This window comes from Plectropomus leopardus, chromosome 24, assembly GCF_008729295.1.
Source record: "Plectropomus leopardus isolate mb chromosome 24, YSFRI_Pleo_2.0, whole genome shotgun sequence".
NCBI lineage: Eukaryota > Metazoa > Chordata > Actinopteri > Perciformes > Serranidae > Plectropomus > Plectropomus leopardus.
In genome coordinates, this window is record NC_056486.1 from 817,571 (window position 1) to 888,052 (window position 70,482).

Here is a 70,482-nt window from a genome sequence, read left to right on the forward strand (position 1 = left end):
GTTTTTTTTTAATCCTTGTGAGATGGTACATTTTAAACAATTGACATTTTCACCAATGATTTGAAGTTGTGTGCAAATGCAGCTTAACAAATATGATGTCAGTTGACCAGAGAGGCGCTATAATTAAAGCCTTAAAATACATCTTTAAAGGGTCCAACTGATGGGAAATTTGACACACAAGTCCGGCTCAGTGTGCTCTACAAAAAAAGCCTCAAGAACCATTAAGCTCACCCACAAGATTTTCTGTTCTGTTTCTGAATTGTTTGAAAAACACATTTTTGAGATTTTCTTTTTTTCAAAATTTCATTTTTTTTTCAAATTTTCTGTGAATCGTAACATAAAGCTTATCAAACTGTATCAGAAGGTTGTTGATATCTCATTGTGTTGATAGACTTTAATCAATGAATTTTAGGGGAGCTTATTAATAGATCTCTTTCAATACCCACTGAGCCAATCATCACAAAACATGCAGGAAATGTCTAAAGAGGTACCTGAAAGGTATCTTGAAAGGTTCATTCAAATTGACCCCTAGTGGGCACAACAAATGCAAAACTGGGCATGACAGAAAAACAACTTGGACTGTAAGTCAAAAATGGATCATCCAATAATTACAAAACTTTCAGGATAGGGTGAATAATGATGATAAACCACGTGTATTAAACCTGTCATTAAACTTGACCAGAAGGTGCCACATGTTAAAAAAATGGATATGGAGTAACAGAAATCAGACCATAAATAATAAATTGTTTTTCCAATCATTGCAAAACTTGTAGGGTATGTAAATTTCTATTGTTAAATCACATGTACAAAATTATTTTAAAATCAGTCAATAGGGGGTGTCACCAAGTCATAACAAGTGCAATGGCATTTCAAAAAAATGGCCATGAATCAATGCCCAAATTATGAGGGGGTGTGACTCAGTACATTGTCTAAACTCCATATCTGTTCCACCAATCTTCAGAAATTGGAAAAATTTACAAAAGTACTGTCAACATGCCTTGAATGTTTAGCTCGATTGACCACTAGGGGGCACCACAAATGCAAAAAAACAGTGTGTCATTACACAAATTAGACTATAATTCAGGAATTGCTTGTCAGTTATTGCAAAACTTGCAGGATATGTTGAATATTAATGTTGGACCATGTTTGTAAAATTATTTTGAAACCAGTCAATAGGGGGTGCCACCAGTGACGAACAAGTGCATTAGGCTGTCCCCAAATTTGCCCATGAATCAATGAGTTTATTCAAACATTACCAGACTTTGTGTATTCTTTAATTAAATTATTGAACCATGTCCCCAAAAATATTACTGCAGCTGACCAAACAGTTGACAGAAGCATGACCCCAGTGACTCAAATAAAGTCTTAAATGATGTTGTGAACTGCAGAAGGTCTTGATTTTTCATATATTTTAACTCCTTATGCTCCATGCTGTCTTGATTCCTGAAATTGCCACTTGCGGTTTTATTCTTACGTGTTGCTGTGTTTTGTTTTTACTGAAACTGTTCTTGTGAATACACTTCATGCTTTCAGGCCCAGTCCCAGCTTTGTGATGACTGCCATCAGACAGATCTATGAAGCTTGTGCCAGTCACTTTATACCCAGTTTACTGAGGTCTCTGGATCATGTGATCAACCTGACCTGCAGAGAGATGGACTCGGCCGACTGGGATGCTCTGCTGTTTATCCTGAAACACGGTGACAGCGTCAAACTGAACCTCCTGTGGACCTCCATACCAGCAGAGCAAATAAAGTTCTTGGTCTTCACACTGGACAGAGTGTCTCAACTCAGGTCAGACAGTAGCGCTCTGAATATGTATTCTTTTCTAAGTATAACATACATATAAAATTGTATTTTAGTAGTTTTGTTCATCATTCCATCGATAATAATCACTTTGTAATCACCGAGTTATCACCTCAGATCTGTACACATGGTGCTAAAAAGAGGTTTGACGGTTCAAGAAATGCAGGCAATCACACAGGTTGGAAACAAACCAAAAGTTTTTCCGGATTATTTAGACCACATTGTTTAAAGGCCCAAACGCACTAAAAGTGATGATTGAGTCATCTTATTTGAGCAGTGCAGTCATCACATTTAAAAATTTAACACCTCAAAACCACCAGTATTTTGGGAAAAGGGTGTGTTTGTATGCTCTACAGATACCCATTCATATCTACACATTTCTTTTAGTAAAGACTTAACAGTACACAGCAGATGAGCAACTGTTGGGTCTATGTTGCTGTTTCATCGGTTGCTTGGCAGTAGAACACCAGTGAACCCACTGGGGACCAGACATCTTATTTCATGATTTAATTTCTTCCTCCAGCTGGGTGAAAATCCTAAAGAAAAGCTGGTGTTAAAATTAGACTGTCTTCATGAATTGCTGATTTTAGGTTCATGGAGCAAGCTAAGTTTTAAGAGCAGTAGATCTCAGTAAACATTTGGAGGTCATTTTTGCAGATTTGGCACAATCATCATAGATGCGTAGGTCTCATTCTAATGAATTCCATAACTCAAGAAGTCGTTGTGGGAATTTCTTTAAATTTGGCACAAACATCCACTTGGACTCACTAATGGACTGATTGAATTGAAAAAGGTCCAGATCACTGTCACCTTGTGTACATCTCATTCTCGTGACTGCAATTTGTTAAGACAGTGTTTAGGGAATTTTCTCAAATTTGGCATAAACGTCCACTTAGACTCAACGATGACCTGATAATATTTTTGTGGTCAGAGGTGAGAGTCACTGTTACATGGGTTCATCTTATTCTTGTGAATGTGATACCTTAAAAAGGCCTTTCGGGAATTTCTTTCAATTTGGCAAAAATGTCCACTTGGACATAAAAATTACCTTGAATCTGCGCTGACTGAAAAGATTTGGTGTGCTGCTGGGGGAAGATGTTTCTAAAGCGTCTATGTTTTGATGGTATTCTGACCTCTTGTTTAATGACCAATCAGATCACTTGATGTCACAACGTCCCCAGATCGAAGCTTTTAACGTGATCACTTCAAGTAATCATAACAGATGGAAATTGACAAAACTATGATAATACAATAACATGCTGTAAAGAAACAAAATTATTCTTTGTCCTTTTTATGAACTAAATATAAATAAAAATCTGCAGATCTTTTTGGTAACTGATAAATGAAACTTTATGGTTTTGATAAATAATTTTCCCTCCAGTGTTGACAAGGATGTACTGCTGAAGTTGGTCCACTACTGTGCTGCCTATGACGCCCAGCAGGGGGCGGCAGTCAGCCTGCTCAGGACTCTGCAGCACTGTCTGGATCTGTCCTGCTCCTCCTGTGTGGACCTGGTTCAGAGGGAGCCTCTCCGTCTGTCCGCTAATGACTGCAGGGACATCTCCACCATCCTGACACACAGCTGCCAGGACACACGACTCATCCTGCAGGACTGTGAGGTGGAGGACAGTGGATTGGACCTGCTGTTTCCTGTCCTGGACAGAGTCCGCCTCCAGTAGGAAAGAAGAATGACTAAAACCAAAAAAAAGTTTGTTTTTATTCATGCATCGTCACAGTTTTAACTCTGTTTCTCCTCTTTAGAGCCAGTAAAGCCATCCTCCTGCAGCTGATGTCCTTGATCCCTTCGTACAGTGAGAGGGACAGAGTGAGACGGGCAGTGTCCCTCTGTAGAGCCCTGGCTGGAGAGCTGGACCTCAGTCACACCACATTGCCTCAGAGTGCCTTTGTGGCTTTGGTCCTGATGCTGGATGGGTGTGAAGAGCTGGTGGAGCTGGACCTCAGTCACTGTCAGCTCACCGACCAGCTGCTGGACACACTCAGCCCACATCTGCACAAAGTCCAAGTCCTGGAGTGAGTATTAAACTGGAGAAGTCCTCATGTTCCAGCACGATGCAGTTTCGGGTCCAGCAGAGGCGGAGGTCATCCTTTATAAAGAGTCAGAACAGCAACAGGCGGAGTTTGTGTCCACAGAGGAGGAGAAATATCCCTTCACAGATAAACAGTATTAAAAAAAAAAAAAAAAAAACACATATAGGGGCGCTACACCCGAAATGTTGACCACAGACTAATGACTCTCCTGTGTTAATACTTTAGTGTCAGATTCATGTCTGAACAAATGTCTCTCCTGTATTAATCCTTGATTTATGGGCAAAAAACATGGTCACCGTGACCTTGTCGTTTTGATCACCACATTCAAGTTCACTATTGATTTTAGGTGGATGTTTGTGCCAAATTTAAGGAAAGGCCGTCGAGGGGTTCTTCAGATGTTGCGATTTTGCAATAATGAGACGGACACAAGGTCAGGGTGACCTTGACCCTTGACGATAAAAATGGAATCAGTTCATCCCCGAGTCCAAGTGAATGTTTGTGCTAAAGTTGAAGAAATTCCCTCAAGGTGTTGGTGAGACGTCAGAAAATGTTGCAGTGACCTTTGAGCTATAACTACCAAAATCTTGGTCAAAGGTCAGATGTTGAGACCATGTGATCCTGCATTCATTGGGTTGTCGTGGACACGATTTCTCAAGAACGCCTTGAGGGAGTTTCTTGAAATTTGACAAAAACATCCACTCTTAGATTTTGGTGGTTAAAGGTCACCGTGACCTTGTGTTGGTTTCATTTGAATGCGGGGAGTTTCCTTAAATTTGGCACAACAAATGTCGGACTCAAGAATGACTGATTAGAATTTGGTGGTTAAAGGTCAAGGTCACTATGACCTCACAAAACATTTTTGTGGCCATAATTCAAGGATTCGTACACCAATTATGACATTATGACAGCTGGGCGTCATTATGACGTAAAATGATGAAGTGATGAATTCAGCATAATATTCGGCAGAAACACTTTTCTGTCCGTCACTCAGCTTCATATCTCAGGATCAGAGGGGGACACGTTTGTTCAGACAGTGAATTGGTGACTCTAATCTCGAAACTCTGCTGATTGTAGAGTCCTTCTGTGTGTGAAGCGTCATGTTTTCGCAGACATGGATGTGAAGTAAGTGCAGCTTGACTGATTTTTGGCGGTACACAACCACAAAGCGGTAATTCTAGTTTATTTCAAACCCCACTGGTGCAGTTTTATATTCCACCAAATCTGTGGTACTCAAATGACGGAAGAAAAAGAAGCAAAAGTAAAAGTATTTTCTGTGGTAGTGATTTTTGAGAGATGTCTCTTAACATTGACTCTTTGAAATATGCATGAACAGTAATAGATGTGCACCTGTGTCTCTTTTTTTACAGTCTGAGTCACAATAACATCACTGATGCCTCAACTGACCAGTTAATTAAACTGGTTTCCAGCAACCCTTTCATTCGCACTGTGAGGTGAGCATTCATTCATGAGTCCACCATTCATTTATGATTTACACTCATTATATTTATTCAGTTAAATGAACTTTGTTGCAAATATTACTGTGTCTGAAAGACATCTGCTCTCTCTGATTTTGGTATTTTACAGAATCTTCAGCAACAAGATTTTGGACCGAGCGTCCTTTAAGAAACACCGGCAGTTTGAAATATGGTGAAGCGGTCGTCAGTGTGCTGGTCATGTGCTCCTCAGGGATAAATGTTTACAACAAATATTACAATATTACTGCCATGTAGGTAGTATTATGGAGGTACTTTAGTCTTTTACGGTGAAAACCCTGTGATGACAACGGTTATTTCCGTTTCCTTTCCAAACAAATACAGTTGTATTTATGTTAACTTAATTTTTTTAAACTTTGCAAAAACTGTATTTAAGGATTTAAGTCACAATGCAATACATAAAAAAAAACATTCTTGATGCATCGAAAATTGAAAATGTGAGGGTTTTTTGTCATGTTGTTCTTTTACTCATAAAAAAATGAAGCTGTTATTGTAGCTCCATAAAATAGAATGAAAATCCTCACCAGTTATCAGCTGAGTGACTTTGTGTCAGAAAGTGACCTCCTTCTGTGACTCGATGCAACGTCTAAAACCCAATTTTTTATGTTCTTTTGATACAAATATTATTCTTAAATTCTATGAAATGTACTGCTGAAAATATACTGAATGAGTACTTTATAAGAGTCAAATGCATGTAGTTACATTATAATAAATACATTATTTTGAAGGTATGACTTCTTTATAGTATGTATTACAATCATCTTAGAGAGTATGAAAAAGATACTCAAACTCAAAAGTACTGTTGTTAAAAAGTGTAATTATTTTTCATCTCTGTGATAATTTTTGTCCCCTTGACGTTTAATGATGTCTGGGTTTTTTTCCGGTTGTTTTGTGTCTCTTTGTACTTCCTATTGTCAGGAACTTTTGGTGCAGAGAATAATAATGGCTATAAAATAAAGAAAAAGCATATATAATTATAAATACAGTACTAAATGATTTAAAGTTTTTATTTTATTTTATTTTTTTAAATAAAATCACCTTTGACAATAGCTCAAGTGCGGATTAGAGGTGCAATAATAAAGCAGGCAGCAGAGGGCAGCAGGCAGCAGATTAATTTAAAAAGTGCACGCGCTGCCTGCCTCGCGCGTGGCCTCGCGCCGGTGTAATCAGTATCAGCTGTGCGTCAGCGGAGAAAAGTTTACGTCTGTGCTCAGACGACCACAGAGACGCTGTTGGTATGTATATTTTAAATATGTTTGATAAAAAGTAAAATAATTAACCCTCAGTGACTGTTTGGTGCATTTTTCGCGCTTTTTATTCGTCATTTTTTGATAATTTTGGTCGTTTTCATACATGTAGCAAACATTTTGGTAAGATTGTGTATTTTTGTTTAATCTTTGATCTTCCAGCTAAGCTCCTATGAGTCTGAAATACGCTGTGTTACATTTATACTACTGTTAAGTGTAAAAAATGCACTACGCTGCGATTTTTAACATTCAATGTGATGTTTTGTTGTTATTTAGGTCAGGCACCTTTCGGACAGCCTGTTTACATCAATACTGTGTACTTCCTTATAAATACATCCATGGTTGTACAGTAGTAAAGCAAAGAGCATTTATGATTAAAATATAGTTAGCCTGAATATTATACATTTGTATTGTTTTACAGAAATTCGACATTTATTCTACGCTTTAACGTCACTGTCAGAAATGAAAAAAAAGAAAACGAAAAAAAATCTAAAATGCCACTCTTAACTCATTTGTCATTTTTCATGTAATTTTATTTCACTTTTTTTTTTTTTTTTTTTTTTACATCATATTAGTTTTGTTTTCTGTTTACTGATATTGTATTTGTCTGCACTACTTTTCCTGCATTTTTGTTAGAAGTTATAGTTTTCATTTTCATATCATTACGTGTTGCATGAATTGTGTTTCTTGTTCTTATTAAGCTATATGCTTTTTAAAAAATTATTTGTTTGTTTTGGGGTTTTTTTCAGATATGCAATAACATGAATAAAAAATATAAAGTAACACTTTGAACGCCTACTCCATGCCACACACGTTTATTAAAGGCCACGTTTTGACCCCTCTTGGATCTTCATCAGGTTAAAATGTCTGTAAAGATGAAACCACACCTGTTTTTATACATATTGCACACAACGGAGCACTGTGTACATTTAAAGTAGGCAATAACATTATGTCAAAGAATGAAATATGTATATATATGAGCATATATGTAGAAGTGCATAGCGTTGATAAACCCCCTAAATCTTTTTTAACTATTTGTGTACTTCATTGCACTTCACTCCATTATTTCCACACAGATGTTTGACTCAGCAGGTTGAATCAGCAGCTCATGGATTCTGCAGAGATGATAAACGCCGTCTCAGGAGGATAACATGAAGATTATCTGCAGCTTCAAACTGAGATTTCGGGCTCCGTTTTGGGACGAAGCTTCATTCAGGAATCACCTGAGAGGACAAACCTGTGGTGAGTCACCGTTTGGTTCAAATATCTAACAGTCAGATTGTCTTTAACCCTCTGAAACCTGGATCGATATCACTTTTCTTGGGTTGTGTTCAGACGCCTTTCACGAGCCTTAAAACCCTTGAAACTACAGAAAATGTATTTGGTTTTTTTTAAGAAAAAAAGGTAGCTACTTGACAAGATATGCCCTGCAACCTGCGAGAGTTAGAGAAAGGTGACAAGAAAATACCCAAACACTATTTTTTTTTTTAAAATAAAGGAGACACATAAAATAAATAAAAGATTTATTAAAAAATAAGTAAAATCTCCAGAAAACTAAATTCATTATCCACAATTATTATTATTATTTTATTATTATTATTATTATTATTATTATTATTATTATTATTTATTAATTCAAGGTAATGTTTATGTAGTTATTACTTATCTTTTCTCCTTTTTTGCTAGTTTTCAGGTTATTTTTATTTTTATTTGTGCAAACTTTCAGGTCTTTTTTTTTCTTTTTTTCTTTTTAGTTTTTTTTGCAAAAGTTAATGCCATTTTTTTTGTTGTCATATATTTTTTTCTTTTTGTAAATTTTAAGGTCATTTTCTTGCTTTTTTTGTAAAATTTCAGGCCATTTTATTCTTTTTCCCTTTTTACCATTTTTTTATTTTTTGTAATTTTCAGGTCATTTTCTTTTCCTTTCTTTCTTTTTGTCTTTCTGTCTGTCTTTCGAGTAATCTCGTTAAGTTGGTCATTACCTTCTCAAGAGGATTTAGAGAGCTTATTTGCTCAGGTTTCAAAGGGTTAACATTCCTGATCACATTCCTGCTATTGAGAGGGTTAAAGACCCTGTTACCTTTTTCTTTAGCGCCACCCACAGGACGAACTCTACATCTCCCTCTCTCATCATGCACCTCAGATTCATCCAGTAAAAACAAGTGAAACACATACCGTGTCGTCCATCAGAGGGGCGCGGTCTTTAATAATTCCAGGCCAAAGTGATGAGAGCTGAGTTTCTATCAGCATATTTAGACCTGACAGATGTGCGCCTCCTGCGGGCTCCGCCCCCACAGGTCTGCGAGACAGAGAGGACGGTCAGGTGTGTCGGCTTCATCGAGTCAACACTTTGTGAATATTTAGCTTCAGTTATAGTAGTCAGTAACATAGTATAGATTTTTTTTAAAAATACACCATTCACTTTTACTGAACATCTTTTTAAACAATTTGATTTAAATTATTGATAATTATTGATATTTGGAAAGAAATGTGAATTTTTGCAGGTTAAGCTGCACAAAAACAACATTGCTCACACAGTAAGAAACCTGAGCAAAGCGGCTTGATTTTATCGACAGAAGCAAAAGAGACTTGGAAAAGGTGCTTAAAAATCATAACAATTCTGTGACCTAATATAATATGTAATTCTAATAATTATAAGTATATATTTCTTTCCATTGGTTTTTTAAAATTTTCCCCCAACACATTTTTTCCCGAGTATTTTTCAATATCTGCTAATTTATTGCTATCACTTCTTGTGCTGCCTCTGAAGGCAGCACAAGAAGTGATGCTTCTTCAGGTTTCAAAGGGTTAATGCATCAATAATAACAATCATCTCATGTATGTAACACTGTGAAAGAAAGCATGTTTTTTTAAGTTTGACATCATGGTCGTCCCGCTGACCTTAGTGCATGTGTCCTCCTGAGTGAGGCACAGCTCCAGCTCACAGTGCAGGTAGATGTCGTGATTTCCGGCAGCGAAGCGAAACATGTTGAAAGAGAAGGCGTTTGACGTCCCCGCTCCGTTTCCCTCCACCTGCACCGTCGAGTCATCGGGACACCTGCTCCCAAACAGGAAAACGCACACAATGACATCACTTCCAAAGACAAAGTCTCAAGCTGTGTCCGAAACCGTCCTCTATCACGGATATAGTGCGCTATATAGTGCGTTCGCCGTTTTGTAGTGGTGTCCGAATTCTCTGCTGTTAATTTCATCCAGTATATAGTGCACTATAAAATTCCCACAATGCACAGCAAATTTGAGTGTACATACGATGTACAATACATTCAGCTCCCGTCTACCACAATGCAATGTGGTTTTGTATTTCCGGGCGAAAAAAATTCCAACGTAGTGTCCAAAATCTCGTTTGGTTATTCCCTCTGTAGTGCACGATTTAATACACGCTCCACAGTGAATAGTGAGTGAGTGAATGAGGGGACGGTTTCGAACACAGCTTCAGAGTTTTGTTTCTCACCCGTTTATGATGAGGTTGTAACGCAGATCGGCATAAGGTGACATCTGGTTGGTCGCCCAGCAGGAGTCGGTCACCACGGCGACCATGCTGTTGTCCAGCCCGTCCGTGGTCAGCTCCAGCCAGACCCTCTGGTTCAGGTGGATCTCGGTGTCCGGCCCGATGAGGGTCAGGCGGTCAGAGTCAGTGTAGGCGTTCATCATCACGGTGTAATTCCACTGCACCGACACAATCATCTCGCTCACGGAGCTGGAGAGCACGCGCACACACACACACACACACTTCAGCCGTCTTAAATTTGAACTACATCAAGCTGCACATGAACAACCAGGTGAAGTTTTGTCGGCCTCCACACACTTGTCACTGATCTTGAAGATCACGCTCTTGATCGCCGGCTGCGTGTACACGCAGAAGAAGTCGATCTCGGCGTGGACGTGGCGGCTGATGAAGTGGGTGGAGGTGTTCCTCGTCATGATGGTGTTCTTGTAGATGATTTTGTCGTCTTTCATCTGTAATGTGACGCAGACATGCTTTAGTGACTTTGTTTGTTTTCACCTTGAAATTTACAGTCTGAACAGCAAAAAGAGGCACCACATTCACAAAAAGAGAAAGCAGGAAGGTCGCAGTGACCTTTGACCTCCAAAATCGAATCAGTTCATCGTTTAGTCCAAGTAGACATTCGTGCCAAATGTGCCCTTTGAAACCTGCAGAAAACTGGCCTGATTTATTTCAACAGAAAAAGCAACTTAAGAAAATGCCCAATTAGTAAAAAGATACAAGTATAAATATATACGTATGTATATATTATTATAACTCAACATTTTCCTCACACGCTAAAAGAAGGAGGTTATCTCAAAAATAACAATATATAGAGAATAACTCACCGTCACCTCCGTCCTGCATAAGTTGCTGATGTCAAAGCTGAAGGACACCATGTGGGTCTCGTGGTCCAGTTGACTTTGGCAGCTCGGGTCTCTGAGATGTAGGTCGGTGTAGTCGATGCCTTCGTCCTCCAGCAGACAGTTTGCCAGAGCAGCTGTGGCAGAGTTCTGCGTACAGACTGTCGGCTCACCTGAAAAAGACCAAAAATCACCACTTTGACTTGGATTTATTTGAGCTATTTAACCCTCTGTGCACAAAATGCACTTTTGAAAATCTTTAAATTTTTATGAATTGTTATTTTCTTCTGTCATGGAATTATTTTAATGGAATCATAAATATAAAATATTAATTAATTTTCAGAATTTTAATCCTTTAAATGCTAAGTATTTGTCATGATGCCACTATTTTTTCAAATAAAAAAAAATAGTTTTAATATAATGTAGATTTTTTAAAAAATGATCACAGCCTGGGTTATGTCAGTGAGTAGCAGCAAATCTTGTCAGCATTTTTTGTGCGGTGTAAAATACTCGCACTCACACCCCACTGCACAAAAATGCACCTTTCAAAGTCAAGCTATTAAAAATATGTATATGTAAAATATGAAAATATTTTATTTTCAGCGAGTTTATTTTTTACATTAGTTCTATTCAAAAACAGCAAATATTCATTCATTTTTAGAATTTTTAGAATTCTTTAAAAGTCAGATTTTTGTCATGAGGCCATGTTTATAGGTTAAAAATAGCAAAAAAAATGTTTACAATTTTTTCAATATACTTCATGCAAAGTATTTTTAAATAGTCAAAATGACAAATTCAGAGTTAAAAGCCCAGAATGACACCCAGAAATAATACAAGTCCTGTTTTTCTGCTTTGATGGCTGTGGGATCAAAAATGTCTAAAATGATCAAAAAAGTTTAAAAATTGACCTGTTAAGGTCAATTTTGTGACCTTAACAGTCTGAATGTAGCTATTTAGTTTCCACAGTGTATTTTAGACTTATTGTAGGAGCTGAGCTTGAAATTGATTTAACAAAAATGCACAATCTTGCCAAAATTTATGCCACACACAGCCAAAATTATTAAAAAAGGAAGAATGAAAAGTGCATAATATGAGCCAAACTTAAGGATTTTATATGGAGCTATTGAATAAGTAAGAGCTATTTTTAACTTTTTAATAAAATATCTTTGATTCAGAGCCGTGGACCATCTCTAACAGTTATCGCACTGCACCTAAAGTGTCTTTTTCTTTGTATTTGGCGGCAAACAGGGCCCGACAGAAGCAGCGGGTTCCTCCGGGCTTCTCGCCGCAGAACTCGTCCTCGCTGCAGTACAGGTCCCGACAGGGCAGAGGGGCCGCAGCTGCACACACACAGACAGGTGAGCTTCATTATATTATATGAACGTTTCCAAAAAGTAGATCCATTTTTTTAAATTTTTTGTGTCTACTGCACAGAAGAGAGTCAGAAATACTGAATATATTCTCTCTAAATGATGGTCTTACAGCAGCCGACCGTTGACCTCCAGTCCTGCAGAATGATGTTATTTTTCAGCTTGCAGGACTTGGCGTAAGCCTCAAAAAACTGGCATTTGAGTCCGTCCACCTGCGGGTAGTGGCACAAAGTGTCTGTGCAGGCGGTGATGTAGGGCTGCGGGTCGGTGTCGTTGTGGCAGGCGGTGAATGGACCCTGCTTCATGAGGCCGCAGCTGTTCAGGGAGGAGGAAGGAGAGCAAATAAGCAGGTTTATGAACAGTTCGATGTGTGTTTAGTGTGTTCTGATGGGTGACTTCTTACTGTTCGGTCGAGCGGTTGCAGCTGATGGAGGTGTCGTTGGTGTCGCTGTGCTGAACGTCACAGCTGGGAGGAGACAAACAGAACATTTAACTAGAAACAAGGACAGCAGGGATACTCGGCTGGCAAAATGACAGGAGACCAGGGGCCCGTTTAGGAATTTAGCACATTTCTAGGATCTCAGGATGTTTCTAGGATTTTATGAAGATTATTAGAGTTTACTACATTTTTAGGATTTTAGGACGTTTGGAGAATTTCAGGAAATTCGTGGGATTTTAACATGTTTCTAGGATTTTATGATGTTTCTTGGGTTTTTGGACATTTCTAAGATTTTAGGATGTCACATGGAGTTTTGGACATTTCTAGGATTTTAAGAGTTTTCTAACATTTTAAGGATATTTCTTGGACCTTAGAACATTTCTAAAATTTAAGGATGTTCCTAGGATTTTGACATTTCTAGGTTTTTATGACATTTCTAGGATTTTAATATTATAGGACATTTCTCAGATTTCAGGACATTCGGGTCTTAGCTTGGACTTCTGTCTGGGGGTGCAGAGATCCTCCACTGGCACTTTTTTTGATAAACTTTGAAACTTTGGTGTTTTATGTACTCCAGCACCTTATGTATGCTTAGAGTTAAAACGATTCCCAATGTGAAACACGTTTTTGATATTTCTGAATTAGAAAATGATTGTTGGGGCCACATGGCACCTTATTGGTGGCCAGATTTGCTCCACGGGTCGTAGGTTGAGTATCACTGCTGCATAGCATTGATAAACAGTGCGTGAAGTTTAGACGTACCCATCGGCACTGTAGGAAGATGACTTCTCTGCTCTCGGGGTGGTGGTCCGGCTGGAATCAGTCGTAAAGCCACATAAGCCCTCGACAGCTTCAACAAGTCCTGGTTGATGTCAGGAGACAAATAAAGACAAATCAATGAACTTTCAATCCGTTATATATTTATTTATGTATTTTTTTCTGTACCTGTCACATGAGCGGTGTTGCCGTCAAACACGACTTTCATGTTAGAGGACGGTATCTTGGCAGTAACTCCGTTCTCGTCCTTGAGGAGCTCCACACCGTGAAGCGTTTGAAACTCGGTGCTGAGTGTTAGAGTTTCGCCACTAACCTTCATCAGAAAACAAGAAAAGGACACAAAAATAACAAATACATACTTATAAGGGTTTAAGGTTTTTTCAAGGCAATACTCAGTAAATAAGGGACTCAAGTGTACATAAAACACAAGTGAACGTTTGTGCCATATTTAAAGAAAAGTTCCTCAGTTTTTATCGATTTTATTTCAAGACTTTCTTGAAATATCCATTAATGAGAGTGGTGCGGACTCCAGGTCAAAGAGGACGTTTGTGCCAAATTTGACGAAACTCCCTCAAGGCTTTTTGTTCACGCAAGGTCACAATCATCTTTGACCTTTCACCTCTAATAATGTATTCATCCTTGAGGCCCAGCGGACGTTTGTGTCAAATATGAAGGAGTTCCCTCAAGGTGTTATTGAAATATCTCATTCATGAGAATGAGATGGATGCAAGGTCGCAATGACCTTTAACCACCAAATTCTTATCAGTTCACCCTTGAGTCCAAGCAGACGTTTGTGCCAAATTTGAAGAAACGGTCCGACCACATGTCTTAACTTTGAACAGATGGACACAGAGTAACTCCTGGCATGTATTGATCGTCTCTGATTGATCAAACAAAGTGGATTTATGTCCATAAATACACCATTACTTGCTCGTAGATAGACTGTAGCAGCTTACCCGAACTCGTCCACCTTGTCCCAGAAAAATTTTTTTGCCACCGTGCGACAGGATCAGGTGGTCCAAAAATCCCACATCTTTACGACGTCGCTCCTTGAAAACCGCCACCAGCTCATAACCAGAGCCTCGCTGAGGCTTCATCAGGGTGTACGCACAGCGATCAGAGACAGAGCGGACTCTGTTGAAGAAGTCGATGACAGTGGAGCCGGTCACCGTGCACACGACCGGGGTTGGAACGCACCTGATTGGAAGAGACAGATTTTGTTTTTGTTTCTGGAAAAAAAACCAAAACCCAGAAAGAAAGAAAGATGTTTTCTCTTATACATGTAAATTTGAGGAAAATGTGTCCTTTCTTCAAACCTAAAGGAACACACCACCAATTTCACATAGCTGTCAGTTTAATATATCATAATATCCTGAACTTTCCTTTTTTTACTTTAAACTTAATTTTTGACACCAATTTTACTAATTCTTGCTAAAAAAGGTATTGTTTTCCAGCTTTTTTTTTTCTTTGTTTTGACTAATTTTGTTTTGGAATTTTTTTTCTTTGCTTTTTTTCTCTTCATTTTTTAAACAAATTCTCAATTTTTTAGAACTTTTTTTCCTCTACTTTTACACTACTTTTTTAGGTTAGTTTTTTGAGGCCTTAAAAATACTTTTTGCTCTTTCTTTAATTTTTTACACTAATTTTCAGTTAATTTTCTGTTTTTTAATTTTTGCACTTATTTTCAGGCAATTTGCTTCTACGTTTTTCTTTCTTATTTTGGGTTATTTTTTCTTTCATTGCACATTGCCTTTTTCCCATGTTTTAGAGAGAAACATTGCTCCAATTTGTTTTGTCTAACTTGTGCACGTCCCCCTTCATTGTGGATGCAATACTTCAGTACTGCTGCAGCGCCTCATTAATGACTTAAATATGACTGAAGTGCTGACATAAAGTGAAAAAGACGATCTGTATTTGTGAACTCTGAAGAAATATATCTTTGTTAAAGCCTTCATTTTAGATTGTTCACTTCTTTTAAATCAGTCAGTCTGTCATTTAAACTTTCCTCCAAATATAAAGTGAACATATTTACGTGCCGTTTCCCTGGCAGACCTCCAGGGGTCCACATGTACTGACAACACTGATGACTGCAGACTTGTTACAGGTGACCTGGGAGCAGGTTTCTGAGCTGAATGTCTCTGAACCAGCAGCGATAGAGACACCTGGGAGGTGACAGGAGATTTAAAATATCACAACTTAGCCTTGAGGATCCTGAAGTGTCGACTCTTTGGGAAACAGCTGATTTGCCTACCTGAGTACCTGCATCCGCTTAAATCTATAAACTGATTATTTAACAACTCAGCATTAGTCCATGACCACGAACCCAGAGATGAGTCACCGACCTTTGCATTCAGGACCTGGAAAAAAACAAAACTAATCCAGATAAACTCTTCAAAACCTGGATCGACAGCAGTTTTATTTTGTTGCACTCAGAAGCCTTTCACCAGCATTTAAACGTAAAGAACCTGAGAAAATCCGTCTTTTTTGTTGTTGTTGTTTTTGAAAACATCAGAAAAGGCAGTGAGGAACTTGGCAAAGACTGGTTTAAGGTGACAAAAAAAGCTGATTGAAAATATCTCTGGGGAGATTATTAGATATTATCAAAAAAGGAGAAAAACATCCAGAAAACTATATTTTTTAATTATTACAATTATGCATATTAAAAGAATAGGAGTAACAGGAGAAAATGGTTTATTTTATTTCAGTTTTAGTATTTTAAATTAATTTGTATTTATTTTATTATTTTTTATTTGTGCTTTTTTTAATGTTAATCTTATAATTTGTTGATAATTCATGGGCCATTTCTTGTTAAGTTTCCCGTTGCCTTTTTCCCATGTTTTTACTTTTTATTTCGGAGGAAACAACATACATTTTTTCAGGTTTCAACAGGTTATTGTTTTAATACTGTGTGAACAAAGTCTGACTTTAAGCTCTTTTTTATGCATGTGTTTCTGTTTCCAGCTGGGTCGACTCTCTGGGACGAGATGCTGTGAAGTTTGCGGTGGTTTTGTTGTGAACTAGTGGGTTGAGTTCAGGTGTTAACCCTTTCCTGCCCGACCTGCAGTAAATTCCTGGGCTCCCTGGCATCTACTTCAATGTTCAACTGAGTAAAATGTGAGTTGCTTTTTTTGGTCTTAAATACCTTTTTTTGAGTTATGCAGTCGTGAAAGAAGTATGCACGTCCTTAAGTAAAAGTACTGATACCGTAGTTGTGGAGTAAAATTGTTACTTAACTAAAAGTAAGTATAATCAGGAGACACTTCAAGTTCACATGCCAGAACATTCAAATGATTAAAAAAAACACCTAAAAATAATTAACAAAAATAGAAAAATGACACCCCTAAACTTATGATACAACTGAAATCCCTCAAAATTAATATGTAAATATAAGAACAAGCAAGTAAAAAACAGACCACACAAAGAGTTTAAAATAATAAGAAAAAGGAAATAAACAAACAAAATCCCTTAAATTTAATTTAATTTTTTTAAAACATAAAAAACTAAAAAAAGAAAAAAGCACCCAAAGAACTCAAAATCATAACAGAGAAAAAGAAACACGCAAAATCTCAAAATTATTATAAAAAATGAAAAAAAATGTTTATCAAAACAGTTAGCATATAATTTCAGTCAACTGATTAATAAACTAATCATTGCAGCTGCAATTGAATAAACTATAACATCTGGCTGATTACCATCAAGTTAATTTCCCATTAACCATTAAGCTGATTTCTCTCAAAACATTGTCAGTACACAATGAGCAACAAAAACGGAAATTACTACGAAATTTGCAAGAAATTTAGAAAGTATAGGGAAAGAACTGGAAAAATGGGAAATAAAGAAAAAAAATAGAAAACACAAACTAGGCAAACAACACTTGAAAAAGTGCTTAAAATTATAATAATTCGATATCTTAAAAAAATATGTATTTCTAATAATTAAACTATGGAACGGGTCTCTCTTGAGAGAGTGTCTCAATGAGATTACCTGTATAAATAAAGGTTAAAAAAATAATAAATATAATATTTAGCTTTTTTCTTATTTTTTTTCTTTTTTAATTTTATAAAATCCATTAAAATCTTGCAATTTGTGGAATATTTCTCAGCAAGTTTCTTATTGCCTCTTTCCTCATGTCTTTTTAAAGAAATTGTACAAATTTGCTCCAGGTTCAATGGTTTATTATTTGTGAAAGGCGTCTGAAAGCAGCACGAGAAAAGTGATGTCGCTCCAAGTTTCAAAGGATTTACCTGCCAAAAAGCAGATTTTGAGGACACAATTTGCAGTAAGAGACCAAAGTTATGTGTCACACATACTTACAAAATTAACCGGAGTATAATCACTGTATCCGCCTACCATCAGACCTGTTTGTGGGCCAAAGTTGTAGAATCTGAGTGTGAACTGAAAAACACGAAAAAACAGACGACAGACAGAAAATATCAGGACGTGTCCTCCAAAACATCTTAGGAAAAGTTTCTTTTGCCACACGGTGTGTTTGAAATGTTCATTTTGTACAAAACAGTGAAAACATGAAACATTTTTGACTCACAAGTTTGGTGGTTTGGGTTTTGAACAAGATGCTAGTGAAGCAGTTTGAAGCCGTCTGTATGTTTCGCAGCTTCATATGAATCCACGATCCAGGACTTAATACCTTGTCTTGCAGAGTCGCGGCAACTCTGTCCGCCCCCCCGTTGTCCTCCACGAACAGACAGTCTTTTGCCGTTTCAGATGGGTCATTTTTGAAACACAGTACAGCAGATGAACCAGGATACGACATCTGCAAAAACAGAGACAACATTCAATGGCATCAAGGCTCTTTTAAGACGCTGTTTGAGTTAATTTATCTTGTGAAATGTTTAGTTTATCCCACCATGTTTAACCCCTTTTAAACCTGAGCAAATTATTTGATTTATTGCAAAAACATTAGTAGAAGGCAAATAAGCAAACAAAAAAATGAGCAAGAAATGAGAGAAAAGTCACAGGAAAATTACCTGAAAATATGCACAAAAAAGGAAGGTAAGAAACTGACAAATGACCCTTCCAAAAAATATATGCATTTATTTTTTTCTGTAACAAAAGTTTAGATATATAATTATAACCATCATGTCTCATGTTTTCTAGACTTTTTTTTCAATTCCCCCCTTTTTTGAAAAACACAACTAATTGTTAGGTCATTGTGTCGTTACTTTTACTCTTTAATTTTTTTTTTTGCAATTTTGTGGGAAATTTCTTGTCAAGTTGCTTGCTGCCTATTTATCATGTTTCTGAAATAAATTATTTTGGTATCAAATATTTAAATCCAGGTTTCCAAAAAAAAGATCAGTTAAAGTCAGAAATTATATCAGAAGGTCCCAAAAGCGGATAATGACTCTTTATTTCAGACTTTTTGATCTGTAGAGGTTTATTATTTCTAAAACGTTCCTCCAAACCAGAAAAGCGAGACGAGACGTAACATTAATTAGTGACTTTGTTGTTGACTTTGTCTGACAGACACAGAGTGTCGCAGCTGTTTAAAACAGGCAACAAGACAAAAGCAGGCAGACAGCATGCGTGTTTTACTGCAGGTATGTCGACTTACAGGCCGGTGCAGAACTGCAGGCAGGTATTAGTACAAGCACGCAAACAAGGAGTCTGAGGTAAACTACAAGGTACAGATCAAGCTCAAAAGTGAAAAATACACAGCAAGAAGGCAGAAAAGCATCCCGAATGGTCTGGCAGGCAATGATGGATCTGGGCCGGTTTATAAACAGTGCTGGAGGAAGTATTAAGACCCTTTGCTTAAGTAAAAGTACAAATACTGCAAGTTGTTACAAGTTAAAGTCTTGCATTAAAAGTGGTACTTAAGTAAAAGTAAGGAGGTATAATCAGGGAAATGTACTTAAAGGGTTAAAAGTTGAAGCACCCAGTCCAGAAAAATCTTCTATCTGAAACCCTCAAAATAACATGTATATAAAATAGAATAAAACACCACAAAAACTCAAAATTATAAAATAAAATAGCAATAACACCCCAAAAAATCCACCACAAAAACTCAAAAATATAAAAAATAAAAAACAAAAGAAAATTCCTCAAAATTACAAAAAGATAAAACACACTTTAACCTCAACATTATAAATAAAATAGTGAAAACACCCCAAAAACCTCAACATAAAAAATAGGAAAAGCACACAAAAATCAAAATCATAAGAACAGTAACTAAAATGTTGGTCAAAATAGTTGGCAGTTACTTTCCTGTGAAAAAAACGGATCGATTAATCAACTAATCATTGCGGCTGTACCTGTATAAAGTCATTTAATTTAAAAAAATCTTTATTTTAAAGTAACTAAAACTGTCCTATAAATATAGTTTATGGTTTTGTCAAAGTGGACATCTGTGCCGAACTATAAGGAATTCCCTTTAACTATTATTAAATATATCACGTTCACATGAATGGGACAGATGGACAGATGGACAACCCAAAAACACCTCCGGCCTCGGCTGTCAGCAGCATGGAGAGTAAACAATAAATTAAAGTGATGAACACATAAATGCATCATAATTATAATCCAAATGTACAGATTTTTCTGAAATCGGTCTGCACACTGAATACTTTTAGTACTTTAAGTATATTTTTGAGGGTCTCTTCTGAATTGTGGTATTAGTACCTCTACTGGAGTAAAAGCCCTGAGTGCTTCTTCTCTCACTTCCGTCATATTTACTCCACCGAAACGACAGAAACACAGCAAGAAAAGCAAATGCAGATATGTTCACCGACAGCGGTCAAACACTGTCTAAATAAACTGGCTAAATAAAAACAGAGGAGCGAAAGAAAAGAAACACGCTTAACTTTGACTCACTTCAATCATTGAGAACTCCCGTCCATAAAAGCTGAGAGGACACGCAGTGATTTCCTTCTGTCCAGAGCGAAAAATGAAAAAGAAAAGGGCCTGATGAAGGCCAACCTGGCTGGCAGCAACTTCAGCGTGAATATAAAAGAGGACAAAAAACATCATACGTCAATCTATAAAGACCAACTTCAGAACTCACAAATAGTTTATTTTGATTTTTTTTTTAAACAAAACTTGACTTGTGTTAATTGAGGCACCCTTATTAATTTATTTTGACAAATCTGGTCAGTAACTTAAAAAATTCTGTGTGCATCTCACTTAAAACCCATAGTGACACTGTAATGTATGTAAAGACTATTGCACTTTTAAACTGATTTTGACAAGAAATATAAGATGAAACCTCCTGTCTGTAGAACCTAGTTTATTATTATTATTATTATTATTATTATTATTATTATTGCAAGGTGAAATTATGCTTTATTTGAGAAGCAGAAAGTAGTAGCTGAAGTTTAAAACCTCCAGCCTGCTGGATTTGCTTTCTTTCTTTTCTATAATTTTATTTATTGCATTTTATTTATCTATTTTAAAAAAAAAAAAATTATATTGTTTTATTAGATTTTACAAAAATTGACAGATGACAGTTCACTATACATTTATGCCCACATTTATTTTTCCTTCAGGCACCTGATTAAGTGACACATTTCTGGATATTTTCATATTATATTCAGTGCATAACAATCACAGTACAGAAAAACTGAAACTATTATCAACTCAAATGGTGATCAACATTTCTGCAGGAAGTTGATGTAAAATGAGCAGATTATTTCTTGTTAATATTACTTAAGAGATGAGTTTTTCAGGAACAGTTTGAACAAATCTCTGTATCAGGTATTTTTTACACTATAAATAATAATCTAAACTTTAAAAATAACAATTATATTTAGTTTTGCCACATAAATGAAATGCAGAGATACTGTAAAATAAAATAAAATACTGTAAGAGTTGCAGTTCAGGTGTATATTAAATAATGTTTTAGCACACCACTTAAAATCAAGAAGCCCTTGCAGCCTCCTTTGATACCCTGTCGACCCACAGCAGGGGTCGGTGGCCACGCGTTGGGAACCGGTCTGCTAAAGTACTGAAAACTTTAAATGGCTGCTCACCTGCCAGCAGGAAGAGCAGCGTGCTTGGATTCGCCATGGCGGAGCCCGGCAGGAGGCTGTTGGAGAGCTGCAGAGAAAATTCACACAGAAAGTGGCAAAATCATAGATATAGAAACCTATATTTAAAAAGTAATAATATTCTTTTTCACAATTTTGAGGTACTGGCACTTTTCTTGAGATTTTGCATTTTCTGCTACTAACTACATACTTAATCTATATTCCAGAAACATTTAGCATATCATGTCCACTTTCTGATGTTTATAACGAAACAAATTTCATGAAAAAATCAGAATTAAGCGAGTTATAGTTTGCATTTGTCAGTACGCTTGTATTTGCTTACTGGCTGATTTTGACCTCCACCAATACTTATACTACAATAGTTATTTATTGATTTGGCCAACTTGCACCAAAAATAAAAATAAAATAAATGATTAATGAATTCTCTTTTTCTTAATTTATTTACGCAAAAATAAATGAAAGTCAAAGACAAGCTAAAAGATGAAACTTTGTCTGAAGCTTTTAACAACATTTGGTTCCAAATTAAGAACGAAAAATTGAGAAATACGTTGTGAAAGTAACCAAAGAATCTTAAAATTCTCAAATTAATATTTCTAAGTCATTTTAATAAGCAAGACAAGTTTTGGAGATATCATCCGCAGAGATGTCCACCTTCTCTCCAATATAATGGAACTAGACGGCTCGTGTTGCCAAAAAACTACATTTAAAAAACTCATCAGCGATGTTTCTTTCCAGAAATTATGACCCTGTTAATCAAAATAATCCAGACTTTGTTGTGAGCAGTTTTACGTTGCATACCAAAATTCATTTCCTTGTCTGTACACTGAAATAATATTTTGCATCTTGATCAAACAGGATTTATTCTGCAATGAAGCATCGTCCGCATGAAGCCCGGCGGAGAGACAGAGTGCAGCTCGTCTTACCGTCTGGACGTTCGGAGGACCACCGGGGAGATGATGCTCTGCAGGTGGAGGTGTGTGATGAGCTGCTCTCTCTGATGTCTCTGATCTGGAGAAGGTGTGCGTGCTGTCTGTCTCTGTCCTCATGATGGTTCTCCTCTTTCATTACCTGAAGACAGCCTAAAGGTTTTAAATTCTGCAAAAGTTTTGACTCCCCAAACTGGCTTTCTGTGACACTCTGCAGCGACAATTAGAGCGACAGTTATCCAGGATCCAGTTTTTAGCTATGTAGGTTTTAACATGCAAAGACTTTACTAAGGTGCTGCGGTACATTAATTACAATAGAAATGTTTTAAAAAAGATACTATTTAAGAAATAGCTCAGGCAGGAATGTGCAAAAATATATTCTAGGGGAAGTACGTAAAATCATTGTATTGACGATTAATCTTTAACCCTTAATTTCTGACAATAACATGGGAAGGGAGTGAAGAGAAATTGACCAAAAAAAGGCCCAAAAAATAGCAAGAAATTATTAATAAGGTACAAGAACATAACCTGAAAATTAGCGCAAAAAAAGGCTTTTGGATTTTTTTAACATAATTTAAACATGTAATTAGTAGAATTTTAAGTGTAGTTATTAAATATTAAAACCTAGTAAATCAAAAAGCAGAACAGCAATGAAAAAATAAAATAAAATAACATCAAAAATATTTTCTAGCAAATCCTAGTAAAAAAAGAAAAAGGAGAAAGTACTCGACAAAATATAGAAGAATTTATATGTGCAGGAGTTGCAATACATATAATCAATACTATTTGGATAAAAGATATTTTTAAAATGAGTTTTGAAGGTAATTAAGGGTTATTTTGTGTGTGTGTGTGTGTGTGTGTGTGTGTGTGTGTGTGTGTGTATTTATTTATAGATTTGTCTCTTCCTCGCCACTAGAGGGCACTAAATCCCCTAAATATATTTCCTTTATATACACATAAAAAAAGGTGACAAGATTTTGTTTGGAAGAGAATCAAATCAACAACTGAAAAAACGAGCGTGGTTTGATTTCTGATGACGCCACTCTCTCCTCACATTCTTCATACAATGACCTGATGCGTCATGCAACCGTGAGACATTTAAATTACAGTGCATCGCCTATCGACTCACATCAACAGCGATCCATCACATGTAAGTACAACATTTTATCTCCTGTCATTAGAAATGTAAGTTTTTCACGAGGACTGATGCTTTCAACTGAAACTTTTTAAAGTATTTTTGCAGAATTTTAGATCAAATTAAATAAAATAAATAAATTACTTTCATGATTCCTGTGGAGACAGTAATACATTTTGTCATTTGTTAATAATGTGAAAAAAATCTTAAATATTTTCCTATCATAGTTTAACATTCAACAGCTGCTTAGAAGTGATTGCATGAACAGAAAACTAAATGCAAATGCAGTGTTTTTTCTGAAGAGTACATAAAAAGCTAGTCCTGCAGCAATTTAAAAGCCTTTTTTAAACTTACGTGGTTAAATTCAATAATACTGCAAACATACTGGTTTCTAAGAAGGTTACATTTTTCAGATTTTAAGTTTTCACTTGATTAAATAGCTTATTTTCATCAGTGCAGTGTTATTTGTTCTGCCAGAAATTTCCCAGTGAAACTGGTTCCACCTAAATGTAATCAGGTGCCTCCCTGTTTTCTTTTATTCAGCTCTGTGCCAAAAGACATCATTTGCCACAGAGACTTCAACAAAAGATGTGGGACGACTGTCCGGATCCAGGTCAGGGTAAGACACACATCTTAGTTTTTTGCCTTTTTAAGTAATTTTAGGAACAAAAAAGCAAAATTATTTTACAGCAAACGATGACCAAAAACATTCTTTTTTATTGTTTTTTCTTGTTCTTTGAAATGCACTTGTGTCCCATTGTATCATTCTGTGTCCCCTCTCTAAATGCCGAGGCTTGTTGGGGTCTGTGAATGCGGTGCAGGTTCGTCATTCGTTTTTTTTCGTCAGCGGCAGTTTATAGCTCGCAGACAGGACAATCGATCTGTCGATCCGTTCAAAACTGATCAGATCAGATGAACAAGAGAAGCAAGCTTTTAGACCAGGCAGAATGAATGTTTGTCTTTTAAAGCACTGACTGTTCTGCTGCTCCGTTTATATCATAACACCGCTTTTGCAGTGCTTTCGCTGTGATATCCTGAAAAAAGCCACCTTTCGTGTCTCCTTTAGGACGTCTCAAGGATTTTAGAACATTTCTGGGATTTTAGGATGTTTTAGGATGTTGGGGTCTTAGCTTGGACCTCTCTCGGGGGTTGCAGGGGAACCTACTTTTTTTGATAAACAAGCTCTGTTTTGAAGCTGTTTTATGCACCTTATGAATCCTAAAAGTACAAAAAAAATCTCCAGTGTGAATCACTTTATTTATTTTAAATCAGAAAATGGTTTTGGGGGCAAGATTTGGCCCGCAGGCCATAAGCTGAGCATCACTGCCTTACATATGTCTCTTTCTTAACAGGAAGGCACCCAACTGGCTTCTTCCTGGACCCAACACCAGGGGACGGGGACTGTCAAGGAGGTGGAGACGGGGGTGATGGGAATGGAGGCAGGCGTGATAAAGATGGAAGAGATGATTACCAAAAAGAAGATCGCCATGGAGACGACCACGACCGGGATCAGCGCAGGGACAGACGCAGCCCTGACCGCCATGGAGACGACCACGACCGGGATCAGCGCAGGGACAGACGCAGCCCTGACCGCCATGGAGACGACCACGACCGGGATCAGCGCAGGGACAGACGCAGCCCTGACCGCCATGGAGATGACCACGACCGGGATCAGCACAGGGACAGACGCAGCCCTGACCGCCATGGAGACGATCATGACCGCGATCGGCGCAGGGACAGACGCAGCCCTGACCGCCATGGAGATGACCACGACCGCGATCAGCGCAGGGACAGACGCAGCCCTGACCGCCATGGAGACGATCATGACCGCGATCGGCGCAGGGACAGACGCAGCCCTGACCGAGATGGAGACCATGGCCGTGACCATAGCCCTCGTCGCGGTGGAAGCCCTGGTCGTGAATACAGTGATGAGGGCGATGGAAGCGGCGGCAGCGGTAGCGGCAGCTGCAGTGGCAGTGATGACGGGCAGGGTGGCCGTCGGAGAAGGCGCAGACGCAGGCACGGCCACGGTGGTGGGCGCGGATGCCATCGTGGACGTGGACGTGGACGTGGAGACTTCTAGAGACATGAACACAGGTGAGACACAACCTTTCCTCTTGATCACCGTCTGACTCTGAGCGACGTACGCCGACATGAAAAATATTTTCTCTGCAACAGTTTTTTTTTTAAAATTTCACATCAGAAAATTTATTTAAAGTGGGCGGGGCTCAGTTAAAAAAAAAAAGACAGAATTTCTGTGCACCAATAAGGATTTAGCAAGATTTGAATCTCACTGTCAATCAAATCTGATCATTAACAGCCACACATTTCTGGTGAGTTTTTGAGTATTAAACGTTTTAGAAACAACTTTATTTATTTTGAACATTTTATTTCAGGTGGAAGCACCACCTGCTGCATAAAGTGCAGTTTACAACTTGCAGGCACAAAACAAAGCCAGCAACCGACCATAAAAAAGAATCAAACACAGTCAAACTAAAAACTTGTAAAATAGTAATTATTATGATTGAGAATAAACCAATAAAAGATGCAAAGACGTGAGTCAGGACTGAAAAAAAAGTAAAAATTAAACAAAATAATAATAAAAATAAACCACTAAAGGAGGATCTAAATTAAAATAATTGAAAGAACAAAAAAAGATAAATAGACCATTAAAAGATGATAAGAAACAAGTAAAACAAAAAAAATTAAATAATAATAATCGAACCAATAAGTCAGTAGAAGTAAACATAAGGTAAAACCAATAAAATAGAATAAAATATAGTAAAAAGGTATTTTAAAATAACTAATAAAGAAAAAACAAAACAAAAAATAAATAAATAAATGGCATAAAATGTTTTTTTCTTTAGTTTATAATCTCCTGAAAATAAGATTTGTGTTTTTGTTACCTTAGAGCTTTTTATATCTGGTGGTGGTCGTGCTAATTTGCTTTGGATTAAATAAAATAAGATGAGAAAATAAAAAATAGATCCAGAAGTTGCCTTTGAATCATTTTAATTGTAAGTTGTTTTTTTTTTGTCTTCCAGGCTGCAGATACAATGACCACCACACAAACTCCACCTGCCATCAGAGAACGTGATGAACACTGTATTTCTGCTCTTATATGAAATAAAATATTCTAAAGACGTCACGTAAAAATATATTTGTATTTTCTCGCAGCTTTGTGGAGGTTTGAAGTGTGACTGAGACGGTTTTAAAGCTACATTTTTGCAGTTAACAGAGAATAAAAGGCGTCTGAGGTCTATAAAATAGTGTTTTTGTTTATAGTCGGGGCTTGTAACCGTAACGCCTAATGTAGCACAAAGAGTACAAACTGACACAGCCAACACCTTATGGCCGGAGCGGCAGTTTAGGTGACAGGTGTGGCTCTGCCTCCAGGCGACGAGGTGCATTGATGTGAGTGAGTCACCCGACTCCTCTGCCAAATTTTCAAAGTATGGCTCTGAGATTAAGGAGTGGAAAACAACAAGCAACAAAAGACAAAAGAAGAAATCATCAAAAATTTAGCAAGAAATTTGCAAAATGAACAAGAAACTTAGCTGGAATTTTTTTTAAGAAACCAGAAAAAAAAAAAGAAAGAACAAACAAAAAGATTTAAAAAATTAAAAAAATTAAAAACTTTTTCCCCTTCAGTATTAACTTGTCATTCACTTGTTTGTTTCCCCAAACAAACAAGTTAATGACCTGGAAAAAAAGTTTAAAAATTACAATAATTCTGTAACAAAAAAAGAAATACAGTTTTCCCTTACTTTTTTTTCCCCTAGATGATTTTCCCTAGCTTTTTTTTAAAAAAAAAAAATCTAAATCTACTTATTTCTTGTTATTTGTGGAACATTTATTAACAAGTTTCTACTTGCCAAAAAAAGAAAACATAAAAGAAGAAGAAAACACAAACAAGTAAATGACCTGAAAAATCATGCAAAAATTATAATGTTTCTGCAACATAAAAGAAATGCAGTTTTTCTGCAGTTTTTCTTTCCTTTTACTAAAAATATTTCTCTAAATCTCCTGATTTCTTTAATTTGTGGAGCATTTCTTAGGAAGTTTCTAATTGCCAAAAAATGAAAGAAAAATAGAATAAAAAATGAATGTGTAAATGGCCTGAAAAAGAAAAGTTCAAAAATTATGATAATTCTGTAACATTAAAGAAACAGAATTTATATAAAGATTTACAAAAGCAAATCCTCCGGTCTGGGGGCTTCAAACTATGACTTTCTGCCTCTCAAATAAACCATTTCACAAACACAGGCTTTCTACAGAAGTAATTATTGTTATTATTTTGTGGTTTGACTGAAAACGAAATGCACGAGGATCCTTTCTATGAAATATTTTATGTAATATTTTCAGTAAGGGGGTCCTCCAGTGAGACAGTGCTTTCTTCTTTATGTGACCAAAGTAAACTGAACTTTTCCTGAGCCTGAACATGAACTTGGCTCTGCTTTCGTACTCGCAGACAGTCGTCCAATGAAACATGTTGAATGACGAGGCCGTCCTGTTGAACAGGTGTCTTCTGCCTGACGTGCTGTCTGTCTCTCAATGTGATTTAACCCTTAGATTACTGACGCAACATCACTTTTTCAAGCTATTGGACCTCTGAACCCTGAAGATGATGTGTTTTGGTAACTTGGTAAGAAGGAGTAAAAGTATACATTTAATAATAATAATAATAATAATAATAATAATGAACTTTATTTATATAGCACCTTTCATACAAGAAATGCAGCCCAACGTGCTTTACAAGAAAGAAATTAAATGCACCAAGTGCTTCACATCAAAACATATAAAAGACAAAAAGACACAACAAAACCTGCATGTAAAGATAAGTAAGCTAAAATAAGGATAAAAATTTAGTGCACAGAATGCAACAACATAAAATGGAAAATAAAATATACTATATAATTTAAGATATGTATTGGATTTAAAGTATGAATGTATTTAGGGAATATATTTGAGTAAAGGTATACATTCTACATTCTAAAAGTAATTTTTTTAAAGAGACGTTTTGGGTGTAACAGTATATATTTATTTAGGAAATGACGTGGATTATAACTACAAATTCATTGATGGTGAAGTTAAAATATAAAATTATTTAAGGTATGTATTGGAGTAAAAGTATAAATGTATTTAAGACATGTATTGGAATATAAGTATACATTTATTTAGATAATGTATTTTAGTAAGGGTATATATTCTATTTAGGAAATGTAGTTAGGTAAAAGTAAAAATTTATTGAAGTCATGTTTTGGAGTAAAGGTATACATTTATATATTAAATGTGTTTGAGTAAAAGTATGAATTTATTTGCAAAATTTAGTGAAGTAAAAGTGAACATTTATGTAGGAAATGCGGTGGAGTAAAAGTGAAAGTTGACAGTAATATAAATACTCAAATAAACTGCAAATACCCCTAAAAAATACTTAAATGGTATTGTAATAAAGTATTTTATGTCATTACATTACACCACTTGTTACACTCAAGCACATATAATAACAGAAGAGCAACTAAAGTAAATATTTAAAGTAGAGGTATATGTGTATATGTACTTCCCTTAAATGTCAACACTTGCTCTCTATGCAAATAGAAATGTGCAGCCCCCTGCCTCTGATTGGAGGAGACCTGCTGACGAGGAGCCAATCAGACACAGGGGACTGAACATTCCAATTTCACCTAAGAACTAAATGCTGTTTATGCAAATTTGAATGTTCAGTCCCCTGCGTCTGATTGGCTCCTCGTCAGCAGGTCTCCTCCAATCAGACGCAGGGGATTGAACATTCGAATTCGCTTAACAACAATGATAAACCTAATTGGAAGCGCTGTTTATGCAAGATGGAACGTTGAGTCTCCTGGATCTGATTGGCTCCTCGGCACCAGGTCTCCTCCAATCAGAGGGCGCGGTGCGAACTTCCAGGACTCTACAAACACCTGGTGGTCCGGCCGATGTGATTGATGGAGGAAGCGGCTGGAAATCGTCCGTTTGAGACCTCTTTATATGGTAATACATACTCGACTTGATTCATATTGTTTCTGAGCCACTAGAGTCACTGGCTGTAGGACTGAAGAAGGCAGTAGTTTATAAAAAAACAACAACATTGACTAAAAACACTGCGTCTCTTTTAAGCGAGATACACGCGCTGCAGGGGTGCTGTTTCGAGTTGTAATTCGTTTTTCACGAAGCAAGTTTTCAATTCCACACTTTTAATTACAATGGAAGTTAAGTAGCCCTTTTTTAAAAGTGCCCTATTATTTATATATTCATTTCGTTGAGTTGAACAGCACTTTATGACACTTTAAAATCTGTAAAACTAGGATGTAAAGTTAGAAATATGAAGCACGTATGTTTGATTGTGCTGCACAACTTTCGCCACCAGGTGGCGCCTTTCAGCAAGCTTTTACTTAAAGTTAATGGCATAAAACCTGTTCAGTGGTTGTTCATTGCAGTTTGTGCTTTAAAAAATGAACAAATTATATATTATAATAATCAAGATGCAGAAAAAAAGACTGCAGGTGAGGTTTTTGTTCAAGAGTGGAAAAATAAAATTACTGAAAGTTAAACTACATCTTGCTGCAACATGCAGAGTACATAAAAACTCATAAATAACTCATAAAAACGCATTTTGGTTTATCACCAAGTCAGTTTTCACACCACAAATTGGCTTTAGTGTGTTAATCCATAACTTAAACATTAAGGGAAAAAAAAGTATTGAAAAAAAAAGAAATCAAGACAGAATGAAGAAGAAATAAAAATAAAAACACTGTTTAGATAAAGCACAATATATTATAAAGAAAATGAAAGAGGTGTGTGGTTTTTAGAAGTGGTAGTCTGTGCAGAACCAGAAAAAATCTATTTAAAATAAAATAGCTAAAATCATTTTTAATATGTAGTTCTCTAGGAATATTAAAAGCGCACTTATAATTTTAAAACACCTTTTTCAGTTGTTGTTTTTTTTTTTTAATTTAGTCATTTTTGTAAATATAATTTTCAGGTCATTTTCTTAGACTATTCTTTTTGTCTTTTTTTTTTTTTTTTTTTTTTTTTTTTTTTTTTTTACTAATTTCTTTCATATTTGGGGGTCATTTCTATTAAAGTTACCCTTGACCTTCTTCCCATGTTTTTAAAAGAAATCAAACTAATTTTCCCAGGTTCCAAACGGTTAATGAGGCTTCAGATTGATTGCTACCTCTTTAAATCTCTCCTCTGATTAAAAAAAAAAAGTTCCTCCTCGCAGCCAATCATAAAGTCCCGGGCCCCGGGAACAGACTCATATCGGACAGCGTCATTGCACTGACCTCTTCTTCTTCCAGGATGCTCCTCTTCCTCGGCCTGGTCGTCTTCTTCTCCTCGAGCTTCTCCGCCGAGATGAACCAGACCTCCAGGCTGCTCGCGGACAGCGGGGAGCAGTGCTCGGCCTGCGACTTCCGGGAGCATAGCAAGCAGATGCGGCTCCACAGCATCAAGTCTCAGATCCTCAGCATCCTGCGGCTCGAGCAGGCGCCCAACATCAGCCGGGACATGATCCGCCAGCTGCTGCCCAAAGCGCCGCCTCTGACGCAGCTGCTGGACCAGTACGACCCGCGCGTGGAGGACGAGGACCACGCGACGACGGAGACCATAATCACCATGGCCACCAAGCGTAACTAAACCAAACAGTTTTTACATTTTCTGACCTCTTTATTATTCTTTACCTCTTTTAAACATCGTGCGTAAAAACAAAAGCGTATGCGTAAATCCCATGCGTAAAGTTAATTTCCAAGCGGCCACACCGAAAACTGAAAACATTTTTGGCGCGTTTAGACACATTTATAGCTTTATGTTGAACATTAATACATAATCCGTTCAGCATTTTAATTATAGAGTGATTTTGGTTCCTTGAAATAAAATTTAAAAAATAAGTTTTTAGAAGAACAAATCTTATTGTGAATTGAAGTATTTATTTTTTTTACTTAACGTTTTAACACCTGGATCAACAACAGTTTGAGGATTAAGGAGAAAACAAGTTGGAAATCTGAAAGATAAATAGAAAAATTAGTAATTCGTTTAAATTTAAAACTCTTAATATGATAATGTTCTCAGTTACACAAAAGCACAGGATAAATACAAAAAAATCTCATGTTCATGTTACTTTATCTTGGAAACTGATTGCCTTGAAATAGATTTAGATTTAATTTTTAATCCTAATTTCTGTTTACTCAGTACTTTACTTAATACTAAGTTTACTTGAAGTTCAGCTGTTTTTACTTGATTTATGAAGTTGCTGCAACCTAAAAATGACAAATTATGAAGGCATTTCACTGTGAATATTGCACATGAGATCTGAGCGCACTAAACTGAACATGTTCGTTAGAATCTGATCGCCTTGACAAAGTAAAATTAACCGTTAATCAGAATTTTTAATTTAACTTAATTATTTTATAATCAGTTTAAGTTAATTTTAGGACTTAAGCCAATAAATTCAGATTTACTTTGTCAAGGCAGTCAGTTTAAGATTTTGAGTAAATAAGTAAAGAAATTAAGTTAAAAGGAGAATAGGTTAGCTAATTAATTTAACCAAGTTAATTTGATTTAGCTTTATTAAACCTACATTACAAACTTGATTGACCAGTTTGGCAGAACACAGATTTATAGCCCAAAATTTAGAATGATTGATTTAATTGAACTTTTTATTTGTAACGCGCTGTAACCTGGGAAAAACTGTCTTTTCTTACTAAAACTTGGGTAAAATTGGCTTAACCTTTGGAAACCTGAGCAATTTGACTTAATTTCTTTCAAAAACAAGTAGATGGTGAGGAGCAACTTTTGGACTAAAACCCTAGAAACGTCCTAAAATCCTAAAAATGTCCTTAAATCCTAGAGATGTCCTAGAACCCTAGAAATGTGCTAAAATCCCAGAAACATGTACAGAGCTGCAGCGTCTGGCCCCTGTCCTCCTGTCATTATGCAGAGTGTCCCCCGAACATGTCCCCCGCATTTTGAGTGTCCCTGCTTTAATGATGTCTTCCAGCCAACCCGATCGCCCAGGACGAGTTGTCCTCCTGCTGTGTCTTCAGCCTCAGTCCAAAGATCCAACCCAAAAACATCCTGCGGGCTCAGCTGTGGGTCCACCTGCGGCCGGCCGACATGGTCACCACCGTCTTCCTGCAGATCTCCCGCCTCAAACCCGGGAAGGAGGGAAACAACACGCGGGTCAGAGTCCGCTCGCTGAAGATCGACATGGACGCCGGCGCCGGCTCCTGGCAGAGCATCGACATCAAGCCCCTCCTGCAGGCCTGGCTGCGGCAGCCGGAGACCAACTACGGGATCGAGATCAACGCCTTCGACTCCAACGGAGAAGATCTGGCGGTCACGTCAGCGGAGCCTGGAGAGGAGGGGCTGGTGAGTGTGCCGAAAATCAATATATCGACCTACGACCCCAGAAGCAAAAATACTCAGAAACTTTGAGCAGTGGTACGTTTGGACTTGGTGTCCGCGCCAGTTTTTATTTTGGCAGGCCCGCCGGTGTGAGAGGCATGTTTCTTTAACCAAAGGGTTTAAAAGAAAAAAAAGGCAAAAAAATCACCAAAACATTTTTTAAGAAAGAAAAAACATCACCAAAAATTTTAACTAAAAAAGGATACTTTTTTAAGTACATCACCCAAAGATTTTCAAATTGCCAACATGTTTTCAAGAAAAAAAATTAAAAATTTAAAAATAGCATTTTTTAAATAAATAATATTTTACAAATCATTGGGTTTTTAAAGAAATAAATTGCCCCAAAATTTTGAAGATATAAACAACACCAATAAAACAAGAAAGGAAGAAAAGAGCGCTTTAAAAATTATCTGACATGCCTCCCCGCTCTGCATCAGCCCCTTCCCTCTGATAAATAACGAACAGTCCCTGATAATAATAAAAGCCTTAGTCTAAAAATCTGTCCAAACTTGACCCTGGCTAAATGTTTTTAGTTAGATTTCGCTATTTTACCAAAAATACAGACTATTTTTCCAACTCTTTTCAATTAATGTTGAGTGAAAGCAGTTAAACTAATATTTTAGAGTCACAATTCATAATTAAAATTTTAAAAACAACAGTTTTTATGGGTAAAAAAGGTGCTGGAGTGCAATGAAAGATTAAAATAGAGCTTGTTTATCAAAAAGGAGGATTCCCGCTGAGCTCGTGTGCTCACATCCTCCAAACGGTGCTGTGTTTGAGGATCTTTTTAATTCCTTTCCAGCAACCGTTCATCGAAGTGAAGATCCTCGACAGCCCCAAGCGATCCCGCCGCGACTCGGGCCTCAACTGCGACGAGGAGTCCGCAGAGACCCGCTGCTGCCGCTACCCGCTCACCGTCGACTTCGAGGAGTTCGGCTGGGACTGGATCATCGCTCCCAAACGCTACCGGGCCAACTACTGCTCGGGGGAGTGCGAGTTCATGCACCTGCAGCAGTACCCGCACGCACACCTGGTGAACAAGGCCAACCCGCGGGGCACGGCGGGGCCCTGCTGCACGCCCACCAAGATGTCGCCCATCAACATGCTGTACTTCAACCGAAAAGAGCAGATCATCTACGGGAAGATCCCGTCCATGGTGGTCGACCACTGCGGCTGCTCCTGAGGAGACTTTGGTGTTTTTTTCAGCTAAAGTGATGCAAAAAATTAATATTTTGTTAAAAGTGCATAAACCCTTTAAAATCCCGCCTATGAAAGAGATAATCTCGAAGACAAGACTTCAGAAAGTTGTGTTTTTATCCACAAAAATTCAAGATCAGATGATTGACACATTTGTTTGGTTGTTTTTGGTAAAGTATCAGCTGAAACACAAAAGAAATCACAGAAATGATCCAATAATCTAAATTTACAACAGTAGATTTACAAGGTGCATTTCAGGCAGAATATCAGGGTGACGAGTGCAGTCGCCAGAAAACATCTTAGCATTTCGGCAGACTACACATTCATTAACAAGTATTTGCTCTGTTTGCAGCCGCTTTTTAGGCATCAAACATGTTTTTTGTTTGTTGCAATCTGTCTTATCACCTTATACTTTTTTCTTTTTTTTTTTGCAATTTTCTTCTCATTTTTTGCTAAGTTGCTCACTGCCTTTTTCCCACATTTTCATTAGAAACTAAACCGATCTTCACAGATTCCAGAGGTTTAAATGCTGCTATATTTGTGGAGTTGGTTGGGAGTGCTTGTGTATTTAAAAAAAGCTATTACTCATTAATGAAAACTCAAATATTAAGTTGGCCAAAAGGGCGATTCAGAAACAAGATAGTTAGAAGGATAAGCAGAGTCCTGCTGCTTCCTGTCCTCCTGTCTCATGAAAACGTGTCCTGATTTGAGCCTTGACCAGAACAAACCCCTGCAGGGTGTCTTCCATGTGCGCCTTTATTTTGAAAAACAAGAACCTAATGACTGTCCCGGAGCTTGTTTGCAAACTCCTCGCTGTGATCTGTTCTCAAGAGCCTGACCAAAGACGGCTGACCTGCCTTCTGCTATGATATAATGAATTAATATTGTGAGGCGACAGCCGGCACGAGGGACGGTGACAGGCTGAGAGACGTGTCAATCAAGACAGACGTCCAATCAGATCTCAAAGATACTCCGGTGTCCGCAGATTCGATTCCAACCTCGTCCCCTTTGCTCTATGTCATCCACGCATGTTACAGCCGTCCTGTCAAATAGAGACAAAAAGCAACCCCCTAACACCCCCCCCAAAAAAACTAAAAAAAAAAAAATAAAAGTGCAAGAAAACTACCTGAAATTTATATTTTTTAAATTTACGAAAGAAAAAACACAAAAAAGTGATGAAAAATGTAAATAATGAGGCCATTTCTAATTATAAATATATATAATTTTCTGTAGACTTTAACCCTAGCTTTTTAAAAGTAATTTGCCAAATTTCTTTTCAATTTTGTGGAACATTTCTTTCCAAGTTCCTCATTGCTTTTTTTCTCATGTTTTTGCAAAAAATTGCACCAATTCACTCACATAAAAAAAAAAAATTATGAACGGTGTCCGAAAGCAAGAAAAGTGATGTCTCTCCAGGTTTCAAAGGGTTAATGCATCAATGATAAAAATAATTTAATATTTTCCTTCTTTGTTGTCATTGTGCGTTTTCTCGTCTTGTTTTGGAGCTTGCGCCGCACGAAAACACCGTGGAGTAAAACGTCTCCATCGCTGCAGCAGGATGAGACGCCAAAAACAGAAACAGTGGAAATAGAAAGGTTTCAAATCCACAGGGAATCCGTTTTTTTTTATTGGTTATACTTAAGAGCAGCATCTGGTGGACATTAGAGGGACTGCAGCGGAGGGCACTTCAGTACTTTCTTTCGCGTGCGTCCCACACACGAGTTTATTAACCCAATCCCCAGGAAAAAAAATGTTAATATTGTACATTTCTGCAAACCACAAATGCGTTACAGTTTGTACGTTGCACATTTTATGTTCCTACTACACTGTGGTTAACTGGTGGTCATGTTTCAGCTCAAAACCACTTGGTTTGGTTGCATAACATCATTTCTTGGCTGGTTTGGGGTGCATGGTTTTGGTTGGAAATGTTAGGAAACGCAGCGATGTTTCCATGTCAAACATCTGCTTTTTAGAGGCGCAACATCACTGACAAAAACTTCTGCTTTTGTGGCGGTATCCTGGTAGAAAACGAGGCAATGTCTCATAGAAAAAACAGCCTTTTTGTGGCACAGTCCCAACAAAAAACGCAGCAATTTTTCTCTACTTCTAACGCAGTAAAATCTAAGACAAAATCACTGCTTTTGCAGCACTATCCCAACAGGAAAAGCTGCAATGTCGTGGTAAAAAAAAGCACTTTTTCAAAATAATAAGTAAAAATATCTTGAAAAATTTGTTTCATGGCACTTTCCAAGCTGGAAAGGCAGCAATGTCTTTGTATAAAACATCCACTTTTTATGAGTGAAAGTCCGTGTGTGAACGCAGCAACATCTCAGACAAAAGTAACTGCTTTTGTGTCACAATTCCTGCAGGAAACGCTACAATGTCTCGAAAAACACTCGATTTTTGAGGCTGTATTTCAGCAGGAAAAAAAGAGCACACGTTGAGTTACTAAAAAGACGAAGTCAGCTCATATACTATGTTACTTTAAAAATGTTGATATGACGCAAATAAAACTTGTGAACTTTTCATGGTTTGCAGAAACGTACAAGCAAACACTTTTTTCTGGGGAGTTTTTAGAGGTAAAACAAAAAATGCTTTGATGCCGTTGGAGCAAAAACTTAAAGAAAATCAGACCCAGTTTTTATCTCGAGGTTGTTTCCCGTTTAAAAATCAGCCCAGGCTGGTAAAACAGCGTCTAAGCAGCCAGGAGAGTTTTGGGTCCATCGGCCTTTTGCAGTGTGAGGGCAGGAACTGAGGTCTCAGAGGGAGGTTTGATCTGGATTCGGAGCCGAGTGCAGATGTCCTGTGACTGTTGTTGTGCTTCACGGGGGTTTCTGACCCAAAAGTCTCTGTTCTGCTGTTGGAACAGGACGTCCACGAGCGCCACGGCTCCACGTTTGTGATTCTGCAGTGAACAAAATGTCCATCCAAGTTATTTGGTGCACATCGAGATGCTTCCCTGCAAAGAAAAAGGGTCAGGCACACCGAGCTGTTTTATCATTTGTTTATTGTTTTTTATCACGACTGACAGTTTTCTTAAAATAAAGCAAATTTATCTAGAAATTTCCCACTTAATGGGATTTTAAATCTCAATAAAAAGGACTGAATGAAATGTTAGGGTGGATATTTTTTATGTTGTTAAAATAAGAATTTAAGCTAAGAGATGATGAAATAAGAGGATTTAGGTGGATATTTGTTGTATGTTGCATTTCTGACAGCTGAGACTGAAGCGGAAAGTTGTGGGTTTTTTGCAATTTATCTCCAGATAAAAAAAATTTAGAAAATGTGTACTTACCATGCTACAAGGGTACGTGATAAAAACACACAAGTACACAAAAACACGATTCCACTGCATTACTGTTTGAATTTCAGCTCTGTTGAACAAGCTCTATTTCATATTTTTATTTTTTTATGCACTCTGACTCTTATTTTCCGTTACAAGTTGGGTTTTTTTTTCATGTTTCAGATTATGCAATTATTGCAATGTTAAAAACATTAGTATTTGTTAGTTATTAGTATTACTGATAAAAACATAATACTGTAAAACTGCTACCACTGATTAGACTTTTAAAGATATTTCAGTTGCGATCTTGATCTAAGATATATTATTTTTGAGGGCTTTAATGCATGAACAGAATGACAGATTATTAGGTCTTTTGCTTTTTTAAAAATGATTATTATTAGGCCTATTATTAATGTTGATGTAGATTTGAAATATGTATATATATTTTATTTTCTCTGACATAATATAAAAGTATTATAGATAAGTATATGTAAGTAATTCAAGTTTCTGCAAGTTGCATTCATCACTAAATATTGCTGAAATGGACTGAAATCAGTGATTATTTGCCTTTTCAAAAGGTCAACAGGAATGTGAAGTATACATTTAGAAAGTATCATCAGTTTTAAGCACAACTGTCGTCTTTCAAAGAGGCGTTGTTGTGTTTTTGGGGTAATGATGTCCCTCAAATATACTTTAAACCGTGTTATTTATATCTGCCAACAGGTGGTGCCAATGTGCTGTTTCCAAAATTATTGCCATGACCTTTACATGACCTGTGTGCTTTAGATATTTACATCTGGTTTGTGCACTATATATGTATCAGCATACATGTAATATAAATGTCTAACGTATGTGAGGAAAGGCTCAGCAAATATTTGCATGTGACTCGTCATTTGAAAAGTATTATTCATATATGCCTGAATAACACTGTTACCACGTTTTATCATGTTTTGGTGAGTAAACTAACACACCTGGATGCATTTGTAAATTATTCAAATTTTAACATTTATTTTCTTTTGATACTGAACAAATAATTCACATTTTCTCTTCTTTTAAATAACAAGAACAAATCTAAACCCTCAAAATAAAGCAATGTCCACTTGGGACGCATGGACTGATTAGTGGATGGGTGTACTGGGTACAGGCCCCGGGGTCCACAGTCTTAGGGGCCCCAGGCATTCACCTGCAAAATGTAACTCAAATTAACGTGCTGACAAGCAGGAGAGTCAAATTGACTGAAAAGAGACACAAAATGTCCAAAACTACTACAAGTGGACACAAACTGACCTTGAAAAGACACACGAAAATCAGAAAGAGACAAAAAAATAATTTTGGAGACACTAAATGACCACAAAGAAACACAACTTAACTTCAGAGACACAAAACAGTTTATAAAACACATAAAACAACCACAAGGAGACACTACATGACCACAAGGAAGTACAACTTGACTTCAAACAGACAAAAAATGATTTCAGAGAAAAACTAAATCACCTAAAGATGCATAATGACCAGAAAAAAAAACATTAAACAAACACAAAGATTGCATATCTTGCTCATATGTAGGTGAGGTGGTGGGGCTCTTTTACATGTCTGCGCCCAGGGGCCCACTGTCTCATTTTAGGCCCATGTTCTGACCCAAAGTCACAAGTGTGAGATGTCAACATTTACACAAGATTTTCAAATTGTCTTATTTTCATAGAAGTTCAGAACCCAAATGGTTTCACAGTTTATTTTTTTCATAAAACAACAATATATTACTCATAGCAGAAAAGCAATTTAATCACTATATAGTTTATATACAGTGTTTTCTGGCTATTATTGTTTTTGGGCTCAAAACAGAAAAAAAGTGTTTATTTCTGTTTTTCTTATAATAAATAAATTCATATTTTCCGATCTTATGTTTTGAAAAATATTTTCTTTTATTTTTGGACAAAGTTTTTTTTTTTTTTTTTTTTCAAGGATTTAGTTTCAGTTTTCAGAGTTATAGGCGTTTTAGTTACTGTAGTTTACTTTCTTTCTCAGAAAACACGTGGTCACTGTGAGCTCTTCTTTATATTGGCTTTCCTCCCCCAGAAACTACATGATGTCCTAATGAATCACAAAAACAGTCTTTATGTATAGTTTAACAACTTTATAATATACAAAAAAATAACGTTTTCTGGTGTTTATTCTTGATTTTGCGGTCATACTGATTAATATGCACTAAAAAATCTTGTGTATAATTGTTATTATGGGTACACCTCATAACTGATGGAACAGCCTGTTGTCGTTGCTCTGATTGGCTGTCAGAAGAAAAGGGGCGGGCACATCTCGGGGAGCTTAAGAGCTGATTGGCTGAAACTGTTTCCGTACACTAATAAGTAGGGTGCTTGTCACATCCGTTGCACAGTTTTTGGAAAAGCCCTTTCAGGAAAAAAATTACATTTCTGCCGTATATTATACACATTTCCTGACAATATAAGGTAGGTTTGATTACTTATTTTCTCACACAGTGATTAAATGTAACCTAAATCCGCTGTGTGTTCTCATATTGACATACTCTTCATCCAAACTGCATGCTAAAGGAAGACGAAAACATTAAAAGACTCTTTAAAAGCACCAAAAGCTCGTTATATGTCGCTACTTTTCGCTTATTTATAGGTTTTACTGAACAGTAGTTATTTAATTGAAAATTAAACGTTTTAAAAAGGTGTTTCTTGAATCTGCCACCGCCCACCACTTCCACCACTTTACGTCCAACACCTTGGATATGAGCTGCAAACATGTCCCAAATTAAGTATTTTGAGTACGTTTGTTACATCTGGTGAATAACACGTAAGCCGAATTCACCTGCGAGAGATACAAATTCAGATTAAATGATATGTTTTTTGTCATTATGCCGTTATTAATGGCACGTTTGAAATAATACACAAAAAAGCGCATTTTTGGACGGAATTTGGTTAACACAATCCCTCACAGGCTGTCCCAGATGTTGTAATCCCATTTAATTTGTTGCACCAGGTGAATACCATGTTAGCCGAATATACCAGTGGAAAATAAACATTTAGACGAAGTAGTATTTTTTGTGCTGTGATGCTGGTATTAATGGCAATTTACAAGATATCCTTAAAAAGTTGCATAACTGTACGGACTTCTTACGTAAACTAGCAATAATAGGTGGCCTCGCGGTGAAAGTTTATATGTTACACCAGGTGAACCACATATAAGCCGAAGTCTTACGTGAAAAATCTTCATTTAGAATAAGTATTATGTTTTTTTGCTATGATTCTGTTATTAATGACGATGTAAAAAGTGACATTTCACAACGAAATTCGGTTATAGAGAACTCGTGAGATTTAGTGCGTTCAGGGGTCACTCCTGCTGTGGGATACTTTCAGACCCTTTGAGAATTACTAAAGGACAGTTATACTAGCCTCTACTTGTATACTCGCTGCAGCAGTTATTTAAATAAAAATTCAACTTTTTTTGGTTTTTAAGTGGTGTTTCGTCACTGTCTGTCCCGGATGCTTTGATTTATTTGATATGTTGCAATAGATGAATAACATGTAAGCCGAAGTTTTCAGTGAAAAATATGCATATAGATAAAGTATTATATATTGTGCTATGATATTTTCATAAATGGCAAATTAGAAGGAAATTTAAAAAGTCGCATTTCTTGCTGGAATTTCGGTTCACGAGAACTATCAAGAATAGGTGGGATCAGGTACAGCAGTGGGTTCCTGCTGTAGGATATTTTTAGACTGAAGGAAGAGTGATAGCAGAGAGGAAAACGAAACCTATGGAAACACACACTTACCTTTGCCAGCTTTCTTAAGAAATGACTCAAAAATATATATTTATTTTTACAAATACTAAGTGATTCACAGATGCCAAAAGTCTGTCAAACTGTCTCAATTTCAGGTATTTAGACCAAAAATGAATTTTTGTTTTGTGTTATTTGCTTATTGGCTAAATTGGCTTACATACAATTATTTTCATGGTTTGTATACTATCTTTTAATGTTCTACTACAAAAAAGAGTTTATTTTATGAAAATATATTTTTAACATAGCCTTCTATTGTTTGTTTTGAAGAAAGAAAAAAATTCAGTACTTTAGGTTTTGTAATGGTTTAATACTGAATTATTCTAAAAGTAAACAAACATCTTCCAAACAAATACAAAAATGATAATTTTGACAAGTAGAAAAATAAAGTTAGATGCAACAATGATCTTCAGTTTTATATGTCTTATTAAGCAGTTAATTGTTACGTGTAGTAATGCAAGAATAAATCAAATGCACTTTTTTTCAGGGTACTGATCGGTTTTCAGGGTGGAAAATAAACTGTTCTGTCCACCACCCAAATGGCTAGTGAATTTTCAAGTTTCAGTTGACACTCAGTATTATTTATTTCAATGTTATCATTCAGAGTACCATCATATTTTGGGCTGACGAGTTTTACCAGCGTTCAGCTTGTGAACGTTCCCGAGAATCACATTTTGTTTTTTTGTTTTTTTTTCACCAAATGAGCCCTCTAATGCCTCAGATTTTGGACTTTTCTGTTGACAGTGAATGTATTTCGAAAAACTTAAAGAAGAAGAAACACAGCCCATAACAGTTACAGAGTCAGCTTTAGGAAGCTGAGGAAAAGAGTGTGGGAAGCAAATTCGATTGTGAAATAACTGCATTACTCTTATGTTTCTGAAAAAGGGATTAGATGAAACTGCACTGTGGGAACACTGCAGAACCAAACTTGACCAAATTAAAGAAATGTGATAAGAATAAATAAAACTGAACAGCAGCAACTGCAGGACTACAGATCGCTTAAATTTTAAAAAATGCATTTAATTATACTCAGTTAAATAGATATTTTTAATGAGTTTTTATGGTTTGAAAATGAGAATTTGTTGTCTTTACTAGAGCCAACTCATAAATCTATATTTTATTTATTCTAATAAACACCGCTCTTGAATGGTTTTTAACATATGATACACATGTTGTTTATATTTCTTATTTATTTCTGTATATTTACATATGTTGTTGTACATTGTAGCATAATATTGTTTAGATTTTTAACTTAAAATACAATTTTTTGTGATCAAATTTTTATTTAGTTTTTGTGCAAGGTGTAATAACATACATGTACACACAGCCACATTTCATCCATATGTTTCACAAATTTTGCGATATTGATACTCCCAACAGAAAGTTAACTGTCAACTGTAAAACATTTCTCTCAGCTCATATTTTTAAAAAATCCTTATGAAAAATGTTTATTATGTAATGTGTTATGGTTGAAAATAATCTATAAAAGAAGAGGGGAAAAAAGGACATAATAATTTAATAATCCACAGATTGCATTTATTTACATGCGTGAAAGGGAGTAGGAAGAAGTATAAATTTATTTAATCCAAACCTTAAACTCTTCTGTAAGTGCAGATTTTGTCTCTAAGTGAACAAACCTTTAAACTCTCGAGTTTTCTGTCTTTTCCCCAGAAGATGGCGCAGTGGTGCCAACTCCAGATGCTGGACTGTAAGTACCTGGAGCAGGTGGACCAGCTGTACGACGACTCGTTCCCCATGGACATCCGGCAGTACCTGAGCAAGTGGATCGAGAGCATCGACTGGTAAGAGGACAAACTCTCAAAAATGGGTCCATTTACATATGATCTTTGTGTCTTTTTTATTTTTTAAAATCTTCTTCTAACATTTCTTTTTTTAATGTTTCAATTTTTATTAAAGTTGTTTATTTTCAATATCAAACACACTCGTATCGCTCGGTGCACAAAACGGGCTTGAAAAATTATTATTATATATTATTATTATTTTCTACTTTTATTGAGTTAATTTTTTTTAACTAACATCAGTCCTAATCATAAATATCAAATAACACAAAAAATGAAATACTTTGAATATACTACATGCTAAGTAGATTTTTTTAAAATGATCACAGCCATCACAGTGATTAACAGCAACATTGACTTTTATAAAATTATTATTTTTGTGTGCAGTGTCAAATACTCACATTCATACCTCTCTGCACATAGACTCTTTTTAACCCTTTAAATACCAGGTTTTTGTCATGATGCCACTATATTTATAGATGAAAAAATATATATTTTCAATATACTACATGATGATGACAGTCTGGGATATGTCAGTGTGTGAGTGTAGCTGCTGACAGTCTGGGATATGTCAGTGTGTGAGTGTAGCTGCTGACAGTCTGGGATATGTCAGTGTGTGAGTGTAGCTGCTGACAGTCTGGGATATGTCAGTGTGTGAGTGTAGCTGCTGACAGTCTGGGATATGTCAGTGATCAGGCAGCTACATTGACTGTGACAGGTCACCTAGTGGAAATAGCATGTATTTCCTCCATATGCCAAATATGGTCAAAATGACCTCATCAGGTGGAAAATAGTCAAAATGACAAATTCAGTCAAAAGCCCAGAATGACACCCAGAAATAATACAAGTCCTGTTTTTCTGCTCTGATGGCTGTGGGATCAAAAATGTCAGTTTGAATGGGTTTCAATGGAGCATTTTTGGACCTGAACAGTCTGAATGTAACTATTTAGTTTCCACAGTGTATTTTAGACTTATTGTAGGAGCTGAGCTGCAAATTCACAGATTACATTCAAATACACAATCTGGACTACATTTAGGACACATGCATGAACACACACACAATTATCCAAAAATTAAGAATGGAAAGCATGTAAATGGCAACAAACAGTCCCTAAGGGTTAAATCAGGTTGTATTTATGTAAACATAACAGAAATCGTAAGAAGAACAAACTAAAATGCAGTTAAGAGATGGCGGAAGAAGAAACAAAAAACCCCAAAAATAATTAAAAATAATGTCAATCTATGGTCAGATCTTGATTTTATCGTTTTTTTTTTTTTTTGTTCACTGATTAATTCTTTAAGTTTGGTAATTATTGTGTCAGTTGTAGTAGAAATGCAGTTACGTGAAACAATAAGATTTTTAGCAAACTACAGAGCTGTAATTCTTTATCAAACAAAAATTCTCTCGTTCGAACGTCTCCTATTTGCTGCCTTGCTGTGTTTATTTATTACTGAAACTTGACTACTTTTTGGACCTAAATTTTTTGTAGAACTTGATTAATAAAAACAGTCATTGGCTGCGTGTGTCATAGTGTTACTGTGTCGTCTGGCTCCTCAGGGACACGGTGGCGATCCAGGACTCTCTGGCCACCGTCCGCTTCCACGACCTCCTGGCTCAGCTGGACGACCAGCACAGCCGCTTCGCCCTGGAGAACAACTTCCTGCTGCAGCACAACATCCGCAAGATCAAGAGGAACCTGCAGGTACGAGCGAACCCAGCCGGAGCAGAGAATTTCTAATCTTTGTTTGGTTTGTTAGTCGTTGTTATAACCGTGTTTGTCTCTGCAGGATCGGTTCCAGGAAGACCCGGTCCACATGGCCATGATCATCTCCAGAAACCTGAAGGAGGAGCAGAAGATCCTCGCCATCGCCAAGAGCACCGAGGTAAAACCTGCAGGGTTTTTACGCCTTTTTTCTTAGATAACGGGGGAAACTGGAATACCCTCCACTAATTGTAAATGTTTAATTTTACAAAAAAGAGTAAAATGTTCAAACATAAACACTATTTTTATTTGTTTCAAATCTGTTTCTTAAGGATGATTTTGGCATTTTATCAACCTGTACACTATCTTTATACGTTTTTTGCGTCTAAGTGACTAATAAGAACGTCCATTAACCCTTTGAAACCTGAAATTTGGCTTCATTTCTTTCAGAAACATTTTTTTAAAAACACTGAAAAACAATAAATATATAGATAAAATATTTATAGTATTAATTATAAATATAGTTTTAATGACATTTTTACCTTTTTATTATCGATATGTATTTTGACAACAAAGTGAAGGAGATGAAAGTCACAGTCCACGTGAGAATTATAAATATAGTTTTAATGACATTTTTACCTTTTTATTATCGATATGTATTTTTTTTTCCTAATTTCTAACATCAAACCAATTTGCTCAATTTCTTAAAGGTTTAGATGCATGTGAAAGGCGCCTGAACGCAGCTTAAATATACTGATGACACAAAACACCCGGTTAGATGTGAAAATGTGCTCAATAAAAACTCAAATTACTGTTCACCTGAAAAACTTAATTATATTTAGAATTATTCTGTAAAATAATTTCAAATATATCATTTTTATCCATTTTTATTTGGTGTTTAGAGGAGAAATTCCTTCAGGGAAATGTTGTCGCTATAAACTCATCAACAGTAAAATATTTCGGTTGTGCAGCAGGAGGGCGAGGGGACGGTGTCGGCGATGGTGGTGGAGAAACAGAAGCTGGACAACAAAGTGAAGGAGATGAAAGACAGAGTCCAGGTGAGACACCGTGGGACAAAGAGACACAACACCGAATACAGACAGTTTATGTGAAATCTGTTCATTTAAACTTTTTGTTTATTGATTTTATTGAAGTGCTACAAGCATGTTATTTGATTTTGTTTCATTTTATTTTATTTTATTTATTTATTTTTTTTTGCCTTATCGTGGTTCATCTTGACCTTTTTGGGATGTATTAAAAAATAAAAAATAAAAAGGAAATGTATGGACGTAGGCTAGCTAATTTAAAGATGACAGACCTCTTGATGTTGTATGGATACAGATAACTGAAACAAACAAAAACTGTCTGATTGTTTCATTTGTTAACTTTTCTGTTTCTACTTCTGCTGCCAAAGTGTCTCTAATGGATCCAAGTTCTTGTCAAACCTTCAGGTGGCGGATCAGAACATCAAAAACCTCGAAGATCTGCAGGACGAGTACGACTTCAAAGTCAACACACTGAGGAACAGAGGTGAGACGGTGCTGAGGTGTCACACAAGACGTCACAAATCAGACAGAAATTCAGTTTTGGGACATGAAGAAGTGACGTAGAAAAAGCTTGTTTGAGGAGCTAACTTTTGTTTTTATTCCTGTTTGTGCAGAGAATGAAATGAACGGCATGACGGCGAAGGAGCTGGAGAAAGAGAAGCTGACGGTCGGGAGGATGGGCTTCGAACTGAAAGCCAAACGACAGGTGAGCAGACGAACGCAGTGTCCAGAGTCGCCCTCGTTCACTGGACCTCGCAGGAATCAGAAATGCTGCTGCAGTTGTCTTTCTGAGTTTAATTAGTGCTTCCACATCCCCTCAGTCCTCAATGTTGCGTAACAGCTGACGCAGCACTCTGAGAGCGAAGGGAAGTGAAACGCGCCTGTCCTCGTTCACTTTCAGCATGACTATCACGGATCGACAGCCAGTTTCAGGATGAGCGCTTGACTACTTTCTATAAACCATCAGAATGACACATGAACAAATCAGAATCTGGTTTTATTTAATGCCAAGTACATTCACATATACAAGGACTTTGAGTCTGTGTTTTGGTGCAAAACAATTAACATTAGAGGAAGAATAAAAAATGTCAGTTTAAATAGAATACAATCTGAGATAAAAAAATAAAGAAGCAATGCAAAAATAAAAAGGAAAATAGAATATTAAAGTGCAATGGAGGGATTGTACAGTTGTTCATAATGAGTTAAATAAAGTAAACTGGTGCAGACTGCTGTGAGCTGAAGGCGTCTCCTGCAGATTAATGCAGCACAGACACTCGGCTGCATCACTCTCTATATACAATAATAATATAATAATTCCTGAGTGCGATCTGTGTCATGATTATCATAGCTGTTATTTTTTATGATATCTTTAAAAATGGCATTTTTTTCCTGCATTTGCAAATAATGTTGAGAATACAGAAATCACACACGCTGAACAAGACAGCAAAACGTAAATATTAACTGTAATAATAAATATGGCCGTTTTCAATAAATAATCCAGCAGTAAGATTTTGCTAAGCTACTCGATGAACTGTTCTGTGTTTTATATTTAGTGGTTTAATTCATCATCTTCTTCCTCTGTGGTGTAACCAGAGTTTCGCTTATTGCTGCCGTCAAACCGCAGAGGAATTTTCCTGCATCAAATGCGTAACTGCAATGCATTGTGGGTGGGGAAACTCCAGTTTGCAGAAACTGATAAAAACATTTTTTTCTCCATCTCTGAGACGCTTCCTTGTTATTTACACGAGTTTTATTTCGTTTATTGTCAGACTCTATTATAGACTCTGATAAGTCCGTCTTCCTTTTTTTGGGTTTCTTTGCAGTGTCGCCAGTTGTTGCAAAAGCTGGAACTTTCTCTGCAGGATTCGCCGCCACTTTAGCGTCTGAAGGGACGAGCATCTGCAGACAACATTATTTCATTAACAGTGATTGATATTGTGCATTTAAAATAGTTTATGTCTTTATTATGCACTCATGTTATCTCAGTTGGACTTTCTTGATTAAATAAAAGTGTATTTATAAAAAATCTATAATACTGTGGTAGATGAAAATATATGGAAACTGTGGAGTGTGCAGGTAAAGTATGTAATCTGTGCGCCTTTTATTTATATTTTCACTCTTTCTGAATTTGTGCTGCACAAATGTGATTTCTCTTGGGATAAATAAAGTTCCAGCTTTAGAGAAATTAAAGGACTAAACACAAGTTTAAAAGGATTTTGATATTTTTTTAGAATAGATTTAGAGCAAAGAGTGTTTTGGAAAGTGTAATTTTCTGATTTAAATCATCTTAAAATGTCTAAAAATGTCTTCTGCCGGTCCTCAGGACGTGGTGGCCCAGCTGGGCGAACTCCTGAACGTCACTCAGACGCTGCTGTCGGACCTGATCTCCGAGGAGCTGCCGGAGTGGAAGCAGCGGCAGCAGATCGCCTGTATCGGAGGGCCGCCCAACGCCTGCGTGGACCAGCTGCAGAACTGGTGAGACTTCCTGCGTCCAACAGCCTCAAAAACAAATAAAAAACAGCTCAACGTTTCCTTCAATGTCCGAATTAAACGTCCTCGTCTTTATTACTCTCCCTCCTTCTCCTCCTCCTGCGTCTCCTCGTCCTCCTGCGTCTCCTCGTCCTCCTGCAGGTTCACAGCAGTAGCAGAGAGTCTCCAGCAGGTCCGTCAGCACCTGAAGAAGCTGCAGGAGTTGGAGCAAAAGTTCACCTACGACAGCGACCCCATCACACAGAAAAAAGCTTACCTGGAGGCCCGAGCCCTGGAGCTCCTCAAGAACCTCCTCTCGCAGTAAGAGACCTCACACACAAGTTATTAACCCTTTCACACCTGGATGGACATCAGCTTTCTTGCTTGTGCTGCTTTTAGACACCTTCCACATACATTTAAACCCCTGAAACCTGAGAAAATTAGTTTGATTTCTTTCAAAAACAGAAAAAAACTGAAAAAAAGTGACAAGAAAATAATAATAATGATAAAAAAAATAAAATTTATATAAATAGTACTTTTCAAAATGTTACAAAGTGCTGTACAATAAAACACACACAGGAAAAAAAATCTAAAACAGAATACAAAGGAAAATTGTGAGGTAAAAAATATATTTGAAATTAGCTTGGGGGGGCGTTATTCGATGTGAAAAAAAAATAATCTCAATGTCAAAATGAACATGTCAAGAAAAAATATATTTCTCATTTACTTGATTATTTAAAATTCTGTTTCAGAAAAAAATAAAAAATGTTAACTTGTTTGAGGTCATTTTCTGCTTTTCTTTTTTACTTATTTGCAAGTAATTTTCAAATTTCTTAAAAATGATGTTCAGTGACGTCATTATTAATCCTGTTGTATGGCTCAGTTTTTTGTATAATAATGTAATAATGGACTTGTGTGTGTGTGTGTGTGTGTGTGTAGCTCTCTGGTTGTAGAGAGGCAGCCCTGCATGCCCACCCACCCACAGAGACCGCTGGTGCTGAAAACAGGCGTCCAATTCACAGTCAAACTCCGGTAAGAATCAAAAGGGAATTCATTCTCTTTTTTCCAATTTTCCTTTTTTTTTTTAAAAAAAAAAAAAATTGAATATGTTGTATTTTGAACATCGAAAAAATAAAACCTACTAAATAAATATGTAGGTAAAATTAGTTTTTAATGTATTTATTTTTCCATAATTTCTGAATTTTTGTCCTTTTGTCCTCTGATATACACTGCGTCTTTTCGTTTCAGGTTCCTGGTGAAGCTGCAGGAGTTTAACTACCAGCTCAAAGTCAAAGCACTGTTTGATAAGTAAGCTGCGTTCAACATGTAGTGTTACTGTTGAAAAGTGTTGTTTAATGTTTGAACGTGTGGTTAAATAAATCTTCTTGTGTTCCTCAGAGACGTGACGGAGAAGAAAGGGTGCGTCTCAAAACCATTCACAGACATTTCACTTTATTTAATTTAAGTTTCATGCTGATACTTCCACTATAATAATAATAATAAAAATAATAATAGCATTGAATAAATTACTGTTAACAGCTCTTATTAATTGCCTAATTGATGTTTGATCAGGTTTCGGAAGTTCAACATTTTGGGGACAAACACCAAAGTTATGAACATGGAGGAGTCGAACGGCAGCCTGGCAGCAGAGTTCAGACATTTGGTAAAATTTTTTATACTTTTCTTGAATATTTTATTTATTTTTATACTCTTATCAATAAAATGTGGAAGTTAAATGTGGTTGTTTTGAGAGATTTTTAGCTCATGAATAATTTCTCAGTAAATTAAAAAATGAAACCTGGACTTTTTAATTCTAAAAAAATTAAAGTGCATGTGAGTCAGACCTAAAACTAAAAACCACACACAAGACTTTTCTTTTTCGTCTTCTTCTCTGCCCTAATTTTTTTTTGTGCATATTTGTTGTGTGTGAAGCACACTGAGCTTATATTGTATGAAATGTGCTTTATGAATAAAGTTGGCTTGACTTAAACGTAATAACTGTTATCAAAAAGAATGAATTTGGAAAAAAATATGCTGGATTACTTTAAGAGCACAAAACAGAAACTTTTACTAACTTTTAAGTTTCACTAACTTCTTGTTCTTTACGCAGCAACTGAAAGAGCAGAAAGTTGCAGGCAACCGAACAAACGAGGTAAGAGCCTTAGTGACCCTGCTCTCCTTTTTTATTTTTTTTAATTACTTTGTTTAATTTTTAAATATTTTTATTTTATTTTAATTTTTTTCCATATTATCCTTTTATTTTTTTTTTATTAGACTGCTTTATAAATGTATCTCTTTATACTTAATTTATGTATTTTTTGCCAATATTAGTTGTTTAATATTGGCATTAATTACATGACTCGTCAATATAAGCTAAAATAGATTTTTGTATATTAGATTTTTTTAGTGTTTTTATGATTATTGCATATTCAAGAAGTCTCATTAACTTAACTGTGTCATCTTCATTGCACCCTTTCAGAAAAAAATGTACAATAAAACAACAAACAGGTTTTTTAATGTGCAGACGATGAGGTTAAAATGAAAATTTAGTCCGAATATTTTGTCAGTATTAGTGTTTTTTGGATACTTCAGGGGTATGAGGGGTATGGGTGTATGTTGTAGTTTTGTGTCAGCTGTGTGTGTGTGTGTGTGTGTGTGTGTGCGTGTGTGCGTGTGTGCGTGCGTGCGTGCGTGTGTGTGTTTTTTCAGGGTCCTCTGATCGTCACAGAGGAGCTCCACTCGCTCAGCTTCGAGTCCGAGCTGCAGGTCAACCAGTCGGGACTCGACATCAAACTGGAGGTGAGACCGGACGACAGAAAGCGTTTTCTTGTTGTTGTTTTTTTTACTCTGGGCTTGTTTGCATTTTAGTTCATTATTGTTTGTTGTTGTTTGTTGTTTACATGCTGTTGTTTTAGGCCATGTCTCTGCCTGTGGTGGTGATCTCTAACGTCTGTCAGCTGCCCAGCGGCTGGGCCTCCATCCTCTGGTACAACATGCTGACCACCGAGCCCAAAGTGAGCACGCACACACACACACACACACACACGAGCGCACACACACACACACACACACACACATAACCACACATAACCACACATACAAAGAAAAACCGGAAAGTAAATTTTTGTTTTTTTTTTCCCCTTATTTTTTAGATAATTTTCTTATAAACTTTTTACTTATTTCGTTCATCATTTTTGGGTGATGTCCCTTTAAGTTGCTCATTGCCTCCCCTCCATGTCTTTGCAAGAAATCAAACCAATGTGGTTTTAAAGGGTTAAAGTACAAAATAATGTTTTCATAAATCCAGTAGCAGTTGGGTATGTTTGACCTAAAAAAATTTTTGTTTATTTATTTATTTTTTTTAAGGTGATTAAAAAAAAAGGTAGAAGAGATGTCGGGAAAATGTCCAGAAATTTATATTCATAATTATTATGACTATATATTAAAAATTATTTCACAGGAAAGAAATATGCTTTTTTTCCCCTTCAAATTACAGAAACCTTTTTGTGTCATTTTTTGTGTAATTTGTTTTTTCTTTTTTTTCTGTCTTTATCTTTTTTTTGCATATTTTCAGATAAATTTCTTGTTTTTTTTGGCCATGTTGTGTTAAGTTGCTCGTCACCTTCTCTCCATGTTTTTAACAAGTAAATGAAAGTTTTAAAGGGGTTAAAGTCCACATTAATGTTTTGATGAATCCAGTGTCGCTCAGGTATTTTTGACATGCACTCTGTTGTTACTGAAGTTTTCTCTCCTCGTCTTCAGAATCTGAAGTTCTTCATCACCCCTCCGGCGGCGAAGTGGTCTCAGCTGTCTGAGGTCCTCAGCTGGCAGTTCTCCTCCGTCACCAAGCGAGGCCTGAACCAGGAGCAGCTCAACATGCTGGCTGACAAACTGCTCGGTATGAAACCCCTCTGATAGCTGCAGATGTTTAACTCTTTAACCTCAGCGGAGAGAAATGTAAAACCTGAATGCTTCTCTGCAGGAGCGAAAGCCCAGAGGAACCCGGAGGGGCAGATCCCCTGGATCAAATTCTGCAAGGTGAGAAACAGACTACAGACAAAGATTTCTGACTGCAGTCGTCTTAATAATGAATCAAACTAAGCAAATGTTCTGTGCTGCTGCTGCTGCTAATAATAATAATAATAATAATAAATAATAATAATAATAATAATAATAATAATAATAATAATAATAATAATAATAATAACTTAATTTTTTTTCCTGACATTGTTGGCACTCCTGAAGCTTGATTTTTTTTTTTTTTATAGAAAAATGTCCCAGAAATGTACTGATGACAACCAAACTGAACACATTTAAAATCATAGGATTTGGATCTAAATTTGAAATTCATGATGTTGCCAATAAATCATCATATTAAGATGGTGATTTTTTTTCTGTCATCTTCTTCTCCTGACAGCAGTCAGCAGCTCCATCTGCTGGCCAGAATCTGCTACAGTCAGGGAGACAAATCAATTATTGATGAATAAATCCACAGGAATACAAACAAAAAGAAAACCAAACAGTAAAATAATGCATAGCTTTCAAACATGTTTTTCAACATTAAAACAGACATTTTTTGGTCCAGATTAGCTGTTCGGATCTTAAGTTAGACGTGACGTCTAAAGGAGTCTAATAAATAAGATTCTGATTGGTTGTTAGTATTTCTGTCGTTCATAAAATCGCTCTGGGAGTGATCCAAACGATATCGTTCAACACTTTCCTTGTTAAAGTAGTCGCGTGGACTCCGCCATCCACTTTCTAAAAACTAAACTTACTGTTCTTGGTGTGGACGGCTCTTTAGTCTCGATCGCAGGACAGACAGGAGCAGCTGGTCTGAGAGATTTCGGGTTGAAAAGGAGATCAGAACGTCACCACTATCTGTCAGTTGTGCATTTATTCTTTTGTATTTCTGCTCTGTTGAGTATCTTTGGGAAACTAAACTTTTTATTTTTAAATTTTTTTTGTCCAGCAGCAGAGAGTGCAAACGAGAAAGCTTTCCCCTTCTGGTTGTGGATTGAAGGAATCCTGGATTTGATTAAAAGACACCTGCTTTCCCTCTGGAACGACGGGTGAGTGCTGCTGCTATTTTCTATGGACTGTGTGTGAGTTATTTTCCGTCAGTTAGTAGTAAAAATACTTTTTACAATTTGCACAAACTGTTGGGTAATTTTAATTTAAAACAAAGCATTGTTTATAGACTTGTCCTGCATGCAAAACTGTAAAGAAAGCTGTCAGACTGCAGTAAAGTGAACAGTATTACCTCTGGGATACAGTGCACAGGCTTGGACATGAATTGTTTTGTCCAGCTGCCACCATAGCTAAGATCTACCAGCCACTCTGTAGATTTCGGTTGTGATTTTTCGGTGGTTAGTGAAGCAAATCTAGCAGCCACTTGTGGATTTTACCAGCACTTGGCTGGTTTCTAATTTCCAACCCTCGCTGTTTTCTGTCTGCAGCTCCATCATGGGCTTCCTCAGCAAAGAGCGGGAGAAAGCTCTGCTGAGCGATAAGTGTCCCGGTACCTTCCTGCTCCGATTCAGTGAGAGCAGCAAAGAGGGCGCCATCACCTTCACCTGGATCGAACATGACGTCCACGGTGAGAAAAAAACGTGTCAACTCTGCAACATGAAGTGACAAATACAAGGGGATTTTTAAAAAAAAAAAACATCCAATGTCAATGATTTATTTGGAATTTTACACTTTAACTGTTTGTCTTTGCAGAAATGAAAAAAAGACGATATACATGTAGATGAGGTAGATTTTGGGACATCATTACTTATTTATATATTATTACTGATGAAAATGTGTGTCTCCTTACGAACCCAGACAAGCCTCTCTTCCACTCCGTGGAGCCGTACACAAAGAAGGAGCTCACCGCCGTCTCTCTGCCCGACATCATCCGCACATACAAGGTGATGGCCGCCGAGAACATCCCGGAGAACCCGCTCCGCTTCCTCTACCCCAACATCCCCAAAGACAAGGCCTTCGGGAAATACTACCCCAAACCCTCTGAGAGTGAGTCACCAATACTTTCCTTTTACAAAAGGACTTTACTATTCACCGAATTCCACAAAGTTAGTCCAAAATAATGCAAATTAACTCCTTTACAAGCAGAGAAACAGACAGAAAATGTTGAAAATTTGCAGAACTCTGAAATCCCATGAATTGTAAAAATAAAACACTATCAAATATTCAACAGTTAAGTATTTTTGCTGATAATACTTAAGTACTTTTACTTTGGCAGGATTTTGAAAGCAGGATTTTTAATTAATAAAGCTTTTATTGTATTTGTACACTCAACAAAATTAGGCGATAAACTTGTGATCAGTGCAATAAAAATACACAGGAAAACATAAAGAAACATAATAACCTCAGCAAACAAAAATCCACAGTCAAAATCATGGGGTCTAAAATATTATGTAAAACAAAAAAAAATATATAGTGCAATTTTGCACTAGAAAAAACTCATCATTACACTAGAATAAATCTAATTATTGGACCAGAATCAATATATTATTGCATCAGAATAAATGTAAATATTGTATTGAAATAATTGTTATTGTTATTTGCCCTCAATTTATATAATTATTGCTTGAGAATAAATTACATTTTTGCTCTAAAATAAATTAAATATTTGCATAACATTAAATGTAGTTATGGCACAAGAATATATGTAATAATTGCATTACCATACATGTACATTTTTGCTCAGGAATAAAAAATGTAATTATTGCATTATAAAAAAGTAAGTGTTGTTCTGGAAAAAAATAATTATCAATAATAATAATAAAAGTTAATAATAATTAATGTTATTATTGGACTAGAAGACATATAATTATTGGATTAGTATTAATGTAAACATGCACTAGAATAAATTTAATTTCCAACAACATCAAATGTAATTTTTGCACTAGTATAAATACAGTTGTTGTAATAGAATACATGTATCTGATTACTGTGCACTGTCTCTAATTTCACTCGTAAAAATTTACACATTTTTATTCAAAACTTCGTTACATTTTTTTAACGCTCAAATCTGCTTCCAGCTCCAGAGCCCATGGACGTGGGAGAACGGTCCGGAGAAGAGCGGCTACATGAAGACAGAGCTCATATCTGTCTCTGAAGTGTAAGTATTTATAATAAATGTCAACATATTATTTTAAGAAAACAGATTGAACTGGGTTAATATTTGTGTTCTTCTGTGCAGACATCCGTCCAGACTGCAGGACAACATGATGCCGATGTCTCCTGACGACTACAAAGTTTTGTCGCAGTATGTCAGTCCCAGAGACATCGATGCCGTGGTGAGTTTAAGACAAGTCAAATATTTTTTTTGTTTTTCTTCAGTGGAATCAGAGCTGCTGCTCCTTTTGCTTCAGTACATCATCAGCATGAAGTACTTTTACACTCATGATAAACTTTGATATTTTTTGACGGATGTACTAAAGCGACATCAGAGCTTTGTTGCAAACTTTTTTTCCTATTTAAATCAAGTTTCCGGTGCATTCTTTGTCTGTTTGTCTGCAAATCTTGCTGTCTTTGTTTGTCTTCCCTCTCTGCTTTCAGACCTGCAATCTGATTTCTGGATTTGAAGAGTTTGACGTTCAGGTAGATGCAGCTTTAATCTGTTGCTCTACACTGATTAGTAAAGCTAGACATAAAAAAAAACACAAAAAAACAAGTAAATTTAAATACCATATGAAAACATTTTGAAACGTTTTAAGACATATTGTATATCAGACACACCATTCATTTACTTTTTTATGTCCAAAATAGAATAAAAAGTAAAAGTATAACATGTTGTCCAATAAAAAAGACAAAAAGGTCATACTATAACATGTCAAAAACATTAAAAAAAAAAAAAAAAGGTCATACTATAGCATGTGGTCCATAATGGCACAAAAAAAGTCATAGTATGTTGAAAAAAAGGCCAAAAACTTCATAATTTAGCATGTCGAAAAAATACTGCAGTATGTGGAAAAGAGTCAAATTTTGACATGTCCCAAAAATGGCTGAAAATGACTTATTATAGCCTGTAGAGACCTGTCATGGTATACAAAGTCAAAAAAAGCCCAGAAGTCATAATTTAGCATGTTGAAAAAAAGGCCAAAATGGCCATACTCTATATATGACGTCTTAGTACAGCATGTTGTCCAAAAAATGCATTGAAACATCACACTTTAATTAATAAAAAAATAAAAATTTATAAAAATTATAAAGAATTATAAGAATTCATACTGTAGTTTGTTGTCAAAAACTGGCATTAAAATTTAACAGGATAGCATGTGATTTTAAAAACATTAAAAAAAGCCTTATTGTTTCTGTGTTTTATGTGTTTTATATATTTTTTTCGGACACATTGCTGAGCCAGAATAATCCATGAAGTCGTCTTTCTCTCGTCTTTTCTTCTCAGATGAGTGCAGACTTCCAGGATGAAAACTGAGTGTCTTCACTTCACGCTGTAGTTTCTCCTGTCTGTCATGACTCTTAGACTACGTTCAGACTGCAGGCATGAGTGGCCCAATTCCAATTTTTTTCGCTCGTATGTGAATTATATCTGATTTTTTTATAACAGTGTGAACAGCACAGATCACATGGAAAACGATTTTTTCAAATCCGACCTGGGCCTCTTTCATATGTGGTCCTAAATCAGGTCCGATGTTTTCCAATAATAAGTATTTGGGATGACGCTTCTGTCCGAGCCTAATTAGATTGTTTGTACCGTAACCGGTCCGTGTTTGAAAGTATCCCAAAAGAAATGACCAAGTGCGGCCATAGAGAAAGTGGTATAGTCGCCGCGACTAAAATTTGTATCATTCAGAAAAGTTTTACTAACTTTGAGGGATGTTTTCGATGCATCGTAGCTCTTTTAGAAGCATTTTTTTTTTTTAGAAGTTTTTACGGGGATTCAATAAATCCATAATGACAGATCCGATAGCGGGTGTCTTCCATCCATATTTTATCCAGATTTTGATGATAAAAGTATATCAGCATAACATAATGTGAACAGCCAAACAAAAAAATCAGATCTGAGCAAATAACCCGAATTGAGCGTTAAGACCTGCTGTGTGAACGTAGCCTTAGTGGTGTTTGGAAGACCTGGAAACTCAGAATATGGGATCAGGACACGAGTCAGCACTATAACTTGTACTTTTGCAGGAATAATGGAGTTTATATTTATGTATATATATTTCTTTTTTATTGAATGTGAACCTTAAACTCCCTAAAAGTAATCTGAGCTGTAAAACAGTGAAATGTATGAATGTGATGCCTGTATCATTAAAAATGTGAGCTAAAAGTATGATCATCAGTATGTGAAAAGGTTTTCTGTAGCACTCAACCTGAGTTTGAATTTAAATCTTTATTTCAAAATGTTCATAAGTATTGTAAGAGTGGAACAGCTAACGAAATTAAACCTCTGTGACTCTCACTGCCTCCTACTGTGATATGTAAGTACTGTTCTGTTGAAGCTGCAAAACTCCTCCCAAACACCCTTTCAATCTCAGGACAGGAAGTTGTTGAAAGGACTAAGAATATCTTCTCCCTTACAGAGCTGTTTGTTCCTTCTCCGAGGTGCTGCAGTCTTGGATATGCCAAAGATATGCAACAACACTGATTTTGATACATTTATAGTTTTTTTTGTATAGAGTCACATTTAAAATTTAGGACCTGTTAAAGCCTTGAATGATAATAATAGTCTCCTTGAGTTGTTTTAGCTATTGAAAAGTGTTTTGTTGCTGTGTTAAAAATGTGTGTGTTGAGCGTGTTAGTTTTGAGCATGTATTTAACTGAACTGTGATTTGCGAGGCCGGATGGTGCTCTCTCAGTATCTGTGAGTCAGTGCTTTTAAAGCCCTAAGCTGTTTTTTTTTCCTAGCTTTGGTTATAATGCACTTCAACACTCAGTCCCTCAATGCACAATCTATATACAACTTTTTTTTTCAGGACAACCTGGGCTATCAGAATATTTAGGCAGCAGTGATGTCACTTGAATGTACATATAGTTATGAGACCATAAAAAACAAAGAAAAATCAAAATGGAAATTGAATTTTACATATCTCTAGTGACAAATCACACAAAAGTATTGTGTACAAGCTTTTTTGTTGTGGAAAACATTTTTCCCAAGTGTTGGGAATCAGGAAGTGAAAAAATAAACACTGGAATTATTATAGTTCAGAAAATGGACACACTTTCCCAAAAAAGTTCCACCATACTTTTGTAGTTGTTTGTGTATCCCATTATCTGTGCCATCCTGCACAGCAGCTCCTCTCTGTGCTGCTGCAGAGGGCCACATCACACTCCTGACACTTCAGAGAGGGGCCCGATTCTCCTGCCTGCCCTGCCTGCAGTCAACACAGGGTTAACATCCATATGAGGCCCTGCTGCCTGTTACACTGTCTCCTGATTTACCCTTGTCTCATTATTATTATTATTATTAGTCCTATCATTATTATTATTATTATTATTATTATTATTATTAGTGCTATCATTATTATTATTATTATTATTGTTAGTGCTATCATTATTATTATTATTATCATTATTATTATTATTAGTGTTGTTGTTGTTGTTGTTGTTGTTGTTGTTGTTATTGTTATTGTTGGGCTGCCAGCGTTTATTGTAATGCAGGAGTTTCTGCCAATAACACAGAGCGATAGATGCAGGAGGATTCAGCCAATCACAGTGCAGTTTGCTCCAGATGACGTATGACATACGTAAGCGGATACAAAGCGTCGAATCGTCTTCCGATTGGTTGACAAGATCAAAACAAACCTCTGACCGCTTCGAAGGAATTATGGGAAACCAATATGGCGTTTAGCATCGATGCTAACGTACTTTTATCATCGGAATATGGATAAAATATGGACGGAAGATACCCGATATCGGATCTATCGTGATGTATTTATCGACCAGGGTCCCCGTAAAAACAGCTGAGCTCCCGGGCTGGATACTGAGGCTTCTGAACGAGCTACGAGCACCGGAGTTTCCCTCTGAGCGGCTCAGCCGACAGCTTTTCACCGGAGAAAACAGTGAGCCGATCCGACACACTCGCTCTCAAAATCACTCAGACTAACAAATGATCGCTTTAGAGGCTGAAGAATAGGCTGCATTTAGTTAATATAGTCTGTAATCGATGTTTAGGATTTTTGAATCGATTCTGAATCGTTAAAAATGAGAATTATTACGTGAATCGATTTTTCTCCCACTCCGAGTAGATTTAATTTTTCTTTAAAGCCAGGGGAAAATGTCCAGAGAGCTACTTTTCTGAGTATCATTATTCTATATTTAAAGCTATTTTACAGAATTATTATTATTATTATTATTATTATTAAGAACTATTGTCAGGTGATTTTCTTTTTTTTGTTCAGTTTTTTTTCTTTTACTTTCCCTTGTTTGTGTTAATTTTCAGGTCATTTTCTCGTTTTTGTTCAGTTTTATTTTATTTTTTAATTTTTTTAACTTTCCCTTTTTTGTGTAAATTTTTCAGGTCATTTTTTTTTGTTTTTTGTTCAGTTTTATTTTTAATTTTTTAACTTTCCCTTGTTTGTGTTCATATTCTCAGGTCATTTTCTTGTATTAATTACTAATTTCTTGCTATTTTTTGTCTTATTTATTCTAAAGTTGCTCATTACGTTCTTCGTTGGTTTTGTAAGAAATCGAGCCGGTGTGCGAAGGTTTCAGAGGGTTATGTCTTAAATGCGCAGTTAATATATTTGAACTTGGGATGTTTGTCGGACAAAAACAGGACATTTGAAGACGTCACCGGGGAACGTTTCAATATTTTCTGACGCTTTATCGACACAACAAAGAAGAGAGTAATAAGACGACCAGTGAAAGTGAGGAGATGAAGTGGGACTTTAATGTCCCAGCAGCAGAAACGTGGACGTAATCCCTGTAGTCCACACGGATTACCGATTAACGTCTTGTTTCATGTGCTTCACTGTCTCACTGTAATCCTGCTGCTCTCTGATCGTCTGCACAGCCGGGGTCACACACACACACACACACACACACACACACACACACACACACACACACACACACACGCGCCATGTGGATACTGTGTACACTGTGTGAAGTACACATACATACAGTATCTTCAGCAGTAGTAGTAATGTAGCAGCACGGTTGTAGTGCCAGTAGAAAAGGAGTACAACTGTATATTAGTCGCAGTTGTACTGCAGAGATACTAGATACTATACTTGTGGAAGCTGCGGTTGTGGTATTAGTTTTGGCATCAACAGTAGCAGTAATACTAGAAGTAGAAAGTTAATTTCAGTAATGGTGGAAGTACCAGGAGTAGTAGACATAGTGTTATTAGTTGTGTTTTTTTAAGTATATCAATAAAAATATGTAAATTTAAAATCGCAGTTCATCATATTCCCGTTTGCGTTTAGTTTTTCTTTAGAGACGGTGAGATCAGGAAACTGAAGGTAAAATGTGTGCATTTATCCGTATTCAGGACCGTCTCCGGGAGAGTTTGAGCCCGAGCTCGGGTGATGTTTGCAATAATCAAGTTAAGTGTACAGCAGGAAGGTAACTGAAGTCCTTTCCAGCTGCTGCACAATTATCCAGGTCGAGTCAAAGGCGACGCTGAAACTGGATCCCTGCAGACACCCAATATCTGTGAGAGGAGGCACTGTACCATCACTGACACTGTCTGAGGAGTCTGGACCTCCACTGTCCCCAAAAACACACGCAACACCTACACAACCAGTGAATGTGACTAATAACCCTCACTGGACTGACAGGTCTTTGTTTTTTGTTTCCAATAAACAGACGAAGAGCTGAAGAGAAGAACGTCAGAAATCACCTGAATAAGAAGTCAGACAGGTGATCTCTGAGGTACGTCTGCACAAACGCCACATTACCAAAAAAAAACCATCAGATCTTTGTCTTTTGTGTCCCGCTCTGCCTTCAACTACTGATGATATCATAACTACTGCTACTTGTACACTAATATTACCACAACGTCCTCGGCTGCTGCTACGTTTTTTTACTGCTGCTTCCAGTTAGTTTTCATGGTTTCGTACGAGGTGCTTGAAGTGCTTGAATTTGGTACTCATAAATAAAAAAATCACAGCTCTAAATCACAGCACCTCACAAATGGCGTGAACTAATTATATATATATATTATATATATATATATATATATATATATATATATATATATATATTTCTTGGTGTCATTTTTTGGTTGTTTGTTTTTGTTTCCAGGTCATTTTCTTGTAACTTTTTTTCCTAATTTCTTGCACATTTTTTGTGCCAATTCTTGTTAAATTACACATTGCTTGATTTCAAGGTTTCAAATTGTTAATCCATTAGAAATCTGACATTCTGACAAATTACAGGTACTGTAATTGTCTATTTCCATTTTATGCTACTTTATAAAACTAATTCTCAAATTGAAATACCTTTTGCTCAACCACAGCAACAGTAATAAATTACTTTTTTCTTTTTAAAAATTAAATTAGGATTTTTACTGATGAAACAGATAGTGATTTCACAAATCACTCACTCTTATAATTAGTTGAAATCCAGCCCAACGTATTATTGTTATTATTATTATTATTATTATTATTTAAAATAAATATTGCATAAGCAGTAGTACATGTAAAATAATAACAGTGTTTTGTATTAAATATTTTTTGTGTTTTTTATTTTTTTACACTTAAAGTATGTTTTCAGTATTTTTACATTGTGGTAGAGGTACTTTTTATTTTTTTAAGTAAAGAATCTGGTCACATGTGTAAGTGGCTCCTAAAAATCATAACTAATACCTCGAACTCTTTCCAAGTGACTCAGCTGCAGGCTAAAAACAGAATTTAGGTTAAAGAGCTGCGTTACAAACGGGGCGAGCTGCTCTGATTCCTCCGTTAATGGAGCTGGACACAGAGTGGTTTATCTGGGATTTGGACGGTATTAGTGTAATCTGTCCTCTCTGTGACCAACAGGTCCGCTCTTCATCATCTATACAATACATCCTCGCTTCATCCTACAGACCAGAGGCAATAACGTGGCTGCAATCCTGATATCTGAATATCAAAATAACACCTTGACTTCTTTATTTTACTTTATTTTAAATTTCAAGGTTTGCATGCAAACAAAAATATGTGCAAATATTTATTTTTAGTGTCAGGTGAATTATGATAAATATTCTGTCCAAATTAAATCCTCCGCTCTTATTCTCACACGTGATACCTTTAATTTTCTGTCTTTATGCTGTTGATTTGTTTCCCTCGATCCATAATAATCATGAGAAAGGCACCCTGAAACAAGCAGGCTCCGACCTTTAACCTCTGTCGCTGTCAGACGGAGGACTGAAGTTTCAAATGCAGCTCCAAGTTTTTAAACGTATTTCTCCATTTTTCTTTATTTTTTTCCTTTTTTTTTAAAAAATGAAAATAATCCGCGGTGACATTTTGTATCAGACACAACAAAGAAATGATAAAAGCTTTGGGGGGGAAAGGACACTTGGAAATGAGAAATGTACAATACAGAGTTCCTGTGGTCATGGAAAACCTGGAAAAGTCACAGATTTAGTGAAAATCATTGAAAGTTTTGGAAAAGTCATGGAAGTTTGTTGCTGGTCATGAAATTGTTGCTGTAATGTGACGTAATGGAAAATTTATTTTCTGTAGCCGTCAACGTGAAGCGGCTGTATTTTTTGTCAGCGTGACTTTCGTTTTCTCCCCACGCTCATTCTAGTATGTTTTCTTAAAAATATATTTCTTATAAAAATGATTAGCATTGGAAATAAAAATGAAAATCTTTGGCAGCCAACTAGAATAATGAAACCATCAGTTTTTGGGGCACAATTTACAGCTGAAAAAAGATAATAAACAGCAACGTTTATTATTGCAATACTCATATCATAACATGTTTTAAATCACAGTAATATTGTTTCATGACTGAAGTATTATGATAATATCATATTTATACAAAATTAATGTTATTTTGTACGTTTACCAAATTAAGTATAAAAACAAAAAATACTGAAGTATATAAATGTGTGTAATAGCATGTTAATATTAAATGTGATATGTAAATGTAAAGTGCATTATAAAAAAATCTATTATATATATTATTGATATTAATATTATTATTATTAATTCATGTTTGTATTGCATCATTCGTGTAAACAAAGTGCAGGAAGTGTGTGAAAGTTGTTGATATTTTATGAATATTTCAGGGTGTACATGTATTACAAATGTACTCTGAAAATAATTTTAAAAAGCACGTTTTGAACATTTATTTTGCCTCTATTTTCTAAAAGTTTTCTTGCCAAAGAAGCTCAGTGAGATCACAGATATCACAGCGTGAAATAAAACTCAGTGACTCTCGTTTCTTTTGCAGCGATTAAAAATATGTAAATCTATAAATAACCTGGAGATAAACACCCCTCCGCCTGCAATCAATCAAATCTGCCCAGACCGTCTAATTCTCCGCTGCCTGTCCCAGTTCATCTTCATCTCTTAAAGCTCCGCTCATAACCCCCTCCCCCTCCCACAGCTCATAACCCCCTCATAACCCCCCCACAGCTCATAACCCCCCTCCCACAGCTCATAACCCCCTCTCCCACAGCTCATAACCCCCCCCACAGCTCCCCCTCCCACAGCTCATAACCCCCTCCACAGCTCATAACCCCCTCCACCCATAATCCCCCTCCCACAGCTCATAACCCCCTCCACAGCTCATAACCCCCTCCAGCTCATAACAGCTCATAACCCCCTCCACACAGCTCATACCCCCCCCACAGCTCATAACCCCCTCCCACAGCTCATAACCCCCTCCACAGCTCATAACCCCCTCCACCCACAGCTCATAACCCCCCTCCACAGCTCATAACCCCCTCCACAGCTCATAACCCCCTCCCACAGCCGCGGCGCCGCGCGGTGAATAATTGACGAGCTCCCCCTCCCCTCCGCTGTCCTCTCTGTGTCTCTTTCCATCACTCCGTCTCTTTGTGGTGTCGCTCATCGGGTCCTCCGGGCCGTGACAACCTGCCCTCCCTCGCCTCCGTCATGTCCAGTTTCCACCTGCCGCCTGCCGCGTGCTAACTGTCGGACGGGGAGACTCGGGAGCAGCTGCTGGTAAGACTCAAAAACCCAAATATTCAAAACAAGAGTTTTTACAGCGTGCATCTTCACACAGTAACAAGAAAATGTTCTTATCTCGTCTACAGCAGCTCAATTAAAATGTCTTTATCTCAACAGCTAAAATATGTGCATTCTGATGTTTAAAAAGTATTATTATGATGTTTTATCATTAATACTATTCATTGTTATGCGTATATGTATGTATTGTAATGTATGATATTATTATTGTTATATTTTAGGATCTTTGAGTAATTCTGAATGCTCTCGAAGTTTTAGACCAGAGACAAGTTAAAGGATGAAATTTACATTTGCAAACTTGTATGTTTTTAATGTCCTATTTACAAGCTTCGAAGAGCTTATCAGGGTGTCCCATTTCACGTGTAATTTTACTTCTGTCATATTTATATTTACACTTTACTCTGTGAAAAAACAAAACAAATGCAGTAATATTCTGCAAAAGAAAAGGGGAGTAGTAACATCACAAACTTTTGTTCTTCCAAAGGAAGAAGAGAGTAAAACTTGTATTTTATTGTGTTTATTAATAGTTTAAAACATGTTTTTACGTTTTTATTGCGTCTGCTGTGACGACGAGGAGCCTGTGATGCTGCAGCTTGTTTACATTTAAAACCATTAATACGCCCGACTGAGCTAACATATTTACCTCCTCGCTGTGTCTGAAAAAACATCAGGTCTTTGTCCTCTAGTGCAGTGTTTCCCAAACGGGGGGGACTAATATATATATATTAGTCATAATCCCTCGAATATTTGTGCTATTTTAATTTCAGTGAAAAAAAAGTCATTTTAAGTTTGACAGACCACATTTTATACTCAATATTTCTACTTTCTCTGCTTCAGTTAACTGTCATTACATTGATTTGGATATTTTTCACATTTGTTTTTTATTATTATGCTTTTTTTAAAAAACCTTACAGCTAATTTATTTTTTAATCATTTACATTTATTTTATAATTATTCCGTTATTTTTAATAACTTGCATTCATTGATTTTCAGAGTTTTGGAGCCATGAAGGAGGTGGTGTTGCTCCTCCTGGTGGTGACGGCGGCGTCCTCCAGGTCTCACAGCAGCTGGTGCGAGCTGGGCTGCGACTGTCGAGGAGACCTCAGGTTCACCATATGCTCTCGGGCGCTCTTCACCCAGCTGCCCGACAGAGTCCCCCCCAACACCGAGCTGCTCGACCTCTCCGACAACCACATCTCCGTCATCCCCGAGCGCTCGCTCAACAAAAACCGCAAGCTGCGCGTACTGCTGCTGCAGAACAACAACATCAGCGTGGTGGAGGACGGCGGCTTCTCGCAGCTGGAGTTCCTGCAGAAACTGGACCTGAGCTGGAACCGGATCTCCGCGCTGACCGAGGGCTTCTCCGTCGGCTTGGCCTTCCTGCGGGAGCTGCAGCTCGCCCACAACCGGCTGACGAGGCTGGACAGCCGCAGCTTCCTGCACCTGGACAGCCTCCAGAGGTTAAACCTGACCAGCAACAGCATCCACGCCATCCAGGTGAGGTCGTTCTCCACCATGAGCGGCCTGCGGCAGCTGCACCTGGAGGGGAACCGGCTGGCGTCTCTACGGAGCGGCATCTTCTCCATGCTGCGCTCGCTGGAGGTCCTCAACCTGGCCGGCAACCACATCAGCGAGATGGAGACGGGCGTCTTCAAGCCGCTCGTCAGCATGACGCTGCTCAACCTGGCCGACAACCAGATGTCCACCGTCTGCTTCAAGACGTTCCTGAGCATCCACACGTACAGCACGCACATCCTGCTGGAGGGGAACCCGTGGAACTGCGACTGCGACCTGCAGAGAGTTTTCCGGAAGCTGCGCAGCATCCAGAGGCTCTTCCTGGACGACTACTACAACCTGACCTGCAAGGAGCCCGCCGTCCTCCACGACTACCGGCTGATGGACGTGGACACGGAGCTGTGCATTGCTGAGACCGTCACCGTGCTCATCATCACCGTCACCGTGGTGATAACCGTGCTGGCCGCCATGCTAATGGGCGAGAGGAAGAGGAAGAAGAAGAAGAAGGGGAAGCACTGGACGCAGCAGGAAGAGCTATCAGATGAGTCGGACTACTGAAACACAAAATTCTCTTTCTGTCTTTATTTTCTGACATACTGAGACAAAATGATCCCTCTGAAACCTGAGCCAGCTGACTTCTTTCAAAAACATGGCAACCAGCAAAAAAATGTCCCACAAAATGCAACAAATTAGAAAAAGAGGACAAGAAAATGACCTGAGAATTATTATTATTTTTTAAAAATGTATACAGAGAGAAATTACTAACAGTTCATCATGACAAAAATTATTATTATTATTGGACAACAGCCAATTATATTATTATTGTAGTTTTCCAGGGTTTAAAGAAACGTAATTTAATAGCTTTTTTTTAAAAAAAAACAAAAAAAAGTTCTATATAATTAGTATTATTGTTAATAATAATAAATGATTGTTACTATCGTTAGTATTTATTTCTATTTATTTGGTTTTGTATGTTTTTAAATCTATTTTTTTTAACCTTTTTGTATTGCGGACTTTTGTTTAGTTTTGTTTTTTTCTAAATTTCAGGTAATTTCCTTGTAACCTGTAACTTCTTCCCGTGTGTTTGAAACAAACAACTTGCTCAGGTTTCAAAGGGTTAAAATACAGCATTTTGACTTTCAGGCAATATTTCCAGGCAACTGTTGCCTCAGCATTGCTGCTTAAATCCCACGGGAACATCTGCACGCCTGGAGGGAGATTTCTGCAGTTCATTTTGTGGGATTTCCCATCTGCTTCACACCCAAAGAGCCTGAAAAAGCTTTTAAACCCACACTGTGGAGGGAATTACTCCAACACATCTGCTTCATAATAGAAAAAATGCAGTATTTTAATGAAAAAGGTTTATTTTCTCATTTTAAATGTTTGAATGATTATGTACTTTTAATGTTCCTTATTCGACTCCAAGTTTGAAATACATTAAATGGGATGTTGTGACAATTTTTTGGCTAAAGGTGCTTCTTTAAAAAATAATTTTCCCACATTTTTTCAACGCAGGAGTTTTCAGCTGCTTCGAGGTTACATGGAAGTCTACAGCGCCATCTGCAGGCACACAGATTTACTGCTTTGGGAAAAAAATGACATTATATTTATTAAAACTACTGTAAATGTATCGATGTTTATTATTGTTGTGTATGATACAATAATAATATCAGTCTGGGGACAGCTAGGGTGTGTTTGCAGCTCAGTGGTGAGTTTAATGTTTTTTATGGTGATTTAATCGTTTATTTTAACACTCTGCTATATTATTTTAAACTGTTCGTCATTTTGAAGTCGATTACCGTGATGTTTTTGCATGTTTTCACTGTGATTAATGCAAGTTTCTCCTTTAATAGACTCTCTGGGGAGCTTTTAGGCGGAGTCGCTGAGCTGCGACAGAGAGACACAAAGCAGCGCGGAGGACACCGGATATCCACAAAATAAAAGCATAAGGTTTGTCCAATGAAATATATATCTATGAACTAAATTTACTGACAAAGTTTATTGAAGATTTTAGACATAAAATGGCCTAAACCAATGTCCCTGTTTATGTTCTCACCTTTAGCATTTGGCCCTTTCTTTTATCTGATGTTATTTATGTTACTTTTTATACTCTTTTATCCTATTTTCTAACTTTCTTTTTTTATTTTTTTGTAAAGCACCTTGTAACTTTATTTTACCAGATGCACTATAAATAATTAATTAGTATTATTGTTATTATGGTATTGCCATCAAATATACAAAAATGTAGGTGAAATTGTGCCAGAATTTAAAACAAATTTAGGGCTGTAATATTTGTTCACTGTCAATAAATGTTATTTAATTAATTATTTTATTCAGAATTTGGTCTCAAAAGAGGAAATAACACCCATTGCTGCTTAAAAGAACATAATCAAATTTGTATTCGGTATAAAAACAATTTATTATCATAAAGATGGCAAAGAAAGAGCAAATCTTCATTTCAGGTGGTTGCATTTCTCAAAATAGTGAAAATTGATCTCTTGATCAGTTTATCACATTAAAATGACATTGAAATCAATCCAAAAATGAGGCCTTAACCCTTTCAAACCTGGATTCAGACACTTTTCACACATATATAAACCTTTGAACCATGAAGAATTGGCTTGATTTCTTAAAAATAAAAAAAATAAAAACATGGGGAAAAGGCAGTGAGCAACTTGGCAGGAAATGTCTCACAAATTTGAAGAAATTACTAGATTTAGAAAATTATTCCAAAAGGGAGGCTTAGTTTTCAGGTACATGTTTTGTACTTTTTACTCATTTTTAGCCAATTTCTTCTTAAGTTGCTCATTGCCTTCTTTCCATGAAATTTGCCCAGCTTTCCATGGGTTAATAGGTATTGCAATGCCTTATATTAATCTGGAAACAGTCTTAAATATTCTACATGGGAAATAGGATTTTATTAATCTAAGTTATCTTATTGACTTTTTATGGCATTGCAATTTGGGTTATTGCAAAAATTGTCTTAGATTTAATTTTGAGTGGCATTGAAAGGGTCTTAAAAAATTCGTGAATTTAACTTGACAAAAACCTCACTGGTTTTGGGTGAAAAATTACATTTTTAATCAGCGGAAGATCCTTCTGCAGATCAGCACAAAGTAACGTGACAGTGGCTTTTATTTTGGAGGCTGGGGCCGGAAGCAGTCGGCTCCATAATGGCGGAGTTGACGGTTGGTTTCGGGACAGGTGGGAGCTCCGGTCTGACGAGCTGCTGTTGTCTTCAATACAAAGAGAGCCAAGCCGGAGAAAAACTTCAAATTTACATTAAAATAAAAACACAAACACGTTACGGTTAAACGTAAACATTATCCGAGAATTAAAAGTCATATTTATGAGCGGTTTTGCGTGAAAAAATGTCCGACAAAGGAGAGAGAAATTCAACAGAAACTGCGCAGTCATAGTTTAATGGGAGCGGTGACCTGAGCAGGTAAGAAAAATAAATTATGTTTAAATTGTGTGTTTTATTTCACGTTTTCGAACGTGTTTAAAGAGTTTAATTTGGGTTACAAGCGGATAAATGGCATAAGGTGTAACGCTGGAGTCATTTTCAGCCTGTTTAACCGGTTTACTGTGTTATTTTTAATTTGTGGCGCCATTTTGGATAATTAGCTTCATTTATTTACATTTCAATGTATTTTATTTGGTTTGTTTTAAGGCTGAAATAAGCTGCCTTTGTTCAAGATAACAATGACTTCCGCATAGGACCCTCAGTGTCAGTCAGTGACGGACAGACGGGTTTCAAAGGCGGGTCCGAGGACCTCCTGCGGCCGTCCTACTGACTTCACCGGTACTGTAGATGCTGTGAGTCTGTATTGATCACCAATGCTTTGATTCTCAGTTTTTAATGTTCTTGTGATATAGTACTGGGTATCCACATAATTCAGAGTTTTATCATTTTTATTTTGCTGATGTAAACCCAAAAAAAGCCAGTTTCAGTGTTTTGTTTTGTTTTTTCATCTCGACCACCATTAAGAACGTTATACTTAGGGACTGTTCTGTATTTATCAGAGGTGGAGTGGCTGTTACAGCTACAATTTTTTTTTTTTTTTGAGCCTCTGTGACTTACTCGGGGGAAATTTATAAACCCCCCTTCATCATCTTATTAAAATTAAAAATAAATAAAGATAAACACTGAAAATGACTTTCTGTATTTGGAAAAAATCAGTGTTTTTTCTCTTTTTATTTTTCTAAATGCCATTGCCATGTATGCAGGTGCACAGAATTTAAAGCTCTTTTTTATTAACGGGGTTTGTATAAACAGTTTATCTTGGGTGAAATTTAAAATGACATGTTGAATGTGATCTTAATTTTGTTGTTATACAGGAGGAGAAGGCTTCATGGGTCTCTGATATTTGATTCTTTTTAAATTATGTAAATCTTTTAATCTTCATCTAAAGAACATTGTGCTTAAGCTTGTGCTTTATAAATACAGTTATTACTATTATTTAGTTATTTTGATAACAGAAGCCTTTGTCCCTAAAGCACTGTTAAGTTAA

At 36.7% G+C, this 70,482-nt stretch overlaps 7 protein-coding genes across 10 annotated transcripts in view; 6 read left to right on the plus strand and 1 right to left on the minus strand.

The window, feature by feature from the left end:
• Positions 1 to 1,537: 1,537 nt before the first annotated feature.
• LOC121962933 lies at positions 1,538 to 5,731 on the plus strand. The gene is made up of 5 exons (XM_042513264.1): positions 1,538 to 1,791; positions 3,185 to 3,478; positions 3,565 to 3,834; positions 5,220 to 5,303; positions 5,437 to 5,731. The coding sequence occupies exons 1-5, from the start codon at positions 1,553 to 1,555 to the stop codon at positions 5,501 to 5,503; spliced, it is 954 nt and encodes a 317-aa protein (XP_042369198.1). The 5' UTR covers positions 1,538 to 1,552; the 3' UTR covers positions 5,504 to 5,731.
• A 3,064-nt stretch (positions 5,732 to 8,795) lies between these two features.
• Positions 8,796 to 22,595, minus strand: LOC121963063. The gene is made up of 17 exons (XM_042513433.1): positions 22,473 to 22,595; positions 21,449 to 21,598; positions 18,192 to 18,317; positions 17,861 to 17,941; positions 15,798 to 15,903; positions 15,579 to 15,708; positions 14,503 to 14,743; positions 13,715 to 13,859; positions 13,532 to 13,631; positions 12,734 to 12,796; positions 12,443 to 12,645; positions 12,172 to 12,300; positions 10,946 to 11,133; positions 10,419 to 10,570; positions 10,065 to 10,310; positions 9,494 to 9,650; positions 8,796 to 8,891 (listed from the first exon to the last, which is right to left on the minus strand). Exons 1-17 carry the CDS (start codon positions 22,593 to 22,595, stop codon positions 8,796 to 8,798), a joined length of 2,436 nt encoding a protein of 811 aa, XP_042369367.1.
• A 961-nt stretch (positions 22,596 to 23,556) lies between these two features.
• LOC121963064 lies at positions 23,557 to 26,766 on the plus strand. The gene is made up of 4 exons (XM_042513434.1): positions 23,557 to 23,564; positions 24,154 to 24,229; positions 24,963 to 25,707; positions 26,655 to 26,766. The coding sequence occupies exons 1-4, from the start codon at positions 23,557 to 23,559 to the stop codon at positions 26,705 to 26,707; spliced, it is 882 nt and encodes a 293-aa protein (XP_042369368.1). The 3' UTR covers positions 26,708 to 26,766.
• Positions 26,767 to 29,419: 2,653 nt separating this feature from the next.
• LOC121962952 (growth/differentiation factor 8-like) lies at positions 29,420 to 34,648 on the plus strand. Of its 2 annotated transcripts, XM_042513295.1 has the most exons (4): positions 29,420 to 29,619; positions 30,930 to 31,258; positions 32,627 to 32,997; positions 33,836 to 34,648. In XM_042513295.1, exons 2-4 carry the CDS (start codon positions 30,931 to 30,933, stop codon positions 34,214 to 34,216), a joined length of 1,080 nt encoding a protein of 359 aa, XP_042369229.1. In that variant the 5' UTR covers positions 29,420 to 29,619; position 30,930; the 3' UTR covers positions 34,217 to 34,648. The 2 variants fall into 2 exon arrangements, with proteins under 2 accessions (XP_042369229.1, XP_042369230.1); XM_042513296.1 differs by lacking the exon at positions 29,420 to 29,619 and having other exon boundaries at positions 30,774 to 31,258.
• A 5,237-nt stretch (positions 34,649 to 39,885) lies between these two features.
• On the plus strand, positions 39,886 to 57,129 carry LOC121962658 (signal transducer and activator of transcription 1-alpha/beta-like). Its single transcript, XM_042512894.1, is given in 26 exon segments — positions 39,886 to 39,978; positions 42,990 to 43,120; positions 44,676 to 44,820; positions 44,906 to 45,001; positions 45,792 to 45,878; positions 46,272 to 46,350; positions 46,481 to 46,572; positions 48,190 to 48,341; positions 48,498 to 48,656; positions 49,275 to 49,367; positions 49,584 to 49,643; positions 49,734 to 49,754; positions 49,908 to 49,998; positions 50,446 to 50,487; positions 51,045 to 51,134; positions 51,251 to 51,349; positions 52,098 to 52,233; positions 52,318 to 52,373; positions 53,313 to 53,404; positions 53,792 to 53,931; positions 54,162 to 54,350; positions 55,382 to 55,401; positions 55,403 to 55,461; positions 55,543 to 55,639; positions 55,902 to 55,943; positions 56,749 to 57,129. Coding segments are annotated over 25 exon segments (2,295 nt in total). The 5' UTR covers positions 39,886 to 39,978; positions 42,990 to 42,992; the 3' UTR covers positions 56,779 to 57,129.
• A 4,019-nt stretch (positions 57,130 to 61,148) lies between these two features.
• Positions 61,149 to 66,582, plus strand: LOC121962642 (leucine-rich repeat transmembrane neuronal protein 2). Its single transcript, XM_042512870.1, has 2 exons — positions 61,149 to 61,181; positions 65,447 to 66,582. Exon 2 carries the CDS (start codon positions 65,459 to 65,461, stop codon positions 66,524 to 66,526), a length of 1,068 nt encoding a protein of 355 aa, XP_042368804.1. The 5' UTR covers positions 61,149 to 61,181; positions 65,447 to 65,458; the 3' UTR covers positions 66,527 to 66,582.
• A 2,575-nt stretch (positions 66,583 to 69,157) lies between these two features.
• Positions 69,158 to 70,482, plus strand: part of LOC121962761 (major facilitator superfamily domain-containing protein 6-A-like) — a 13,470-nt gene continuing 12,145 nt past the window's right edge. For 2 of the 3 annotated variants that reach the window (XM_042513049.1, XM_042513052.1), the window contains exon 1: positions 69,158 to 69,413. The gene's annotated coding sequence lies outside the window, so the exon portion shown is untranslated. Of the gene's footprint in view, positions 69,414 to 69,668; positions 69,788 to 70,482 lie in introns of those variants that run through there. The other variant, XM_042513051.1, reaches the window with a different exon arrangement.

Bases quoted from the DNA above. Each gene is read 5' to 3' on its own strand.
- LOC121962933 (XM_042513264.1), top strand. From the start codon at position 1,553: ATGACTGCCATCAGACAGATCTATGAAGCTTGTGCCAGTCACTTTATA. The intron at 3,479-3,564 runs GTAGGAAAGAAG...TCTCCTCTTTAG, and splicing joins CTGGACAGAGTCCGCCTCCA to AGCCAGTAAAGCCATCCTCC. The intron at 5,304-5,436 runs GTGAGCATTCAT...GGTATTTTACAG, and splicing joins CCTTTCATTCGCACTGTGAG to AATCTTCAGCAACAAGATTT.
- LOC121963063 (XM_042513433.1), bottom strand. From the start codon at position 22,595: ATGAGGACAGAGACAGACAGCACGCACACCTTCTCCAGATCAGAGACA. The intron at 15,709-15,797 runs GTAGGCAAATCA...GTCACCTCCCAG, and splicing joins AAGCGGATGCAGGTACTCAG to GTGTCTCTATCGCTGCTGGT. The intron at 12,301-12,442 runs GTAAGACCATCA...GTGTGTGTGCAG, and splicing joins GAGGTCAACGGTCGGCTGCT to CTGCGGCCCCTCTGCCCTGT.
- LOC121963064 (XM_042513434.1), top strand. The intron at 24,230-24,962 runs GTAAGACACACA...CTTTCTTAACAG, and splicing joins CTGTCCGGATCCAGGTCAGG to GAAGGCACCCAACTGGCTTC. The intron at 25,708-26,654 runs GTGAGACACAAC...TTTGTCTTCCAG, and splicing joins TTCTAGAGACATGAACACAG to GCTGCAGATACAATGACCAC.
- LOC121962952 (XM_042513295.1), top strand. From the start codon at position 30,931: ATGCTCCTCTTCCTCGGCCTGGTCGTCTTCTTCTCCTCGAGCTTCTCC. The intron at 31,259-32,626 runs GTAACTAAACCA...GATGTCTTCCAG, and splicing joins AATCACCATGGCCACCAAGC to CCAACCCGATCGCCCAGGAC. The intron at 32,998-33,835 runs GTGAGTGTGCCG...ATTCCTTTCCAG, and splicing joins AGCCTGGAGAGGAGGGGCTG to CAACCGTTCATCGAAGTGAA.
- LOC121962642 (XM_042512870.1), top strand. From the start codon at position 65,459: ATGAAGGAGGTGGTGTTGCTCCTCCTGGTGGTGACGGCGGCGTCCTCC.